We start from the raw sequence: 65,353 nt of genomic DNA on the forward strand, positions 1-65,353 counted from the left end.
GGAAATGAAAAATTATTTTTTCTGCTCAATAGTTTCCAAGCTACTTCAACTAAACAAACTGAAAATTAACAACAGAACATCCATACGTATGAGTTATGAGTCAATTTACGTGTTTTGTGAAAAAAAAATGAATTACATCTTCAGTTACATCTGGCAACACTGTGTGATTCCTGTTGTACTTCAATCGTTGCTTCCTAGTTTAAAAATATGTGCATGAGCAAGGTTTCATTTTGGTATAATCATTATTTGTGTATCGTTTCAGGTTCAAAAGTTTTACTATCCTAAACTCCGTGTTGCGTTGTATATTGGACACAACCTTAGATGTTCACCTGCAAAGAAAAAGTTGGTTTTGTTTGCCTGCAATCTTATACTAGTATTATGCCTACAGTACTTCCGTAGAGCATGAAATCTTAAATTTGAGGTCCCTGGCAACATTCCTAGAGGTTAAGAGCGAATAGTAAAAATGATAGAGTAAAGTTGGTTCAAACAGAAGGAAAAGAATTTGTGAGATCTTTCACTCTCATCCAAGAACGAAGTAAGAGGAAACAACTTAGAAAGTAAGAATAAATTTTATTGACAGAAAGTTGTTCTGTTTATATCCGACCGTTTCGCAACGATGCTGTCAAACGTATAGCTACGTCAGAAATCTGAATTCGGTGTCGTTACTATTTAGCTGTCAGCCGTAGTGTCATTCGTGTTGGCGCTGGACGCTTGTGACATGCCGTCAGAAATGAACAGTTTTTTTTTCGGAAGAGAATATCATGACTCTTTGCCAGGCATGTTTCTATACAATCGGAAATAGTGCCGGGAAAACGTTTAATCATCAAAGTATCTGTAGCTAAAAGTATCGTAGACAAGCAAACACAAATGAGACCATGCAGAAACATTCCATAACATAAGAGGATCATACGAAGTTCCAGCGAAAGTATCGCCTGAAATACTTCGTAGAAATTGTTGACTGGCTAGTCAAGAAAAATCACCGTTGGTCAGGAGCAGATCCATGGGTAAGGGGCAATCAGGACGATCACCCCCCGGAAGAGGAAGCTTTCTTATTTTGTATATAAATAAAACCCATCCCAGGGTTTGGAGTTCTTAAAAGTTGCTCTAAGTAGCAGTATTACAACTAACAGCTTCCCCAGAAGTCCGTCCAGGTTCCGCCTTTGATCTCTGAAAAGCCCAGAGATAAAATCTGGGCGCAGTTCTCTGTCAGCCACAACCTTCATAGGTTCATGGCCTCCCCAATGCCACTTTCTTTAACGTAAGATAATTGTAGGAAAGACACTTCACAAGTGTCAAAATGGAAAACGATTGTTCCACTGGATGACGCCTACGTTTATATCAGCCTAATAATAAAATTCCTGCATTTACGTACCATGATACCTCTCATAAAGGAAGTACCAGGCGTTACCGCCAATGCAAACAAAAGTTCCCGTATGAAATAGCATTTGTCACCAGAAATTGATACGAGGGGAAGTTGGAAGTACGTATGGTGAACTCAGGGATATAACCACGGGGGCAAATCGGGGATACGCCTCCCAAATGATTCCTGGATCCCTCAAATGAGAAGCTTTTAAAACATCATTCTAAGATTTCCTCACTTCAGTCATTTACATATTAATAATTTAAGGTGAATTATTCACCGATTCTTACAGATCGAAAAAATAGTTAATATCTATCTCTTCCGTGTAAAGAATGACCGAATACGCAGCTTGCTAACACACATCTGCTACAATAGATTGATCTAGTGCTCTTGTACGGATCATGTTCAATACAAAGCAGAAAACATTTTATATAGGCATGAAAATATTTTAGTTTTTATTTTTCGGACGGAGACCAAAATTTTCCGGTTTTTCTTTCAGGCTTCAAAATCACTAGCTGTAACACTTTTTTTGGCTTTGTACATCGTAAGTTTCCCCCCTCAAAACCGACGGGCCTCTCCTAGGTAAATTTGCTGGCTACACCCCTGGATGAATTAAAGTTGCAAGTTCATGCTACCTACTTCTAGCAGTAGGCCTCCATCATGAGCTCGATACATCGAAAAGACACCCATCGTTTCTATAAGGCCAACAAGAACCAGATTCCAATTCACATTGATGAAGCGTCCCATACCCTATTTTACCGTCCCATACCCTATTCACATTGATGAGCAATGTAAAACAAGAGGCAGGAATTGCTGATATTAACTTTCATGATATTCCTCTCAAAAGTCCTAACGTTAGTTCAGTTTATTCTGTGCATTTGGACTGTTAAAATGACGTCTACAACATCTCTTTCGCCGCTTATGAACCCGCCCCTAGGGAAGAATACGATGAAATTCCTATGCTTCTTCTCGAACGTAGTTACTTGCTCTGTAAATTGCAATGTTGTGCGATAGTCCATAATGATGGTGATCCAATAAAACACAATCAGTGATGGCACTCGGCTTTTCATAGAATACTTTAAAAATAGGCCTGATGTCAACCGAATAACCTTCTGTATAAAGTATATTCCTACACTCAAAATAAATATTCAATATACTTTCACATTTCTAATCAAATATCCATTCAACAGGAATCTCTAGAACTCCTTAATCAACTATAGCTACATTGGAAAATAGGTTGACAACTCGGACCATCATCATCCAAACAAGATTACATTTTGAACAATAAAATCTAAGAGGGGAAAGACTTAAGAGCAATGTGCCTGTAAAACCAGCCATTAGAACACATGGAATTTAGACCAAGGAGAGGTGTGGTCCCGGGGAAGGGGTGGAGGACGCCCCGGACCACAAACACAAACCATGAACGATCGTTACAGTATGGAATTTACTTCAATAAAATTTCGGAAGTGCAAGACGAGAGCAATATACCAGTACAACCAGCCATTAGAACACATGGAATTTAGACCAAGGAGAGGTGTGGTCCCGGGGAAGGGGTGGAGGACGCCCTGGGCCACCAACACAAATTATGAACGATCGTCACAGTATGGAATGTACTTCAATAAAATTTCAGAAGTGCAAGACGAGAACAATATATGTATACAACCAGCCATTAGAACACATGGAATTTAGACCAAGGAGAGGTGTGGTCCTGGGGAAGGGGTGGAGGACGCCCCGGGCCACCTACACAAACCATAAATAAATGTTACAGTATGAAATTTACTTGAATACAATTTCAGAAGTGCAAGACGAGAGCAATATACCTGTACAACCAACCATTAGAACGCATGGAATTTAGACCAAGGAGAGGCGTGGTCCCGGGGAAGGGGTGGAGGACGCCCCGGGCCACCAACACAAACCATAAATAAATGTTACAGTATGAAATTTACTTGAATACAATTTCAGAAGTGCAAGACGAGAGCAATATACCTGTACAACCAGCCATTAGAACACATGGAATTTAGACCAAGGAGAGGTGTGGTCCCGAGGAAGGGGTGGAGGACGCCCCGGGCCACCAACACAAACTATGAATAAATGTTACAGTATGAAATTTACTTGAATACAATTTCAGAAGTGCAAGACGAGAGCAATATACCTGTACCACCAGCTATTACAACAAATGGAATTTAGAACAAGGAGAGGTGTGGTCCCGGGGATGGAGTGGAGGACGCCCCGGGCCACCAACACAAACCATAAATAAATGTTACAGTATGAAATTTACTTGAATACAATTTCAGAAGTGCAAGACGAGAGCAATATACCTGTACAACCAGCCATTAGAACACATGGAATTTAGACCAAGGAGAGGTGTGGTCCCGGGGAAGGGGTGGAGGACGCCCCGGGCCACCAACACAAACCATGAACAATCGTTACAGTATGGAATTTACTTCAATAAAATTTCGGAAGTGCAAGACGAGAGCAATATACCAGTACAACCAGCCATTAGAATACATGGAATTTAGACCAAGGAGAGGTGTGGTCCCGGGGAAGGGGCGGAGGACGCCCCAGGCCACCAACACAAATCATGAGCGATCGTTACAGTATGGAATGTACTTCAATAAAATTTCAAAAGTGCAAGACGAGAACAATATATGTATACAACCAGCCATTAGAACACATGGAATTTAGACCAAGGAGAGGTGTGGACCTGGGGAAGGGGTGGAGGACGCCCCGGGCCACCAACACAAACTATGAATAAATGTTACAGTATGAAATTTACTTCAATAAAATTTCGGAAGTGCAAGACGAGAGCAATATACCTGTACAACCAGCCATTAGAACACATGGAATTTAGACCAAGGAGAGGTGTGGTCCTGGGGAAGGGGTGGAGGACGCCCCGGACCACCAACACAAACCATGAATGATCGTTACAGTATGGAATTAACTTCAATAAAATTTCGGAAGTGCAAGACGATAGCAATATACCTGTACAACCAGCCATTAGAACACATGGAATTTAGACCAAGGAGAGGTGTGGTCCTGGGGAAGGGGTGGAGGACGCCCCGGACCACCAACACAAACCATGAATGATCGTTACAGTATGGAATTAACTTCAATAAAATTTCGGAAGTGCAAGACGAGAGCAATATACCTGTACAACCAGCCATTAGAACACATGGAATTTAGACCAAGGAGAGGTGTGGTCCCGGGGAAGGGGTCGAGGACGCCCCGGGCCACCAACACAAACCATAAATAAATGTTACAGTATGAAATTTACTTGAATACAATTTCAGAAGTGCAAGACGAGAGCAATATACCTGCAAAACCAGTCATTAGAACACATGGAATTTAGACCAAGCAGAGGTTTGATCCCGGGGAAGGGGTGGAGGACGCCCCGAACCACCAACACAAACCCTGAACGATCGTTACAGTATGGAATTTACTTGAATATAATTTCGGAAGTGCAAGACGAGAACAATATACCTATACAACCAACCATTAGAACACATGGAATTTAGACCAAGGAGAGGTGTGGTCCCGGGGAAGGTGTGGAGGACGCCCCGGGCCACCAACACAAACCATAAATAAATGTTACAGTATGAAATTTTCAATAAAATTTCGGAAGTGCAAGACGAGACCAATGTACCTGTAAAACCAGCCATTAGAACACATGGAATTTAGATCAAGAAGAGGTGTGGTCGCAGGGAAGGGGTGGAGGACGCCCCGAGCCACCAACACAAACCATGAATAAATGTAACAGTATGAAATTTACTTGAATACAATTTCAGAAGTGCAAGACGAGAGCAATATACCTGTACAACCAGCCATTAGAACACATGGAATTTAGATCAAGGAGAGGTGTGGTCCCGGGGAAGGGGTGGAGGACGCCCCGGGCCACCAACACAAATCATGTACGATCATTACAGTATGGAATGTACTTCAATAAAATTTCAGAAGTGCAATATGAGAGCAATATACCTGTACAACCAGCCATTAGAACACATGGAATTTAGACCAAGGAGAGGTGTGGTCCCGGGGAAGGGATGGAGGACACCCCGGGCCACCAACACAAATCATGAACGATCCTTACAGTATGTAATTTACTTGAATACAATTTCGGAAGTGCAAGACGAGAACAATATACCTATAAAACCAACCATTAGAACACATGGAATTTAGACCAAGGAGAGGTGTGGTCCCGGGGAAGGGGTGGAGGACGCCCCGGGCCACCAACACAAACCATGAATAAATGTTACAGTATGAAATTTACTTTAATAAAATTTCGGAAGTGCAAGACGAGACCAATGTACCTGTACACCAACCATTAGAACACATGGAATTTAGACCAAGGAGAGGTGTGGTCCGGGGAAGGAGTGGAGGACGCCCCGGGCCACCAACACAAACCATGAACGATCGTTACAGTATGGAATTTATTGAATAAAATTTCAGAAGTGCAAGACGAGAGCAATGTACCTGTACAACCTGCCATTAGAACACATGGAATTTAGATCAAGGAGAGGTGTGGTCCCGGAGAAGGGGTGGAGGGCGCCCCGGGCCACCAACGCAAACCATGAATAAATGTTACAGTATGAAATTTACTTCAATAAAATTTCGGAAGTGCAAGACGGGAGCAATATACCTGTACAACCAGCCATTAGAACACATGGAATTTAGACCAATAAGATGTGTGGTCCCGGAAAAGGGGAGGAAAACGTTCCGTGTCACCAACACAAACCATTAATATATGTTACGTATGGAATTAACTTGAATAAAATTTAAGAAGTGCAAGACTTGAGCTCAAAGTACGTGTAGTCGTTGGAGTACATAGAATGTAGGCCAATAAAAGACAAGGTTCTGGAGAGGGAAAATCCACTTCGCGGACTACTATTGATGCCGTATATTTATATATTTGGAACTAAAATCGATGTATGGCACTACACTATTTTAAAAATGAAGAACAGGAGCAATAAAAGGTATTGCTATTCATTTGTTTTTATTATTTTAGTTGGTGGAAAGTAAGTTTTTTACAAGTAGGGGAGACCGGGGCACATTTCCCAACTTTTTAAAATTGCAAATATGGTATTTTTCCGAAACCTATTTAGAGGTAACAGGATATAATTTTCTTCCTTATACCTTTATAAACGAAGTGGAACAGGTATTTTTTCACAAAATGAATATTGAGTTTCACTACCAATGGTTAAGTGTGATCATGTGACGTTGGAAAATGTGCCCCGTATGCGGGGCAAGTTGTCCAATCTACTAAATCTATACAGGGACAAGTGTTCCAACTACTTCACATGCTAAAAGAAAGGTAATAAATCGTTGCTTTTACTAAAAATGTACCTTTAGTTTATTGCTTGGACAGTATAGAGAAGTGAGATTATGGTAGGAGTAATCAACAAGTTAACAAGTCATCATTGTCCGAATCACAATGAACGCGAACAAAAAATACGATATCTCCCTTTGTACAGTTTTCGTGTGCCCAGTTGTTGCATTTTGTGTACCTGACTCACTTCTCCTTTACCTGAGAGTTGGAGAAAGGTTCAAAGCAATAAATGCATAAACAATCTTCATCATCTTCATCACTCGAATTAAAGTTTTTTACACAATAGACTATATAGTCAATGGCAAGCACGTATTCAGTATTGTTTTTTGGGCGAGGGATAGGGCCATAGCCACTTCGATATTCCGAGGGGGTTGTTCGGGGTCATTTTTGCCAAAAATATGTCAGCATAGAATAACATTAGCTTTTATTTACATTCCCCCTGGCTGCGTGCCTGGTCACCGGCTACGTATTGTGTACCATACATTGTTATTTTCTAGATTTCTTTACACAGTAGGCCCTACATGCATTTGTTATAGTCCTACTAAAATTAGAGAAACTGACTGAGACCGGAAAAATATTGGAATACGTGCCCCGTATGTTGTTGGAAAACCTGCCCCATCGCCATTTTTGAACTTCAACATAACCTTGACGAGTAATGGTGTATATTATTTGCAAAATAAACACATCATTACGTAAAGGAAGAACACGAGCTTTAGTACATGCAATGTTAAAGCAGTGCGTTTAACAACCTGCTACTTTACTCATTTTCGAAAAAATGAGTTCACAAATCTCCTGCCTACGTTAACACAGCTACTCAACTGAAACTTGCGTAGATGGCGTGCCAAGCATTGCTGCTTCAGCCAGTCCACCCGCAGGAGCGATCTACCAAATCCTTTCAGTATTAAAGCCAGTTGGAAAACATGCCCCTATAGAAAACGTGCCCCGGTCTCCCCTACCCTAAATTTCTAATTTCCCATTAAATTATTTTCTAATACATGTAAATTATTCAGTTTGGGAATATTTTAATTGGGTTGGTTTTAGTTAATACTTCGTATGTTTATGAACAGATAATAGGTACCATAGGCTTTAAATGACGAACGAAGTGTAAGATGTAAAATTTGGAAATGTAAGGGAGAATTAATTGTCATGTGGAATCGAAAGCAGCAGTCAACCACAGTACAACAGCTCTTTGGTTCCAGAATTTCGTGTAGGTTGTAAAAATTTCGAATATCAACCAAGGTCCAAGACCACAAGGTAACATATTCGGTATCATACGTTACACCATTAAGAAAAATCTATTCACTAGCAACGAGAATTGCTAAATTCCACATGTCTCAGTCCACTGTAGTGTGTCACATTCACAAACTCGTGAAAATCATCAGGAGCTTCCTCATTGTGCCACATGAGTTGTCCCCAGCTCAAGCCCAGAGAAGACTGAATGTGTGCTAATAACGGACGAAAATCCACGTGATATGCACGTCCAGAAACGAATTGTCATATGTGACGAAAAAAAAAAATTTTTCCGAAATTCAAGTGTGCAAAATAGTGGTTGAGCAAGAGCCAACTTCCAGAAACAGTTGTGAAACAGAACCGTTTCGATCAAAAAATCATGCACTCTGTGTGTCGTGGAACTACGAAGGATAACTCACTTTAAGTTAATTTCTAAAGGTTGTACTTCAATGTGAGCTTTATTCCAAACAATTGGAGCGAATGTATACTGTACTAGACCAAAAAATATCCTTGATTGGTGAACAGAAGGCTCACCCTGCTGGTGCAGGATAACGCAAAATCACATTTGGCTTGAAAAAAGCAACAAAAAATTCACAAACTTCAAGATGTTGAACTGACGCTACACCCAGTAGTATACATTCCTGGCCTTTCCTTCGAATTACTGTTTTTCTTTCGGTTCATGGCGCACTTGCTGAAATCACAATGTTTCACTAACCAGCAAGAGGTGGAAACAACAGTTTTGCCTGTAAGAACAAAACGTGGTATCGACATGAAATCAAGGAACTAGTAAGATGGTGGCTGCAGACAGCTCACCACGAGGGTTTATACTTTGAACTCAACCTATATATATATTGTAATATCCCATGTGAAGTTGTTTGTAAACAAATACACGCATCAAGTGTTTATAAACATCACCACGTGTTTCATTAAGAGGAACTTCCACCAGGAGGACCTGCAATCACCTGCAGACGACGTTTAGTCCCTCCCACGGAGCAGAAGACGAAATCGAAGCAGAAGCGCCACCGCCACCCAAGGGACGCTATAAATTGGGCAGAAGAATCCAGCTCAGTACCAGTTTTCTGGTGACCTTCCTACTGTCTGCTTCGGGACTTTAGGAGTAACCTATCCCAGGGCCTCTAGTCTGCTACGGGACTACGCCTATCCTTTCTCCTGGCTTTGCCTGCTTCGGGGCTCTGTCTGGGAATCCAAACCTCAGCCACTTTGCCTGCTTCGGGGCTCTGTTGGCCATCTAACCTACCCACTGCTTGCTTCGGAGCTTTGGGAACCTAATTCCACTCCACTTTGCCTGCTTCGGGGATCTGTTGGAGATCCTGTCTGCGACCTTACGGTCAAAGACTACCTTTTACTTACCCTTTTAAAATAGAGAACAAATTGTATAGTATTTTGTACAAATACTCTTATAGTGGATTTTTATAATAAAAACTGGTAGTGGGAGTCGATTCCGGACACTCTTTTTATTAACTGCTCTACCTCTTCCTTATATGAGACGAAATTACACAAAGTTTTACAATATATATAAGAAAATGAAATTCACAATACACGTACCTTGTTTCATGCTAAACACGAGAAAGGGTTGAACAAAAGCGCACACCTGAAAACAAAGACGATAGGTTGCGCCAGGGGAAGTGCTGCTTGGCGTGGTGCGCGTGCGTTAGTATGATTCGAGTCGCTGCATCGCGAGGATGGTTCTGTACACCGTACAGGAACGCGTGTTCATTGTTAAAAAATATTGGATAGCGTGATCGTATCAGACCGTTCAACGTGAATTTTGCCGTGAATTTGGATGCCGTAAAGTACCATCGAAATCTATATATATAAAAGAGAACGCACAAAATCCTTTGTCCGCTCATCACGCTAATACGGCTGAACCGATTTCTTTCATTTTTGGGGGGTTGTTAGGATTTGGACCCTAGATGGTTTTTATCATATCACTTTAATTTTCAATTACCAGTGTCTTGAGATAATTGACCAATCAGGTGTCAATACGTACAAAAAATCCTTTGTCCGCTCATCACGCTAATACGGCTGAACCGATTTCTTTCATTTTTGGGGGGTTGTTAGGATGTGGACCCTAGATGTTTTTTATCATATCACTTTAATTTTCAATTACCAGTGTCTTGAGATAATTGACCATTCAGGTGTCCATACGTACAAATCCTTTGTTATTAGTTCATCATAGGTATAAAAATAAACGTATTTATATGCAACCCGCATGACCCTGTGACTCGGCGGGTTAACATAATTGACAGGCGCTATAAATCACTTGAAAGCGAAAAAGTAAAAATTATCTAAGTAACAAAGTTTATTGCGTTCCGGGATGACCACAGCGAAGCGGGGCGGGTTGGGGTGACCGCAGCGAAGCGGGGCGGGTTAACATAAATGACAGGCGATATAATGTTAACATTAGTGCAATCTTCTATGGTTTTTATCATATCACTTGAAAGCGAAAAAGTAAAAATTATCTAAGTAACAAAGTTTATTGCGTTCCGGGGTGACCGCAGCGAAGCGGGGTGAACGCTGCTAGTCATCAATAATTGGTGAACATTTGGTGAACAAGTTCGAAACAACAGGAACGTTGCTTACGGGACATGAAGGCGCGCCTCCACGGATGTCCGAGGAGACAGTACAGAATGTGCGGCAATGTCTTTTGCAGTCCCCTAAGAAGAGCCTGCGTCGATTATCACAAGAGGTAGGGATGTCATCGGTTATGTAGAGATGTCAAAGTCAACTGTGCAAAGAGCCGCCAAAAGAGCCAAACTGTTTCCATATCGCGTTACAGTCGTCCAGGAGTTGAAAACTACAGATTGGGAAAAGCGCGTGATGTATTGTCGTTGGTTGCAAGCTTTGTTGCATGACAATCCAGGAATCCTAGACTATACTTGGTTCACGGATGAAGCTTGGTTCCATCTCTCCGGTTATGTGAACTCTCAGAATACTCGGGTGTGGGCCGCCGAAAATCCGCATGTGTACCATGAGATTCCACTTCATCCCTTAAAGGTGGGAGTTTGGTGTGCAATTTGCCGACAGCGTATCATTGGACCCATCTTCTTTGAAGATACAGTAAACACGCAAGTTTACTTACACATCTTCAGTGAATTTGTGAATCAGCTGGACGATCAAGAACTGCGTCGCGGTTATTTCCAACAAGACGGAGCAACATGCCATACTTCCAACGTGGCCATCGCAGAAATTGAGTCCTTTTTTGGTGACAGGATAATCTCCAAAGGATTGTGGCCGCCAAGATCCCCGTATTCGACACCACCTGATTTCTAATTATGGGGTTTTCTTAAAGGTTTTGTCTACAGAAACAACCCACGATCACTGCCAGAGTTGCGAAACAACATTGAGAATGCGATTCATGAGATCACACCGGAGACTCTACATCGGACTTTTCACAATATGGAACGCCGTGTACAAACATGTCTTGACGTCCAGGGAGGATACTTTCAGTACCTGCTGTGACGGTCATGTATTCAGCATGAAACAAGATACGTGAATTGTGAATTTCATTTTCTATGTATATTTGTTCGGAAATTATAACGTTTTTTTCTGGGTTCGAAAGCTAGTGGGACGCACTGTATATTGTGTACCAGAATATTGCAAGGTTATACTCTTCCTTGTCAGTTCTTTCCCTTTCCTAGACATATACCTAGGGAGATGGACTTAGGCAGACCTATCCTTGTCACAAGAAAAATGATCATGTGTTAGCAATTTCACTTTCATCTCTCTTTTTATTTACTATATTGTAAGGATCCCCATACCACAGTGTGAGCACATGTTTACAGTGTGACACGTGTTATTCTTTATAAGTAGCAGACGATACACAAACTAGGAAGACATGAAGAACAACACGATGGGTACCGAAAGAGAACGAGCTACCTGAAGAGGGTCTATAAAAGTGAAACCAAAGAAGACGCAGGCATCAGTAGACCACTGATCGCTAACCCAACAGCTCTGTAGGTTGCATTGGATGAAGGGGCTCTATCTTTCTTTCCTAAAATTCCGGGAGGCTGCTTTGAAGCAAAGGGAATTCCTCAACACAAACCATACCTGAGACTGCTATGACCTGTCTTTTAGCAACACAAACCATACCTGAAGTTGCTAAAAGACACCCCGATGGCTGCCATGAGCAAAGAACAAAACATTACTTCCTTCACCTCTGGTCATAAGGAAGGATAAGATACATCTACTTTGTAGACACTAAGACTATTTTGTATTTTTGTAAAATAAATAGGTGAAGGGAATCTTAGAATCCCGAACTATCATTGTCTCTACCTACACAAATTATTTCAATATAGTTACAGTTACTATAACAGAATGGAAATATATACAATTGTAAGGTTTGCAATAATAATAATAATAATAATAATAATAATAATAATAATAATTATTATTATTATTATTATTATTATTATTATTATTATTATTATTATTATTATTATTATTATTATTATTATTATTATTATTATTATTTACAGTTCTGTTTAGCCAGCGCAGTAATTTGTTTACAAGTGCGACTGGTTATCTAATTGAATTAAATCACTAAGTGTGATTGGTTGTCGAATTGAATTAAATCACTAAATAATACTAAAATCTTGTACAATATTATGTTTACCCTTCTAAACAGTAAACTAAAGAAAACTCTCCGGCATGAAGAACCAACGTAATGTTAAAGATACTCATTAGTCCCGTTTCTGGTGTTATTATTATTGTTATTATTTTAAATAACATTGGAAAAATCAAAGATCAAATTTAGAACTATTCTGGAGAGAACAAAATACTACTCGGAAAACTTATTAATATTTTTTGAGATGGTCCTCATTCTTGCTTAACTTATCGCTGGAACTTACGACGTAATAACTGACTAAAAGGTATATTCTTTGATAATGGGGATATATCGATCAAACTTTTTTCTTGACTTTGCTTATCTATCTATTAAAATGCTATAATACCAGCAAGAGCGCTTTTTTTTTTTTTCGAGAAGAGGATTAGAGTTTAAACAAGGAATGGATTTTCTTATAGGATATACATTTTTGTTGATATATTTATTGATTTATATGACATATTTCATTCCACTAGCATTAATCATGAATTAGTTGCATATTGAACTGCCACTAGAGGGTTACGCCCTCTCTCTCGGCAAGTGATATGCTAAAAACAAGTGCAAACATAAACAACGTTAGTTGGACAATGTGATATAAAGAAAATAACTAGTGCTAAGTAGAACGAGTACATTCAAAGGTGCTGAAATAGATCTATATCTACATGAACATAAATAATAAATAAACATTTTATGGTATTGAACTATGGAAATATATATGGGGAGCCCAGATTATTGGTGAGGGAGAACAGTGCAGCTATGGAAAAAGATGAGGGATGGCTTGATGAATGATTTGACGTTGAAAGAATCTGCGATGAAAGTGATCAATAGTAATATTGTTTACGTGAAGTGTGATCAATATACTCAACGGTGTATGACAATATTTGAAAGAGGAATCCTGCTCAGAGTCTATGAAGATTGTGTCCAGAAAAATATCTTTATGAGATTCTAGTCATTTGGCTATATATCGCTTACGTAAGAGTGAGATGTGTTCTACAAGTGGTGGAAAGTCTATTCGATTGTGTTGTTCTGGGTTAGGATATAGTAGTTTGATGCTGTATGCTAAGCGTGTTGCATGGCGCTCCATAATTTCGAGCATACTGTGTAACTAAGATTGAGCTGGAAATCAAGCAATAAGGCCAAAAGTAAGAATGCTGCGCATGAACGCTTTATATGTGTTGATAAGCAATTTTGAGTTTAGCCCCCAATGTTGCCCTACTAGCCTGCGAAGTAATTGCAGCCGATTTTTTGCTTTAAGTACAAGTTTCTGGAAATGAGCAGTCTATTGTAATTTATTATCGTACGTTATTCCTAGATATGTAACTGATTTAGATGGTTCTAATCTGTGTTCTTGTGTTCCTACTGTGATATCAATCAAATTGGGGTTATCGTGAACTTTACTGCGGCATTTAGGTGGTATGATGACTAGGGTCTGACAAGGGAACCTTCCGAAAATGATAGTTGCAGTGAAAGATGTAACCTATGCCAATTGAAAGAGCTGTAACAGAGATGAACATTCCCAAAAAATTAGATGCCCATAGCAATAGGTTCAAGAAATATAAGGGGTGTAAGTTCGGGAAACAGTAAGGTTGGACAAGGGGGGAAAAGTGCAAATTCCGCAAAAAAAGGAGGCACGGCAAAATACAATGCTGACAAGTGATATATAGAAATAGGCTTGCCACAATAGGGAACAAATGAAAGCCACCAGTGGGGTTAACAGTGTTGCCAACTGCAACGAAAAGTACATGTTTTGCAAAGAGCACTATATGAAGTGAGTGCAATATTCAGTGTCAACCTGTCATGTAGAACATAAAATATGACGTGTATAATCAGTGGTACAATCTAACAAAAGAAAATTTAAAAAAACAAGTACGAAAAATACGGAAGAGACGGAGTTGCCCATAATGTACCACATTTGATCCCGAGCTGTGCATATTAGAATGAACAAAACAGGAAAGCACCAACTATGCAGGAAATCGACGTACCTAGAGTCGAAAAGAAAAACGAGTTCTAAAGTTGGCAACACTGGCCATGAAAATCCAGACAATTCTAATATTGTTAGGCCACTCGCTTCACAAAAAGAAAATTCCGATAACAGGTATTAGCCTTCGCATTATTTGTGCACGCTCGTCAACATTGCACGTGTAATTGTTCGATGAGACAATGGTCCAAACAGAAAATACATTTGCAGTGAGCACAGCGGAATACTGCCAATCCGTCACACATGGCACAATGATCACCTATGAATGTCTGAAACAGTACTCTAGAGGTGTCGGAACCTTTGGTGGTCTTTCTATCACATATCCACACCTGTAGAAACCAAACATAATCAAAGGCTTCAAAAAACATGCCGTAAACTGGTAATGGGTTAAGGCTTGAAGTTTCAGAAAATTCTCGCTGGACCAATGGTAAAGTATATGATAACACAAGCTCTCTAACGTAGCGCACAAACTTCTTGTATGGTCTAAAAAAAAATAAACATCAAGTGGTTGTATCACACCCGTACAATCAGGAGGGATCAGCTCAACTTTGAAATTCACTCCGGATGGTACATGCTCGTAGAGCAAGTTGGTGTCTTTGTTCGCTGTCCAAGAGTCAACAAGTAGCACAACATCAGTTACGTTTCTTTCTGCCAAACTTGGCCAAAACACGTTGGAATAAAACACGCTTAAATCACTCTTCCGCATGTTTGCGGTTGTATTTGGGAAGGCCTTAATATTCGGAAGAGTTGACAAAAAGTCTTTGGTCTTCTGGGGAAATGTTCCTTTGCCTTCTGCCCCTTGCACATACATCTATGCACTTTTATCCTTCAAAGTTGAGTTTTCTGCACTTTTCCTCACCCATAACTTGGAAAGAACTCCGCTTTACATAATATGCTTTCACCTATTTTTTTTCCTTTTTTTCTTTCCTAGTTTCAACCCCAAACGCTGACATTGAAATTACTGAACTCCTTGTATTGATTATGTGCATATGTTACACAAAGTTCAGTTTTCTCGTATTTCATCACTACAGATGTTTTTGTTGTACTACCCTTTACTACTAATCTAGCATGATCATTCGTACAGAGGTTAATGCTTACCTTTAGCAGCAGGTTATGAGCCACCTTGACCAGTCAATTGCAGGAAAGCAAGTGACTTACGAGTGTTTGCAGCGCACTTTTTTCCTTTCCTGTGGAAAGGAAACATTTGTCTGTTTTTTTCTACATCCTCTCCCTCCCACTGATCTTATCGTTCTTACTTGTTTATCATCCTCCTTTCAACAAAAGTGGAGTGACGTAGGAAACATGTTGTGCTGCTGTCTGCAGTACTATCACCGCCTATATGATATATCAAGAGTGTCCCACCTAACTCTACGACTGAAATAGTTTCAAAGCGAAAAAAATGTGACACATCCAGTTGTGCAGCAACGTACCCATGTCAAACTTCTGTGAGACGCAAGTTCCCCATCATAAGGTCCCAGGGGCCAACTTCAAAATTTCAAATGGCACCATCGGTCGAGTTATATTTCTTTCGATAAATCTTGGAATATGCAACAAGGCATATCAGAAATATTTACTATAAGGGATTTCAAAATGGCCGCCAAAAATACCTGCTCGGTGACAAGAACAACGTGCATTTTTGGCGGCCATTTTGAAACCCGTGCTTCATATAGCAAATGTTTCTTATAGGCGGTGTTGCATCTATCCAAAGAAATATCATCCGCCCCCTGTTCCCTGTTGCCGGAAATGTTGCGGTTGACCCCTCGAGCCTTATGATGGGGGCCCTGGGGGACTTGCTTCCTCCTACGTTTTCTATGCCCTCGACATGAGTACATTCCTGTGCAATTGGATTTGCAACATCTCTTTTCGCTTCGTAGCAATTTGAGATCACAATGTTCGAATGTCCACAACATATATGTTAAGACACAACATATATTTGTGGCGGCCATTTTGAAAACCATGCTTCATATAGCAAATGTTTCCTATAGGTGTTGTTGCACATTCCGTGATCTATCGAAAGAGGTACCACTTTGTCCCTGTTGCCATTTGAAAGTTTGAGGTTGGCTCCTGGGGCCCTATGATGGGGATCCTGGGGGCACTTGCTTCTCACAGACTTTAATCACCCCCTGATATTGTCACATTCCTGCACAACTGGATCCGTCACATTTTTGTTCGTTTCGCAAATCTTTCAGGTCACAAAGTTTGGTGGGACACCCTGTATATTCCCACATACGACCCAACCATGACATAATGTTCACTACTTCTATTATCGGTTGTTGGCTCAACCCAACCATTTCATGTTCCCCGACTTGACATTGCCTCAATCACTCCAGCATTGATACATTTCGAGTGATGTCTGTTGCCGGAATTTTCTTTTTGTGAAGCGAGTGGCCTAATTATATTAGACTTGTCTGGATTTTCATGGCCAGTGTTGCCAACTTTGGAACTTGTTTTTCTTTTCGACTCTAGGTATGTCGGTTTCCTGCATAGTTGGTGCTTTCCTGTTTTGTTCATTCTAATATGCACAGCTCGGGATCAAATGTGGTGCATTGTGGCCAACTCCGTCTTTTCCGTACTTTTCGTACTTATGTTTTTTCTATTTTCTTTTGATAGAACGTACCATTGATTATACACATCATATCTTATGTTCTACATGACAAGTTGACACTGAATATTGCACTCACTTCATATAGCGCTCTTTCCAAAACATGCACTTTTCATTGCAGTTGGCAACACTGTTAACCCCACTGGTGGCTTTCATTTGTTCCCTATTGTGGCAAGCCTATTTCTATATATCACTTGTCAGCATTGTATTTTGCCGTGCCTCCTTTTTTGCGGAATTTGCACTTTTCCCCCCTTGTCCAACCTTGCTGTTTCCCGAACTTCCACCCCTTATATTTCTTGAGCCTATTGCTATGGGCATCTAATTTTTTGGGAATGCTCATCTCTGTTACAGCTCTTTCAATTGGCATAGGTCACATCTTTCACTGCAACTATCATTTTTGGAAGGTTCCCTTGTGAGTTTTATCTTCGTTGACGGTGAGGTTTCATTTCGTACACCACGCAAGAAAGTTATTAACTGTGAGTTGTAAGCCTCTATTAATTTGTTGTATAGTTGTTCCGAGAGTTAAGAAAGCGGTGTCATCGGCATACTGGAATAAATAAGTAGGAAGATCAATAAAATGTAGAGAAGAGGTGACAGGCTGGGCCCTTGAGGCACCCCGGTATACAGAAAGATAGGATGGGAGATGGAACTGTTGATACAGACATATGCAATTCGATTGAATATGAATGAGAAAATTACTCTAACGTAAGTAAGGGGAAGTCCAAATTTAAACAATTTATAAAATAAACCATAGTGCCAAATTCGATCAAATGCTTTCTCCAAATCCATTAAAATAGCCAAGATGGTAGTTATTTGTTATACCGGTTTACAAGTGTAGTCGTTAGGCGAAGCAACTGATCATTAATACAATATTATAGTCAAAATTCGGTTTGGAAAGTGGGAAGAAGTTGACGGTCATGCAAATATGGATGTAAAAGTTTCACTAGATTTTTTCCAATACTTTTCCCAGTGTTGCAGTTAGTTCTATCGGCCTATATGAACTTACAGTATTCGGAGGCTTGTTCGGTTTTAGGAACATACATACTTTAGAGACTTTCCATTCAACTGGATAATATCCTGTACGGAGGATAAAATTATAGATAACTGCAAGAAGGAGAAAAAAACTGCATTGAACATTCCTTGATAAGTCGGTAAGATATTTTGTCAAAACTAGGCGCTGTGTTATGTTTTCTTTTGATACTCGTCTGAATTTTGTCAGAAGTTATAGATACTGTTAACGGTTGAGTTTCATCTAAGGTATGTGTAGTTGTCGCTTGTAATAGTTGAGTGATGGTTTTCTCAGAGAACCTAGGACTATCTTGATGTGGTTCTACAGACAGAGTGAACACAGCTTGTGAGAGGCAAAAGCTTTGGCTTTATCGGGATCTGAATGTAAAGGATCGTTGTTTTGAAACAGTGGATTTTTTTGCTGTCCTGTCAACTGATGGAACTTTTTTCCGGATCCGGAGTTCAGTTGATTGCATGTGTTGTACCATGTCAACTGTTTATGGGCAACAGTATAGTTGTGCACAGTACGTTGCCATCTACGTGCCTGTGTTAGATATTCAGGATTATAAGAACGCTCATATTATCTATATATATAAAAGAGAACGTACAAATCCTTTGTCCGCTCATCACGCTAATACGGCTGAACCAATTTCTTTTATTTTTGGGGGGTTATTAGGATTTGGACCCTAGATGGTTTTTATCATATCACTTTAATTTTCAATTACCAGTGTCTTGAGATAATTGACCATTCAGGTGTCCATTACGTACAAATCCTTTGTTAGTTCATCATAGGTATAAAAATAAACGTATTTATATGCAACCCGCATGACCGTGTCACTCGGCGGGTTAACATAAATGACAGGCGTTATAATGGTTTTTATCATATCACTTGAAAGCGAAAAAGTAAAAATTATCTAAGTAACAAAGTTTATTGCGTTCGGGGGTGACCGCAGCGAAGCGGGGCGGGTTAACATAAATGACAGGCGATATAATGTTAACATTTACTGCAATCTTCTTGCGTTCCGGGGTGACCGCAGCGAAGCGGGGTGAACGCTGCTAGTTTATAATAATGACGAGATTTTCTGACTAAATGCAAATATTGCGGAGGTAAAATTGGCTGATAAGTTTTACCGTGGTAAGTAGGAATGTTGTTACGTGCGCTAGTGGTGATGGCCTTCGTGAGTGTAGTTATGGTTGCGTTAAGAGTTTCCTCGGTATCCGGTGGTCGTACATTTTCTAAAGCAGCGTCAATATTTGAGCGATATTTCTGCCAATTTATTTTGTCATATAAGTATATGGTGCGTTCTGCTGTATGAGAAATATTTTTACGTACATCGTTGACCGTGATTTTCACCGGTAAGTGATCGCTACCTATGCAATCCAAGACATCGATATGACACTTGTCTATGAGTGAAGTGGTAGAAAGAACAACATCCGGTGTAATTTGGCTATTTTTTCTGGTTGTTGCGGGAGGGAATATATGTGACCATGTGCGTGAAGTGCTATATGGTCTGCAAATTGAGTCTTTTCCCTCTCAGAGCGGCTATGGATATTGATGTCTGCCAGTATTAGAAGATGCCTGTATGATTGAAACAAATGTGTGAAATACTCGAGTGGTATCACATGTCCGGGACGTAACATAGATTGTTTCTATAGTAATTGCTATGTTAGGTAGATAGATAGTGACTATAAGATGTTCAGAAAGTCGGTAAGGAAGCTGAATCTGATGCTGTCGGTAAGATAATTTATTATTGATGTCATTGCAACTCCACCTTGCGCTCGAGCATTATCTTGTGGGAAATCATAGCGCAGAAGTTAATACCGTGGGAATCTCGATGGCATTGATAATTTAAGACCGTTTCATTCAAAGCGAAAATGGTAATACATTCTTCTAGTAGCAAGTGTTCGAAAAGAGTTTTATGTTGTGGCAATGGTCGAATGTTCATAAATAATAAAGCCAAACCCATGATGATGACGCAAGCTATTTGCTTAGACAGCAGTTTCTTTTGGAGATATGTGAAAGTGCACATAGTTCCCGGAATATGTATGATACAGATTGATATTGAAAATGCTCGTGGCGGCAGCGATATCATGTTCGAGGATGAACTGTCGTTGAAAAGGAAAAATATTCTGGAGAACAAGCGTGAAATATCGGAGGAAATTTCAACTGTAAGACCTGATGTGATTGATTGGTTGGCGTGAACTGGTGGATCGGTTGTACGCAGTGGAACTGTGAGTTCAGGATGATCTGCTGGTGGAGCTGACTTAGCTTAACATTTGTAGCTGTATGTAGGATGTGACCCGGGACATATAGAGCAGTGAGCAGGCTTTTGATAATTCGGATAGTCTTAGTCTCGTGCTGTTCGGCACAGTATCCACACTTATGAATGTTTGGACATTTTGACGTTACATGCGAGTTATAAATCTGGCATCGTTCGCATCGAATAGGTACGAGCGAAATGGTACAGATAAATAATAATAATAATAATAATAATAATAATAATAATAATAATAATAATAATAATAATAATAATAACACTGTAATAATAAATCAAATGTAGAATAAATATGTGTAAATATATATATGAGGTGCTAAGGTATTAATATGATAGAAAACAAAATGTATAACAAATATAATAGAGCTTAGAGCAATGATGGTGAGGTATGAGATGAAGAACAGAGACGACACAAATATAATTGTATTAGCAAGACAGATGCAATGTTAAATCTTCTGTCCCGGGATGACTCGGGACTGTTGAGGACAGGGGGAGCCCTTGTTAATAGTGAGAATTTCAGTGCTAATATGGAAAAATATGAGGAAGATGATCATTAATGAAGTAAATGTCATATATTAAATATATTTCCCGTTCATCAGCAGTCAGATGTGCATTTTGGATAAACAGAGATACTAAAATGTTTAATGGTGAATGTTTAGTAGCGAAATGTAGAGTCAGTAAGAGAATCAGTCTGCAGGATATTCAAGAATAACGGATGACCTGTTTGTAACGAGATGTTACATACCTTAGTCGTAGTTCTGCGAGGTGTTTCGTGATTTTTGAGAAGTCGATATACTCATATGTAAGCCATGTAAGGTAAGGAAGCTTAATACGATAAGCTAGCTGAATAGCATGTCGCTCCAATATGCAGAGTTTTTCGTAATATGATGCCGAAGCATTGCTCCAGGCGGAGTGTCCGAAAGTGAGGACGGGACGGAGGAATGCCTTATAGGTATGAAGTATCACATCAGCTTTCAGACCCCAAGTCGTGCCTGTGAGACGACGCAATAGTTAACCGAATGTTATCCTTAGCTGTTAGCTTTTTCAGGTGAGCACTCCATGTGAGCTTTGACTCGAAGTCCACGCCTAAGTAGGTAGCAGTAGGGGTAGGGCGTACACGGTACCCATCAACAGTTACTTGCAAGAGATTTGGATTTCTGTAAACTCTGGAACGTCTTTTTGGAGGTATGAATACAATTGCTTGCGTCTTTTCTATGTTAATAGTTAAATGCCATCTCTTGCACCACTTGATGTAATTTTCGAGTTTTTTTTTTTTTTTTTTTTTTTTTTTTTTTGTAAAAGAGTGCTAAGTTGTTGGATAGTTTTACCAAGAGCAAGAAAAGCTGTGTCGTCGACATATTGAAAAGTAAAAACATTGCGTGGAACTGCATGGATGTCAGAAGCGTATAGGATATATAATAAAGGGCTGAGAGCCCAACCCTGAGGAACTCTAGTAAGCGGAAAGATAGGCCAAGACAAAGCATTACCGACTGTAACATAATCAATGCGATTTGTAAGGAAAGAATATACTATTCTCAAATAGCAAAGTGGAAACTTAAATGGTTGTAACATTTTAATTAAGTGGTAATGCCAAACTTTATCAAAAGCTCTTTCTAAATCCATAAGAATGAGGCAAAAAGGGAAGGCTTTATTATACTAGTTAGTGATTATGGTGCTAAGACGAAGTAACTGGTCATTGATGAAGAAGTTAGGCCTAGATCCTGCATGATGGATGTTTAGTAGAGGAGTTGTCTCAAGATACTTATGAAGACGGCAGACGAGAATTTTCTAAAATATTTTACTGAATACTGATATTAGTTGAATTGGTCTGTAAGATGAAACACAATGTACAGGCTTGTTCGATTTATGGAACATGCAAATATTTGATTCTTTCCAATCTGGAGGATAGAAACCAGTTCTGAGAATGAAGTTATATATCGCCACCAGTAGTAGTAGAAGTGATTGTGTGGCTTCTTTAATATGTCGATAACCTATGTTATCAACCCCAGGGGCTGTGTTCTTTTTCCGTCTGAGAACAATGTGTTCATCTGTAGTAATGGGTGCGGTGAGTGGATGTTCCAGATCAATGACATGATCTGCAGAAGGTTGTGAAGCATGAATGCAAGAGATGTCTGTCCGTTCAGAGATCTTAGAGGCAGCTGTTGGAGTAAAAACTGTCTGTAGCTCACTAGCAAAAGCATTAGCTTTCTCTTGGTCTGAGAAGAGAGGGGTGCGATCTGAAATTAGAGGATAAGTTGTTGTCGTATTCTTGCCAATTAGTTGATTAAACCTCTTCCAATAGCGTGACGGGTGTGCTTCCTTAGATAAGGTATTACAAGTCTTAATCCAACTGCGACATTTATATGTAGCAAGACAATTACGAACCGCTCGTTGTCAGTGGCGATGTTGATGATGATAGATATGATTTTCTGTTCGATGGTATTCACGGAGATTTTGACGAGCCTTATGTATTAGAGTGACATACGTCGGTAGTAATTTTGGCTTGTGGACAGTCACTTGAACAGTTGGAATGTTATGATGAGCACTGATTCGTATATCCTCAGTGACAGTAGTAAGACACGAAGCCAACTCAGGCTCGGTAGCTGGAGCTGCTACACTTGAAAGAGTTTGTTCGATATCTTGCCGAAAAAGGCCAATTCGCTTTGTCAAATCTAGGAACACGTCGCGGTGCAATTACCCGTCGTGGCGATTGTCCTCGAGTTAATGCTAATTTAACTGGATGATGATCGCTTCCGATGGAATCGAGAACTTCAAGCTGTCAGTCGTTATAATAAGATTTATAGATGTAATTACGACATCTCGTGTAGTCTGACTGATTGGTCTCGTGTGAGTAGGAAGGACATGAAGATACAGCTGAAGATTGTGTTAAGAACTGCTGAAAATTTGCCTTTTCGCGGGCACTACGACTATGGATATTAATATCATCCATGATGATAATATATCGAAAGTTATCAATTTTACAAATTGTAGCCTACTTTAGTGTATGTCCGAGGCATCTCTTTTCATAACTTTAGTGGTTTCAGAGAAGCAGAAGAACAAGAGAGATTTGTCGTCTGCTGATTTGAAATCATAATAAATTTTGCTGTTGATAATTTGCTATTAAGTAAAATAGTTTGGTAATATAATTTGTCCATTCTTACAGACAAATCTCGTTTACGTTTTTCCAGTTGACAGTATTTGCAATGGGAGATATAGTTCAAAATTTCGATAGGACATCAAAAGAGAAACTTAATAATGAAATAACGCGCTATTCACGGGAGGAATGAAAGTAATTACGTTTAAGAAAAGAAATGAAGAAAATATTTAAGGAAGTACGCTTTAGACTTGGTCATGGTGAAGGTAGTACTCAAACAGCTACATGAATATGTTGCAAGGAAGCGAATGATCATGTGAGGATAATTAGTGTGAGTGATTCTCAACCGGAGTGTTGCAGATTCATAGATTGTGTTACGGTATTTTAGAGTAGTATCTAGTTTAGGCATCCGTACGTGAATTCATAATTTATGTAGGGCGCTGCTTTAAAATAGTCTGTCATAAGAATACTAGTTTTTCGGTTAAAATGAGTGAGTGCATATGAAAGAGGATTGTCTAGGATGGCATTTGTTCTCAATTGTCGTGCGACTCGTTTTCGACAAAGCATAAAGCTTAATTTTTATCTTAAGTTACGTTACGTTAGGTTAGGCTTTTACTTTCTGCATGGATAAATTCTAGTTAGTTTTATCCACCTAACGTGGATAAATTCTAATTAAGGGGCACCAGATTTTTTCCCCCTAAAAATTCGTTTTTTTTTTTTAATAACTACAGCGTAATTTTGGTTAAGTTATATTAGGTTCATTACGTTGTATTTACCTTCATGGTTTGTATTGGCCCCCCGTAATTAGAATTAACTCGTAGTTTCCTCCGCTTGCCAAATAGTTCCAAGTTTATAAGTACTTATTAAAAAAATCAACTTTCGCTCTTCTTACATATTACCAGGTGCACAAACGAGCAAATCCATTTCCTTCCGTTAAGTTTCTAAACTGGACGGTCAAGTACTAGAAATGGACTACAAACTTTGGATTTATCACTCTAGGATATTCGTGCTGATCAAGTTTTGGCACACCAATTGAAATAATTGTTGAATAGTGGTAATTTCACTAATTTCGGCAAAAGTGCACTTTCAACAGAACATTCATAGGAACCGATTCACAATAAATAGCAGTACGAGGAATTACATTCTATTTTTTTATTTTATTTATTTATTTTTTTAATAAAATGGTTCCAAACTTCCGTAACCCTAAGCTAACTCGATCCTATCCTACTTATTCCTACCTTACCTTCTGTGAACAATGCCACATCCTGTGATAAAAGCAGTTGTTCTGGTCAAAGTACATTCTTACCCTAATTTCATTCTTATTACCAAAAAGATTTGCATTGAAAGATTACAATTTTTTACCATTTGCACATAAATATGGTGTCCGGATGTAGAAATAAAAGCTACGGTGCAGAAACACAAACCACCCTGTGCTAGATGTCCACTGAAAGTATAAGTGCTGTCTAACCCGATCAGAACAGGCCAGAGCTGGTGGGCCCGCGCCCAGGAGCAGGTGCGTCAGCAGCGGTGGGTATACGCGTAGGCGAGAGTAGTGAAAAGAAGCTTTTGTCATGGTTTCATACTGGTAACGCTCCAATCGTAAATATAAGATACAGCTTCTGTACGTTGTACAGAAATATACCGCCAGTCGAAAATAGTAGATAATACTGTCATCTTTCATATGCAATCACTTATTTTATATCGTAAAGCACTTTTTAAGATTTTGCACTAGTAACCCTACACTTGTAAACCTACATACTTGTGTTGCAGGTTTTTTGCTGCGGATTGTACTAATAGCTGTTGAACGTGAATTACAATTTTATATGGCAGATAAGTGCAATGAGTTAAAGTTTATGAAGCTAAGCTTAGCTTATATAGCTTATGAAGCTATTCTGCTGCAGAAAATATAGCTGGTTGCTGGACTAATTAAAAGCTTAATTGTTTACATTTAACAAATTATTGTTATCTTTTTAGTTAGTCCACGAACCTTTATAAAATCTATGCCATATTAATGCAGTTATTCAAGAACTTCATTATACACAACACTAGTTTTAATTCGGCAAATTGCCTGCGCATTCACAGTGCAAGTAGTGATACCAATTAGCCTGCCTTTTTATTATTAAGAATTAGCGTGACGCATAGAGTGGGACAATTAGGTGTTATTATTAGGACTATTGTAGCCTATTCAAATTTCCAATGTGATACTTACGCCTGTTTAACTGCATACATTACCTGATTCGTGCAGGTTGACAGTGCAAGTCCCACTTGTTCCAACGTACTATTTCCTTTAGTGGAGGGCACAAAAACCGGTTTTTCGGTTTCTGGTTTTCAGGGAGACCGAAACCGGTTCGGTTTCCATCGAAACAGGTTATCGGTTTTGGAGAAAACCGAAATGTCGCTTTTTCGGATTTCGGTTTTTCTAGAAACCGCTTTTCCGGTTTTTATAAAAACCGGTTTTGCCCATCCCTAATAAGATATTTTTAAGTTCTGTTAACGCCAAAAAGCTGTTCGTCCAACTATGTAATTGAACATTATCTGAGCGACTGATTGTGTCAACAATGAGAAAACATTCTGAAATTTCACTAACAGCTTCTGAACTCAGGACATTTTCTACAATTGTTCTATAAGCAGCAGTTGAGCTATTGTGTGCAATTCCTTGACTTTTAGGCCAGATTGACCTTATACTGGTATTGACCAGAGAACAAGATATCCAAGCCGAGGTTCTCTGTATCTCGGCTTGGCGACCTTCCTCTGGCCAAGTGCAGCCGGCCTTACAGTAACTTCAGATAGCTTATGAAATAAAACAAAATAAAATTGCTAGTTTTGCATTCCACACTTTTTCTTGTTATGCCAAAGAAGATCGATGATTAGTGTAACTCAATGTTGGAATGCCAATGACTTAAGTAATTGGTGGAATGACAATATGGAAACATGAGAATCCAAAAAACCCACGGACATGATGTTATTCAACACAAACTCTCCTAGCTAGTTATCAATCCAGAAATGAATGGTTTACTGCTGGCCACCATTGCATTATAATTAATTTCCTATCCTTTTTTCCGGAACAAATATTGCAACAATCATCAATGTTCTTTATTTTTTGTTTCGTTACAAGACTCGACGAAAATACTCTTACAGAAAATAAAATAGTTCGAAATACTGTACAAGGATGTGAAACATATTAGCTTGGATAAAGTAATAATAATAATAATAACAATTAATTTCTTACAATCAGAAAAAGTTCACCTCGGCTAGGCACAGAATAGTCGATTAGGGTGACGTAAAATTGCAATATGAAGACAATACAATTACGAGTGAGTTTCCTTTAGGAGTTTAAACTGGGATATTCTATATATCTAACCGTGAGAAAGCTCACGATAGGATTTGGGCCAGGAGTTGTGAATGAACGCACCATCAGTCGTTCGTTGTAAAATTTCGTGCCTTTTGACACAACATCGAAAACTTCGGTCAACAGCCACCAACTAACAGCATGATGCTAGGATTTAGACAAAGGTCTCCCGATGTTCTGACTGAAACACACAGGTGATGCACTCAGGCCTCTCTCTCCGCATACTGTCCTGCCTCCCTCTTGAAATCTAAAGAACAAATTTAAAAGAAACCAGTAAAGATTCGTACTATTGAAGACGAAATAGGTGTACATCATGACGGTCATTTGATGGATTGGTGCAACAAGTAAGATGAAAAGATAGGACATATGGTTGCCATCAGCTGACAAGGACCATCATATGAAGATGTGAAATTCTCTGAGTGTACAGGATAACAGGAAAGATTTCCTATCTGTGTTATCACTTCTCATGAAAATTGGATCTGCTGCGAGAAGTTTGAAAGGTCTGTGATCAATGTTCACAATGTATTCCGAAACCATCCCTCCAACAACAGAAGGTTTTGTTGCTAGTATTGAAATCTATTATAGCATCATGTCTTTCTCATTCGAACTGAAACCATTACTGTGAATCGATATAGTGTTGAACTTCGTGAAATGCACTGCTACTCTTTCCGCAAGCAACCAGCAATAATAGTCGACAGATATGGTATTCTAAGGTTAGACTGTTCATGATATGCAGTTTAAAAAAAAAAAAAAAAAAAATCTTCAAACACCATATTATCTTCACATCTCTCCCACCGATTATCACATCTTTCAGTTAATAACCACGGTGCAACGTGCAGTTCGTTACTTTTTCGCCTCCAGACCACTTTCGTCATGGAATTCAGTCTTTGGTTGAGACATAACAAACATCTGTGGCTTTAGCTTCAGACTACTGACTAACGTGTAATTGTAGTCTTCAGTTTTTCACCTTTGAAAGTAACAATTATTAGTTGAACATTTCAATCACACCAACACTATTTTGATAATGTACCTTCATAACAATGTGTTTGTTTGTTTTACTAATTTGGTTTGATTCCTTTTACACTAACTTTTTGCGCCGACGTGATATGTAAATCCTAACACTGAATCGTGGCCCCGCGTAGCGTAATCGCTAACGCTCTCACCTTCTGTGCGAGCGGTCTCGGGTTCGATTCCCGTGTGAAACGCTTTTTCAAGCCAGCCACCCTGAATGAGGTTTTCCTCATTCACACCAGACAAATGCCGGGGTGGTACCTAACTTATAGGTCTCAGGCCGCTTTCTTCCTTCCATTTCCCCGGATAGTGTGCTCGCCAAGGGACGTCATCCCTGAAACGTGACGGGCTAAATGGCTTTAGATGCCGAAAGCCCAGAAATTTAAATCCTAAATCCCTAACACTGAATCAACATAATTAAATAGCATCGCAGATTCAACCCAGGACCATGCGTTTTAGTCATGTGAGTTTTCGTTTTGGTTTGGTTACGAATATTGTGAACAGGAGTAAACTCTAAAAATATGTTTACATTAAAAATACGCACGACACATAAACTGATAATCCGTAACCCAAGAAATTTAATGAGCTATTCTTAATGTGTTCTCACGCTAGAAAAGAAAGGTTGCTTATGTCTTCTCGTTGTAACCATCCGTCCGAAACCATCCCTCTAGGTTCTCGTTGTAACCTTTTAACATCAGTATTTCACTCTCCTGTCGGTTTCAGAATGCATGATTTTGGTTCATACGTATCCTATACTTTCGAAGTATTCGTATTTTACGCATCTAAACTTATAAAATATATTCATTTATTTATTACAAAAAAAAGTCATCCTTCACCTTATAACCAAACTTGTGAGTACGCTTAGTAGCCTATGCTGTACCAAAAAAGTATATATTTTTTTTAAATATGCTTAAAAGTTCGAAAGCTCGTTGTAATTTTAAATAACCAAAAGTTTGTATATTTCTTTCAAATATTTATTATGAACTTTATTCTTCTCTTGTGTTCAAATATTTATTATGAACTTTATTCTTCTCTTGTGTTCAAATATTTATTATGAACTTTATTCTTCTTTTGTGTTCAAATATTTATTATGAACTTTGTTCTTCTCTTGCGAAGAACAGCATTCAAAGTAGGGGTTCCCAAACTTCTTAGGGTCAGAAATGTTCAAGAGAGAAAACTGCTATGATGAACTGTACAAGTTCTTGCCATATTTATTTATTTATTCTTTTAGTCTTTGCTGTTCACGGTGAATTTAGAAAACTTACCCATTTGTCGCTCTATTGATTGAAGTCTAACTAGTTCGTGATACAAGATGAGACTGTTCTTATTTGAAGTAAACATTATGTATTTTATAGCAAGTATCAACAATTATGTAAGTTTATTGTTGAACTGTTCTTATCTTATATGATTATAATTCCTGTATTTGTTTAGAGATAATTATGATTCTTGTATTTGTTTCAGACTCATTAATAAAAGAAGAACGTATTTTATTATTATTATTATACTGATGTTGACTGGAAAAATTTGAATGAGGCAATATCACAATGCCTCAGTGTATAAAACCTGATAGTTTATACGAAATCTGCCTGAAGCAATTGTGTGTATATTATACGGAACATGATTCATGGAATTATTCTGCAAATTGTGGTCCATTAGACTATGTTCGTAAGTATTAAGGATTTTATACAGGTTTTTTTATCGTAAGGTACAAAGTTCTCAATGTAGTATAAAGAAGCAAGCATCTTAGTAATAATCACGATTCTTTGCTAATTAAAATGATACGCATTTATTCTTTTTTGTACATAATCGATCACAGACTAGTACATAGGAATTAATATATAAACTTGACATGTTTGAGTATCATTGCATGTTAAGTGTTACATTCAGTTTATATAACTTTGCTTAAATATTCATTAACATTGTAATATATTGTTACACAAAATCTTGAACAATTCCTTTTGGACTTTGGATATAAGTTCGAATATCTTCTTAAGTAAATCGACAGCATATTGTATATCTTAGTGAGTGGGTTAGAAAACCTTCAACCCACTGGGCTGTGGGTTTTGACGTTTATTTATTTATTTTGAAGGGTTAATTGTTTGAGTCTCTTGAATTTCTTTGGGGCAAAAATGTTAAAAATGTAGTTTATACATGAAGTTAACATTATCATCGAAATTTACAATTACTTTCTGTTCACTGGTAGATAAAGAGTTCTTCAGGATTTTCCGTTTTTATATTCAAATGGTTGAATTCTGTGCTTCTCTGGTATTTAGCATTCGTTTGGCTGCGTATTGAAATTTAGTCCCTGTTGAGCCCGAGGCTATATAAGACCTGGACCTACAGTTTAAGGTGAAATTTCATCCACTATAATGCGTTCCAATAATTTGAATGCCCTTCCACCGAGACCACGAGCACAAAATGCGTTTTCTCTAACTACTACACCAGTAATGTGAGGGGTGGGAGTATTCAGCGTTTGAGTATGTGAGGAAATGAGTATATTGGTTTGTTAAATAATAATTAAAAAAAAAACTTTCCCGCACTTTGTCACCCAGTGTCAAACTGAGGATATTAAAACTTTCCATGCTGAAGACCAAATTATTTAGAAACAGAAAAAGCAATCAAGCTGTTTTCTTTGATCATCTAGTGAAACCTGTTTATGTTGGCCATCATCGGGTCCTTTGAAAAGTGGATAAAGTGCAGAAAACAAGTGTTTTTTGAAGCAATAATTATTATAGATTATAATATACGTATTTCTAATGCAATAACTACTTATTTACGTACGTGCGGACAATCCCCGACTTTAATTCGATATACGTAAATTCGTACCTAACATAAGAAATTTTCGAAGAAAATAAAATTTACGATCGGGTCTTACATCTGAGGTAAGAAGTACCGTAGAATGTGGTGACTTCGACCGATTGGAGGAATATTTTATTTTGACGGGAACCGCATAAAGAAGGGACACTGAAGCACAAAAATTTTAACTAGTTTAGTACGGGTAGTTCACAAAAATTACGCGCTTAAATGAAATTTTGCTACTAGGTGGAGTGAATTCGGCAGTGCCTAGAATCTAAACGAAAGCGGTTTTAAGATGCAGCTATCTTAACTATAATGAAGAAAGGATGATTTGTACAATTTGAGGACTCTAATTGAGCGGAAGGCCGTCGGAAAGCATCACAAAGCAGCTATCACACTAGTTAAAAAGGTTTTGTTACATAAAAGGAAATACCTGTTCTTAAAGGAACTTTTTGCGCTGAATTCGAATATGCACTCGGTTTTTCTCCATCACGTACGATTTTCCCGTAACAGAGGGATTTTCGGGAAAATCCCTCAAAAATTTCCCTTTTCGTTTATTTTACACCCCAAGATCTTGTCCCCTTGCATATACTAACATAGAAATTATACCTAAGTATACTTTGATTCATATTTAACAAACCCTCCAAGTTTCGTAATAATCGCTTTATTCTTTCTAGAGAAATAAATATGTTTGTATGTATACTGTGTGTACTGTTTATTGCACCTTATAGTAATGCTTTCAGATCTCTTAAGTTGAGGTAAAACGTTTTGCTTTATTACCACAAACACATATATAAAATATAATACAATATAATTTACAAGTGTGACAATTTACAATAAACAATAATACAAATGTACCAAAAGGTCACGAAAAGACAATCAAAACTATCACAATATATGAAACTTCCATTGGGTTACAAAAACGTACACTACTTCCTTCTTTTGTAAGAAATGTTGCATTCTCTAACAAGACCCCAACAATAGTCCCCCATCATTGAAGGATCCCATCGTCCCTGGTACCTTTTCTCCATTGCCATTATATCTTGGTGGAATCTTTCCCTGTTCGTCGCTGAGAGCACCTAGGTTAGCAGGAAAGAAGCTGAGGTGGGAGTGCAAAAAGTGGATTTTTAAAGACATCCCACAACCCAACTCTTTGTATTTCTGTATCATGTCCTGTACGATTTCTGTGTAACTCTCAGCTTTGTTATTGCCTAGAAAGTTGCGCACAACACACTTAAATGCTGTCCAGGCAGCTAGCTCACCACTGTTTAACTTGCTGTCAAAGCTATCGTCAAGCATTAATTTCCTAATTTGGGGACCAATAAACACTCCCGCTGAAATCTTAGCATCACTCAGGTTAGGGAACTTATCTCGCAAATACTTGAAACCTTCACCAGATGTGTCCATGGCTTTGACAAAGTTTTTCATAAGTCCTAACTTGATATGAAGTGGCGGTAGTAATATCTTATTAGGATCTACCAAAGGAGCGTATTTGACGTTGCATTCTCCAGGTACGTAATTCACTCTAGGTTTCCATTCCTTCACTTCATAATGTTTGTTATCAGCTCGGCTATCCCATAAACATAAAAAACATTGGTACTTCGTGTAACCGCACTGCAGTCCTAATAAAATACCAACTACCTTGAGATCACAACATATTTGCCAACAATGGTCCTTGTAATTTATAAGATTTAGCAAAGTTGACATGGTGTCATAGGATTCCTTAATCTTCACTGAGTGCGCAAGTGGTATAGAAGGTTTTTTATTTCCATTATGTAAAAGGACAGCTTTGTTGTTGACTATTGTAAATATTCATTTTTATGTCTGTGTTTGTAGTAATAAAGCAAATCGTTTTTACCCCAACTCAGGAGATCTGAAAGCATTACTATCAGGTGCAATAAACAGTGCACACAGTATACATACAAATATATTTATTTCTCTAGAAAGAACAAAGCGATTTTTACGAAACTTTTAGGGTTTATTAAATATAAATCAAGGTATACTTAGGCATAATTTCTATGTTACTATATGTAAGGGGACAGGAGCTAGGGGAATAAAATATCTGAAAAAGGGAAATTTTTGAGGGAATTTCCCGAAAATCCCTCTGTTACGGGAAAACTGTACGTGATGGAGAGAAACCGAGTGCATATTCGAATTCAGCGCAAAAAGTTCCTTTAAGATCAGGTGATTTTTCTCATGTAACAAACAAAAAGTTTAAATTTGTTAACTAGTGTTATCGACAAAATTCACAAGCATCTAAATAACATGGTGGACGCTGGAAACTTCAAGCTAGGGTCAAATGTTGTGTAAAGCACCCAATTTTACGGGTGGGCCCAAAACAACTTTCTCTAGGGGACCCAAATATTAATGCTTGGCCCCCCAGAAAAAATCTAAGTTACGGCGCTGAGTACTGATAACCATAAGAAAAGTTCGTCTTTACATTCACTGAGGAATTGACTTGTACGTTCTACCAAGTCTTTCCCATGAATGTAACCACTTGCAAAGATATATATATATATATATATATATATATATATAGGGTGGTCCATAAGTCGTTGCACAGTGGATTATTTTGGAAACAAACATGGTTAAAGTAAACCTGACTAGCGTAGGGCGGACTTGGGTAAAGGAGCTACCGATTGATGCATGCGTGGTGAATAGATGGCCGCCATCTTGGATCCAGGTTATTTTTTTTTAAAATGGGAAGATAAGCATGTGACACATCAGTTAACACTTTTTTTTTTTTTTTTTTCAGGGAAATGCAGTCCCGCAAGCAGGAATGCGTTATCATGTCTCGTTCCAAAGTTATGACGCCCCAACGTTCTACCTACAGGATGTGCTCTACATGTTGACTGTCCATTGCAACATACAACCGGAGTCTCTTAATTCAGTCCTCCTGAACCCGTAACAACACAGCGGGGGTGATGCTGTCACAGCCGTCCTGAATACGTTCCTGTAGATGTGCAACATCCCGAATCTTCTCTTGATACACCAGGTATTTTAAGTGTCCCCATAAAAAATCCAAGGGAGTGAGGTCCGGCGACTGGGCTGGCCACTCGACAGGGCCTCGGAGGGCCACCGATTCAACGTCCAGGAAAATGCAGATTCAAGCATTCCCGCACAGACAGCGCATAGTGCGGTGGAGCACCATCTTGCTGAAAATATCACGGCAAGGTGGCATCAGAACGGAGAAGCAACGGAAAACACCAACTCCTGTAACATGTCCAGATATCGAACACCATTTAGGGTACCAGGAATGAATAAGGATCCTATGATCGACGTGTTCCATATGCGACACCACACCGTGATGTGAGCAGAGGTAACCCTCTTGCAGGGATTGATCGGATGTGGGTTTGCATCCGACCATATCGCATGTTCTGACGATTTACTTTCCCATCCAAATAAAGGTTGGCCTCGTCTGTGAAGAGAACGCTGGGTGGGAAATGAGGATCTCAGTCATATTGTGACAAGGCCCAATTGGCGAATTCCATGCACCGGTCTGGATCATCCTCTGAAAGGTTGTAGACAAGCCTCAGCTTGAAGGGACGCCACTTGTTCGTATGGAGAATCCTCATCACGGAAGCACGTGATATGTCTGTTATCCTGATAGTTGCCTTGTGCTGCGCTGCGCTTTACACTTGCAGCAAGCACCATTGTGAATGTCTTGTCATTTGTCTCTGTTCGTGAGGGACCTGACCGTGGTCTGTCGGCAACATTACCAGTTACATTGAATTTCCCAATGAGGTAGCTAACGGTGTTGTTGCTTATTGCAGGTGTTTGGGGTGGCGCGTGTTAAATTCCTGGGCAATCACACGACTGCTTCTTTCCCCAGACATTAGGATGATCTCAATTCTTTCCTGCTTCGTCAGTGCCATTTCGCTCTACCTGCAACGAAAAGAAAAACTGTCAAACTTGGGGCAGCACGTCTTTCTTGCAGCGTCAGTGCCATGTCGCTCTTCCTGCAAGGAAACAGAAAACCGTCACCTTTGGGGCGTCATAACTTTGGAACGGGACATGATAACGCATTTCTGCTTGCGGGACTGCATTCTCCTGCAAAAAACAGTGTTAATTGATGTGTCACATGCCTACCTTCCTATGTGAAAAAAATAACCTGGATCCAAGATGGCCGTTATTCACCACGCATGCATCAATCGGTAGCTCCTTTACCCAAGTCCGCTCATCAGATTTGCTTTAATCATGTTTGTTTCCAAATTAATCCACTGTATTAAGACTTATGGACCACCCTGTATATATATATATATATATATATATATATATATATATATATATATATATATATATATTTAATTTTCCCAATAAAGGATAATTCAAAGAGCTTTAATTACTGATTGGATAAATGTAAATATTCATAAGAACCTGTGAAGGAATTACTTTCTCTTCACAAACGTGCAGTAGTTTTTGTTCCTGTGAAAGTGATGCTATTTTCAAAGTAACAATTATTGATCTTTACGTAGATACATTGCAACTTTGTGTATTATTAATGTTGTAGTTAATCAATAAACTACTTTTAAAAACAAAAGTTGCAGTTGAAGTCACAGCACAGACCTCTCCTGCCCGTCACTTTTACTTGTACTCCCAAATTTAGATCGTACAAGCTAGCGATATGGTCATATGAAAGGTAAGACATTGAGTATTTAAATTATTAATTTCAAATGTTTTCGCCAGAAACTTAATTGCTTTTCCGGGTAAGAAAGTCAAAAATTAGCCGAAATCATTTTACTTTACGATAGTGTTAAATTTATAAATTGTATTTTGATGCTGCATTTAAAGACTTGGATGTTGATGATCATGGTAATTAGGAAATCAACTGTTGTTAATTTTAGGTATATTTTTACCATCGATGTTGTAAGAAATCCAATACACAATAACAATTACTAAGAAACAAGGACTTGGTCACTAAATCTCCTTGACAAGACAGCCAATGAAAATAAAAACTGTTGTTTATGATAACAAAATAAGAAATGATTTTATACTATTACTACTAATAATAAATTGAATAATTGTATTATGAATTTTAAAATACTTAATTTCTGGAAATCTATTATTTGTAGATTTTTGTACCAGATTTTTTTGTCTATTTTAAGAAAATGAATTTTAATGCAAAATAGCTGACATATTACGTAAAGTTAATAAGATATGTCAGATTTTGGAATGCTGTCAATATGGCTCATTGAGTTAATGGATTTTTGAAATTACATATATTTTTACACAAAATAAAATTAATTTTAAAACAAAATTTGGACATTTGTGATTTTTAACATATAAAATTAATGACATTAGAGAATATGATTAAAAGAAAATAATTATATATAAAAGCATGAGAGGTATCATTGCAACAAAATGCTTCATCAGATAGGCAGGAAATGATGTAGGAAGAAATGTTATAGAAAAGATCAGTCATTGAGAAGTTTGAGAAACGATGCCATAAATTTAAAACCGAAAACAGTGGAACGTGCCATTTGAAAATGGGGAACATTCCAATATTTGCCAAAATAAGATTACTGAAAATAACGAGTTTCGCAGAATAAGAGGTGGGTTATTCACAACTCATATTTTACTGCATATTACTCTAATCAAGATAAAAGTACACCATACCCTAAAATAACTGTTAAAAGTTAATTAACTCAAGAAGTAACTTTTTCTTTATAGAAGAAAAGTCTCGTGATGCTAGACTGTCTCTTACTCTCATTTCGTCATCGTTTACACCGTGTAGGTAATATTAGAAGTTGTTACAGTTCAGCTATTAATAAACCACTACATTATTTGAAAGATGTTCTGCTTAAAAAGCGGAAAATATTTGGCTGTTTTTTTAAAGTGAGCATACGGAACGTCAAGATACTTGTATGTATGTATTCACATACATTGTAGCACGTGCTTTTGTGAAATAAACTTCATAACCATATGGTTTCGACGCGCATTCAGTGGCATAATGATACAAATTTAAAGAACATAATTTTGTTTCTCTTCTTCAAATGAATTTTCAACTCTGTTATGTCAAAAAGACACTAGACCCCTACCTAAAAAGGAAAATAAATAAATAAAATAAAATCCACTGTAGCGAGTTTTCTCACTTTATATAAACTCGTGAATAGATAAACTCATTTATTCCCTATATAAACTCGTGAATCTTTTTTACTCAACATTTTACCGAAGTCCAAAGCACTTCCCCCAACCGACTCAATATTGCGTGCCGAATGCTCCCAATCTTCACACTTTCTTTATGAGAATTCACCGTTTGAAACACGCTCGCTGAATACGTGCTAGAAGTCCAGATGCCTCGCCCGTGATTTTTTCTTACTCCGATATTATTATTATTATTATTATTATTATTATTATTATTATTATTATTATTATTATTATTATTATTATTATTACTACTACTACTACTACTACTACTACTTTGTACCTGACAACATTATCACGTACTGGATGACATAGTTCCGAAACTGATCTTTTCTCTAAAGCTTTCTATTCTTCCTGCTTTTCATGCCTAATTAAGCAGTTTTGCGAAAGCTTAAATTTTACCTTGTTTTTTGTATTTATGATGATCTTTTTACTATTTTCTGGTAAGTAATTTAATATAAACAAGGCTCTGAAAATAATTTAATTTTATACACATAGTTTTCAGTCTTTGAACCAGATCTGTATAAAACAAAAGCTGTTGTCCTATTTCGCCAGTCTTTCTTTCAATATGAACGACAGACTCTTAATCGAATTTATGATTGGCGATTTTTCTGATCAATCTGAACAGTACACGTGGTATGATTTAGTATTGTAGCAACCTGTTTTTGATGTGTGACATGCTATAACCGATAACATATAATCTTGGACAGAAGCTGGAGCTAGGGCCGTACAAAAGCGTGGAAAAGGAACATTGCAACACGCGGTAATTCGAATACGAGTAACCGTGGAGTGGCGGTCTACATCAGCGTAGAGGAAGTCACGCATACGCCATTCAAAAATAGATATTTCAACAATGTGCAATGCGTGCGCAAGGGATTCCGTATGTAACGCAATTTCCAGTCGTTCTCCCAATAGAATTCTGATAGCTGTGGCTTAAAGATGGGCTCAAAATAGGCAAAAACGAAGCCTTGACAGCAGTAAATATGGAATGCGTCGGCGTGAAGTCGGAAGTGTTAGGGAACTGAAGCTTCACGGTTCCTCGTGTTCGGAATAACGCGTAGTGCTAGTTATTTCATGATTCAGCAGTTTTCTATCATTGAATCCAGCAGTACACTAAAGAATGCGGAGTCCAGACATAGTGGCATGACCAAGACAGAGTAATTACGTTTAGGAAATAGAATAAAACTTTAGTGAATTATTCCAAGTGATACAGACATTCTCCGCTGGCCTTCGAATGCCAAACGTATATGAGTTTCGAATGTGTGATGTTACGAATTCCTAGTGGCGTTATTACCTTGGACATTGTTGCTCGGTACACTTAACACAGTGTCAATCGTGGATACACTTGCTGCAACTAACTGCGCACCCACAATTTGCCATCTATAAAAATCAGAGAAGTGTGTTTCGGACCTTCAACGTCTGACCTATTGCATGTGCACAAGTGAGTACTATAGCTCCTCGTGTACTACTCACTTTCATACAACCAGCATTAACAAAAAACAATTGCAATGCACGGATGTTCAGTGTTACTGCGAGGGGTGACTGAAAAGTTCTGAGCTTTGAGGAAACTATTAGAAGTACAGATTTGGTAGTACCTTTGTTTTTCAACATAATCCCCTTGAACAGCAACACACTTGTTCCAACGGTGCTCTTATCCCAGTAGAAAAATGTCCTTAGGTTGTGACTACAGAAACTCCTCCACGGCTGTCACGACGTCGTTATCACTTGCAAAACGTCGTCCTGTTAGAGCCTTTTTTAAAATTAGGGAACAAGTGGAAGTCTGAGGGGACTAAATCTGGAGAATAGGGTGGATGAGGAACGAGTTCAAAGCTGAATGCGTAAGTAGTAGCCATGGCAACTGCTGGTGTGTGGCCGGGAGCATTGTCATGATGGTAGAGAACGCCCCTGAACATCATTTGTGGCCTTTTTTCTTGAATTTGCACTCGAAGTTTTTCCAAAAAGTCACTATAGTATTGTCCTGTGATGATATGACCCCTTTGCAGGTAATCAATGATATCACACCTTGAGAATCCCAAAAAACAGAAGCCATCACTTTGCCAGTGAAGGGGATCACCTTTGCCTTCTTTGGGATAGGGAAGGAGGGGTGCTTCCATTGTTTGGATTATTGTTTTGTTTCTGGCTGGTAATGGTGTACCCAACACTCATCCATAGTGGTGAATCGACAGAGAAAATCGTCCACATCAGGTTCTAACAGTTTCAAATTGTCCACGGATAGGAGGTACGGAGTGCGTTTTTGTTCGGCAGTCAGAAGACGTGGGACCCATCGAGCAGAAACTATTGATAAACCAAGCGCATTCTTTAGAATATGATTTTCTCGCTCCTGTGATATGCCCAGCCTATCTGCTATCTGTCGAGTTGACAATCGGCGATCTTCCATGATCATATTAAGAGTCTTCATCCCGGCGAAATTAAAATACCGCTAATTTTACAGTAATTATGTAATATCTTCAAATAGATAAAAGGTAATTGAAATATGGAACAAGAGCGCCCTAGACAATATTATTTTGCATGAGGTACCGTTACCACTAGCTTTCACCGTAGCTTTCCGTTTTCAGCTGTTTAGAAACGCGAAAATAAATGCCGATTTTCAAAATGGCTCGAAATCGAAAGCAGATAAATGAGTAGTGATAACGGTTTCTCATGTAAAATAATATTGTCTAGGGTGCTCTTGTTTCACATTTCGATTATCTTTTATCTATTTGAAGATATCACATAATTACTGTAAAATTAGCGGTATTTTAATTTCGCCGGGATGAAGACTCTTAAGTACCAGGCCAGTGTTTTCCGTGGTGGGAGCACTTGATGGTCTCCCAGATCTCGGCTCATCTTTAACACTCAGCCTACCACACTTGAATTCTTGCATTCATCTTTTGATGGTGGCATATGAAGAGGCAGATTCACTTACGGTATTGACCATATCCTGGTGGATCTCAAACGCCGACATTCCTTTTAATTGCAGATACTTGATGACTGACCTGTACTCGTTTTTTTTTTCTTTCTTTCTTTCTTTTTTCATTTTCCCAGCTTCTACCATCTCTCACTTCAAGAGCCTGTAAAAGACAAAAGAAATTACTTAGAACCAAGAGCTTGATACAGATTAATATCAAAGGTTATTCTATTCTAGATTCTCATTTTCTGTTAGGCTCCGTAATTCAGAAATATTACCTGTTGTAGTAAATGGCTATTTTCAATTATTTTGATAATTGTATCTGAAGCATTTCTCGTTTTTCTGAACTGCCTAACGAAGTTTTCTTCTTTTTGCTGCAAAATCTGATAACGCGCACAATGAATTTTGAGGTCTGGTTACTCAACTGATGCTTTATTATACTTTTCGTATACATTCGTCAGTGTGATACTAGATTTCCGTTGTGAGATATATCTAGTTACTAACAGATTCTGCAATCACCGTATTACCTAGTCTGGAAGAAATGTCTTTTTACATTTCAGCTGCAGCAATTGTAGAGGATCTATTCATATACGCGATTAGTGCTGCAACATTTTCCGTAGGAAAATATGGAACACGCTGGAGAGATTCGTGGAAAGTCTTCCTTACACCCACAATTCATTGGGTATTCATTACATGGAATAGGGAATTGCTCCAGATCATCCGAAGCAGGTGCAGAGTAAGTTTCTTTTCTCTTTTTCTTCTTTTTCACTATATATGTATTTTTATTAAGCATATACATCTAAAATATTGTAAATAATGCTCAGCTTATGAACCAGTGAAATTTGAAAGTTCCACGAAGTTTCCGAATAAAGTACGTGGGTTAACAACTACAAAAGGAAGTATTTAAGTGATAAAGTGCTGTTATAACTAATTCAGGATGAAATTAATATTAATACAAATTTGCTTTTATAGTCTTATTAAATGCTAGTCTTTGTTGTAGTCTTATTAAAGTGTCTACAGGAATCCGCAAAAGATGAATAAACTTATCCTAATACGTGTTCTTTTAACAATAAATTCTAGGCATATTGATCAATTGAAATACACTTTTCAGAACTGCGTAGAAATTAATCACCCTCCCTCTATGCAAAAGAAAATAATTGTAATATCTATATATAAAAGGGAAGATGTGTATATATCCATTTTTGTCGGTGATTGTAAATAGTTACTAGCAATCATTATCTATATCATTGTATACGCGAAAGAGAATTTGGAAATAGAATTAAAAGTGTAGAAGTTTTTAATTAGATCGTAAATCAATCCCAGGTCTCCGACTTACCGTGCTGGTGCTTCCTCTTTAGATAGGAATTAAAACAAATATGTTGATCATCGATTTATCTATATATTGAAAAGTTTGGCAATACTTAAATTGATAAAGATCAAAATATGAAAGGAAATTCCAACTCTACATTTGTCTGTGAACAAATCATTCACAGCACATGATAAACTATATACAGGGTGTTCCCTGGAAGGATATACAGGAAGTCCACGTACCTCCTAAATTTGACTATTACAGAGCAGTTTTAGTTATAGTATTGGTAACACTACTTTCATGGTCACATACAACACTGTCTGGTATTCCTATGTTTAAGATCAGGTGGAACATTTCAGTTACGAAACCATGGCTGATGTAAAGAGTGCAGTTACCCAGTTGAGAAACGAATAGCGGCATATGTGTGGATGCTAGAATAAACAATGACAAACAAAGGCAAATAATGACAAAGATAATGACTACGTTTAGAAATCACTTTGGCAGGATCCAACCTCGCAATACCTTACTTTTGCTGGGAGAATGTGCATTTGCTTCAAGATATGTCAAAGACAAGTCACGCAGTGGACATAAGAAGATGCGTAGGAAAAAAAATATGCTGCCTCGCTCGATCAGTTGCGATGCCTCCAGTTAAATCGCTTCGCGAAAGACCAGCTGAACTGAACACATCGCTTTCAAAATTGCATAACCACGTTAAAAACATTTGGATATGAAAGCATTTAGACCTGTGTCCATGAACAACATAAAATAGCGTGTTAAAGCCTGCTGTGCTCTGATGACACATTTTCCAATGCTGTCTCGCTCATGAATGTTACTTTCAGATGAATATGGGATGTGTCGCAGTTCACATGACATATATGTTCATTTGCTGTATGGGAAATCCTCACTATGTGCGAAGGTTGGATCAAACCAGGCTATGCTATGATATGGGTCAGGATGACATCACGGTACTTCTTCCAACTTTTTTTTTTTTCCTTTTTTACGAATATGTTAATTGACACTTTTATTTACACATGTTGCAAATATGGTTAATATCTCATCTGCAAGAAACGTGAATTGTATGTGGGTTTAGCAGAGCAGGACTTCGGCCTGTTTTACTCTCTAGATTTATGATTTCCTTAATGAACGATTTCCAAGCTGCTGGACTGGACGTGGATCTCGAACGTCTCCATCTCGTTAAAATAGCCCCCACAAAGCAGGACTTTACAACACCAGACAACTCATGGTGGAAAATGATGAAGCCACATCTCTCATCGTCAATACAGGACGGGTGAAGAATTGCGTAAAGTGTGAAGGAAGCTTTTCGAACGATAACTACTAGATGCTCCACAACATGTGAAGGAAGACAATGGAGACGCATGCATCTGTGTGTACATGATGAAGCACATACAGGCCCACTGGATACATAGTTCGTAATATTTAAATACTCAACTATGGTATTACTAAATAAATCAACAAAAATTACATTGACATTGCTCTTGTGATACTCAAACGTAGTGGTACGAGGTGTTCTCGAGTATCCTGTACAATATTTATAAGAAAGGTTATGCAGAATCTTGTAATATTTTTTTTTTTTTTTTTTTTTTTTTTAATAGCCAGTACACAGGTGTGTTACACTGCACTGTGTGTTACAAATAATTTTGGAAATATCAGTATAACATTTTTTAATTTTGTAGCGTTTCACAAAAGCTCTTAAGGCAGTAGTAAGTTGCAAACATCTAAAATAATAAAGTCATACCGATTTTAAATTTCTTAATAACTGCATGAGCTTTACAATGCATTACACCAGTTAATCTATTCAATTTAAAATCATTAATATGTATAAATGAGCCTATAAAGGCAAGGCCTTAAGGATTTAATGAAAATTAACAATTTATTATTATAGCCAAAATTATTAGGAAGGAGCTAACTTTCAATACGACTACATCCTGACATCTTTCTAACTGATCAAGATACGTTATGATTTGGACCACGTTACCTGCAGCTGGATGGCAGCGAAGACTATTTATCAAATTAAACATGTTTCTCAAACTTTAAATTGTCATCTTAGATCATTTTTTAATGTACACTGAAAATAGATTAATCTTGTGCGGTAATCATCCAGACTAGTTGCTTGATGAAATCATGGTAAATAGTTGACAAGAAAAAAGCATTGAATCGTGCTGTTTTGCGTGAAGATGTAAATGTAGATTTTTGAGAGCTATGTGAGGATTCCAACTCATGTGAACATAATCATATTTTACAGAACCTGCAGTGCATCTGTATTCAAAACTTAGGGAATGCAATTCCAGTGGACGAGTTGATAAAGCTTAAGCAGGAATACAGTGTCGTGGATTTTGACTGTGATTTCCTTTTCCACCATGAAATTTACGTTGATCAGAAATTGAGGATGATGGGTACCCAAAAACAAGGATGGTTTGCAATGTAAGTATCTTTTATCATTGGATACTAGGAATTTAAAGAGGTAAATGTATTTTAGAGTAAAATATGAATATCTTTTAAACCAGTAACAGGATATACAAATAATCTTCTAACAACAGGACAAAGTGTAAAAATGTTCATCATCGCTAAAAATTTTCCAATATGGTCACTTGTTATCATGAGGAGCGGGAGGGTTAGTTGTGGGAAACGTGAAAAGCTTCGGTATGATGGTAGATCCACGTCAGATAGATTCACGATATTTTCACGTCAGAGGTATTCAGTATGAGCAGCTTTTCTCACCCAACACACTTCAAGCGTGTAGTTGTAGCATATCACGATCACCTGATGCAATGATTTCTGTGATGCATACAGGCACATCATGTATGATTTTATCGTACCTCGAGCAATGGTATGCGCTTTACATACAGAATGGGTTGTTTATCGTGATATGCTAAATAGAAAATAATGGCTGAAATTTTCTACGATGTAAATTTCAACATGGTGACATTGCCATATTTTACTCACTAATTTACAGTGTTGTAAACCCGACAAAAAGTTATATATTTTTTAAGTGACACTACTTAAGATTATTACATATTAAACAGAAATTAAAAATACTACTGTTAAGCTGCTTTTTATTTACATATATTGGAACTTTTATCTAGAGGCGGCTTGCGAAGAAAGTCACCGGTAAAATTTTGTTTTTTCGCTTCACACCAAACGAAGAAAACTTGCTTAATGTAACAATTGTTGTACACCATAGTTTCAAGCGTTGAAACTTAATTTTTACCAGCGCGACTTCCCTCACGAGCCCCTCTGCATTTATTGGTATTTTTAATGGTAACCAAACGCTATACCCAAAAGTAATATGTTCACTGCCTGCACAAACAACTATCAACTTCCAGTAATAAAGCATCATTAAATATTGATTTGAAATATTTAATATCTACCTTGCAAAATTTTTCAGAGCTCCTGAGCTCTATTCTCAACATAAGGTTATTAGATAATCACAATACGTAAACAGACCTCTAACAACTCATAACTTTTCCTTAACTACAAACAAAGTCACAGACAGTAAACCATAGAAACAATTAACACAACTGGGCATGTGTCTTTTATATAATAACTCTCATCGCTAATATTCCTCTCCGGTTTACTCTAGAAAATTGTCCTCAACAACCACCACAGGTTCCCAGGAAAATCTAGTACTCATCTGTCTTTATCATCCTATTTCTTCTTAGTTTTTCTACACTTTGCATGTTCCTCTCACATCTTGACGTATTTCCTTATCTTTTTTTTTTTTTTTTTTTTTAATACTCATCTGCAACTAACTCTGCTGTCTTATCATCTTCATTCTTTAATTAAAAATATTTTTCTTTCTTTCTTCTACGTTTCTAGTGCCACTGACTCTTCTAGCCGTGACGTGACCTTCCTTGCAAACTCGTTCAATTTTATTCTTTTTTTTTCTGATTTCCTTCCAAATGTTTTTTTCTTCTTCCCAGTACTGAGCTCAGAACTAATGCCACTAGTTCGTGTGCATCGGAGTGCGTATTCCCTAGAAGCTTCAACCATCTTCGCTCTCCATTATGCCTAATCTAAATAAATTAGATTGAGCTTCCTTTTCTTTGTTAGGTTATGTTTGATGCTATTCTTTACCGGTGCTATTCATAGGTACAGCCGTGTTGATCTCGCTTAGCCAATTGAACTCAAAAATATGTTATATCTTGTATCCAAATAAAGCGTTTCGAAAAGAACCAAATTTTCAATTCCTTATAATTTTGTTCCTAATCATTTAAAGTACGTCATATCACGGTCATAGAGTTCGACCCTAAGGTGCTTTGGATACGCATTGCACCGTTCGTCACGCTCGCATTATTACTGTTGTAGAGTCCTCTAAAGCTTGGATATTTGTAATATAGGAACTTCCTTAGTTTGTAACACTAAATAATGTATGTAGTATTGTAAGTTTTCATTTAATAGGTATATTTGAAATATATAATAATCTGGCGTAGTGTCCTTTAAAAATGTAAGTTTCGGTTAGGTTGGCAACACCGTTAATCTGATGATATTGCATAGTATGTCAAACAGTGTCTCCCTGTCGATATTTGCATCCTAGGAAAATTCAGCGTTTTTTTTTTTTTTTTTTTTTTTAAATCAAGTTCAAAAGTTTCAAGAGCTTACCAAGATAATATGCATATACTTTGGGAAGCATAGAAGGGATTTAGACGAAAAGTTCGATGTTATGTGTGTTTATCAAGCAAGTCTACAAGTGGGAATAAGAGCAGTGTATTTATTATAGCATTTATTTAGTGGAAACTGAAGAAAACCCTAGACACAGTGGGTGGCATCCTAAATCGAACTCGAGTCCCTTAATGCAAAGAGCACAAAGTACGCGCGAGGCGGCTCCAATTGGTCAATAGTTGTCGACTGGAATGGTCAAGTAGTCTAGGGGATTATGCTAGTGATCGGAAGACTTGTTCATCGCAGGTTCGAATTTCATTTAGCACTTACTTTTCACAATTCATTTCATTATTATAATCCATTTTTCATATATATATATTTATATTAAGAGTACAACCGTGGGACTAAAAGCAAAAAATAAGTAATTAAATCTATTAACTTCATAAAACTTGAGTCAAGGAGGCAGACAGCATTGGGATTTCATTCAGTACACGCAACTTTCTAACAGCTTTTCTTGGTAACACTTGGCGATAATATTTTACGAGTATAGATAAGCGAAATAAGATAACATTTGTAAGATATTAAAATTCAGACAATCCAATGAATGAAAATCTCGGTTAAAATACATAATTTTCTCATAGCCTACGACTTTTTTGGTGATTAAAATTCCTATGTAATTTTCAGTTTTTGCAGGGAGTAGTCATACTGACAAAGGAATTTATTTCCTTCGTGTTTCCATAAGGAGTAATATAAAACAACCCTGAGTTCTTTACCTTATGTATATATGTAAAAAGATATGTAATGCTTATTTTTCAAACATGCCAGCTAACTATGTTTGCTGGAAAATACTGACTGCAATCAGCGTGTATGTGCGATGGGCATTTAGCAATATTTATGTTGTTCATTGTAGTTACTTCAACAACTAACGTCCTTATGTTGTGTGTGCAGCTAACGTCTTTATGTTATGTGTGAGTCGCTGTATAAATTTTGATCATGTATTTTCATTCCTTTCATCGCGTAAAATAATAATTGTAAATTTTTAGCACGTAAAAATTAACTTTAAGATATTTCTGTTGACATATTTTCTATTTTGCTTTGTTTGTGGTAGAATTTTACAGTTACACAATATCTAAATAAATACAACATCTAAATAAATATCTATCTATTAAAATGCTACAATACCAATTAAAAGCGACTGAGCTCCAACCTATAACTTTAGCTTTCAAATCTTTCATTTACGGTTATGTGTGATTTCACGTTTAACAGAGACAAACATAACATTTTGAGTATGTGTACTTTAAATAAATTAGTTAAATACGTCATTTTCATAAACTTTATGTTTTAAAATTATTGTTCAAAGCCTTTGTATTTTAATAAGCCTTCTCTAAAATCAATGCAGGTGAAGTGTGCTGCCATCTTCCGAGTTCTTTTAAACTATATGTTGTGAACGTTTATATGTTTGTGGTCAATCCTTTCGACAATAAGATCTCGGAAACTACAGGCTCTAGAAAGATGACGTTTTCACTGATCGATTGCAAATTTCATATAGATTGTCCAGTTTTAATTGAATATTTATAAAACATGGACACTATTTCTTTATTACATTTTTACGGGTACATTGGAAGTGTTGAAATTAAAAAAAAAAAAATAAAGCATCATATCCTACGCATTATACATTCCAACACCACATTGTTGTATATAGGGATTGTATGTGTCTCAGGCGTTTGTTTCATGGCCAAATAATAATGAAAAAGGAAGGATAACCATTTCTTTAGTTTAAAAAGAACCTTTATTTTTGGAGTGTTTGCTCAATGAATACCATATATAACTAACATTATAATTAATTGTGTATGTAATGTATTTGCTTATTACATACTGCATGCAAGAAGAAAGAAAACACTGGTCATACATGAATTAGAAACTCCAACCGGAAGTAGGCTCAAATCTTGCAAACGGTGCGAGATATTGAAAAACAAAAATCGAAAAAAGTATCCCCTTTATGATACCCCTTGGCTTTTTTTTTTTTTTTTAATCAATACGTATTTCACTTGTGTCTGTAAAGGGACATACACAGATGTTGTAAGGAATGAGAAGGAGATTTATGCTCATATGTGAATGATGCGCTGTGTAGAGAGCGCAGGTTCAGCTAGTACTTAATATAAATAATTAATAAATTACTTAAAACAAGGCATAAATGAAGCAATCATACCTTTGCTTAAAAAAATCAAAAAGGCGTTCGGCTCTTTATAAATCATACTAAACCCAATACCAGAATTCTGCACAGGGGACTGATATATTTACAGTCAGTATAACGATTATTTTAAATTTTTAGCACATAAATATTAGCTTTCTAGTAGTTCTGTTGACATAATTTGATTAGTGTATTTGTGTTAGAATTTTATAGTATAAAGTTGTCGTTGGTAAACAACATTCAAGTACACACTGTTGTTTATATTCCTGAGTAGAAAGTTTGTCCATTTGATAGCACAGGTAAACAGAGTGCTTATACTTAACTAAATAAAGGCATGATTACAAATATTATATTAACACGGACTAACCTTGGTATACATTTATCATTTAATAAATGCCAAAATAGTAAACGCTATCATCATCCGCTGAGGAAGATGAGATACCCTTTGAAAATTTCGGCAATTATTAAATGATAGACTCATACGAAGATTAGTTTAAGGTAATATGTTACTGTTCTTATATATAATTTAATATAGCATATATATAATTTAAGGTAGTATTGATAGTATTATTAATTTCCTAGAGTATATATACACATTGGTTTCTGTGACTATTATTATTTGTACTAATATTGTGTATAATTTTACTCTTTCCAGTGTACTATCCAAATTACACAACTTCACGAGACCAGAGATAGAGATTCCTAACACGACTTGGCTGCAAGAATTGCATGTTTCGGATCTTCATTTGTCAGTGAGTGACGTTACATCGATACTATTCTCTTGCAAACATCTCCAGATATTTTGCCATAAAAATGTTGCCAAAGCACTGCATAAAATACACACAGAACAAACGAAGTTACCGTGTTTTAAATTACAAAATATCGAAGTGACTTTTGGAGGTTCTCCAATGGAAGAATCAATAGATATTAGTTTTATAGTTGCGATGTGCCCCTGTTTGAGAGTAGTGGACATTATTATTAAAGAAAGGATTGCTGTGAATGAGTTGTTGCCTCTTATAGATGCGGAGCAGATTCAGAGCTTATCTGTTTATCATGTATTACCAATTGAATACTCAGGAGAACATTTTTTTGAAGGTGGTATTGTACCAATCATCGAGAAACATGGAAATAACTTACGCATTTTACGACTGAGTGGTATGTCAGTTGTAGATGTGGGTCTTATATTAGTGTTGTGTACTAATTTAAGGTGGCTAGGCCTCATGCGCAACATATATGGGAAGATTAGAAGTACAGGACCAGAATATGAACCTCTGAGACATTTACGGTATTTGTACCTGTTTGCAGTTAAATCGGATGAAAATATCTTTGTGAACAGTTGGTATGAAGCTCTGTTCTCTAGTCCTTTGTTGCAGGATGTACTTTTGGGTTATCTTACCATGGATAGTGAAACGTTTACTGCTGTTCTGAAAGATAACCTATTTCTTAACTTAAAACTTATTAGTGTTTTTAGTTGTGCAGGTCTTACGTATGAACACGTCATTTATATGTTGTCACTGAAAAACAGTTTACGTTGTGTGGGGGTTGTGAGTTGTGAACAAATCGGCATACAAGAAGTTGGTAGCATTGTGCGTTTCATGAGAGACAATAATATTAGCTGTCGCTTTGTACATACGTATACTGATATTGTATGAAGTTGTCGAAGATAAATTTTTATTGTTTTTTATTACTTGTTAAAATAATAAGACCTTGTTTTAAACAGTTTGAATTTTTTGCGCCTAAAATTTGTGGGTGCTCCTGTATATCCAACTCTCCTCTAATGTACATAAGGAAAAGCTCGCGGTGTACTCTGTAGTGCACATTTCACGATTTAATACTGGCTTGAGAAATAAGTCCAGGGCTCATAGCGAGTCACTTCTTTAACGAAAAGTTACTTTTTTCCAAGTTAGTCACTAAAAGTTACTTTTTTTAAAAAAAAAATGTCACTAAAATTTATTTTGGGGAGGGGGATAAAGTAATTTTTTTTTGTGTGATTTATGTTTTGCATCCGTGTAACGTGGGTTCCTGTCACCACGGCATGGCGCGTCCTCAGGTTGCGGATCGATGAGAAGGCCTCTAGATATAGAGGTTAGCTGTGAATATACTGAATAAGCAGTCGCGGACAGCCGACTAAAAGTGGTCCTCCAGCTTGGGGGGTTGGGTAGGACTAACAACCTCATCCTGTAAAAAAAAAGCACTTGTTCAGAAATATTCACAAAAGCCTCGGACAAGGACTGATAACTTGGCACGACCTCAGCAAAAGAAAATGGACATGAGATTTGGAACATGGAATATTAGGAGTCTTTATAGGGCAGGCGCGTTAAAATCCGTAACGAGTGAGTTAGAGAAATACAGGATGGACGTAGTAGGAGTTCAGGAAGTTAGGTGGGAAGGAAATGGATCTGAGAATTCCAGAAATTTTACGTTCTTTTACGGGGAAGGAAATAAAAATCACCAGTTAGGAACAGAGTTTTTCGTTCATAAAGGTATATTACCAGCAATTAAACGGGTTGAATTTGTTACTGATAGACTTTCTTTTATTACTCTTAAGGGACGGTGGTGTGATATTATTGTTTTAAATGTACATGCTCCAACTGAAGATAAGGATGACGATATAAAAGACAATTTTTACGAAGAAGTGGAACGGATATTTGACCAACTCCCGCGATACCATATAAAAATTCTATTAGGGGATTTCAATGCGAAGGTAGGACGAGAGGATATTTTCAAACCGATTATACGGAACGAAAGTCTGCATAAAGAAAGTAATGACAACGGTGTTAGACTCGTGAACTTTGCAACATCCAAAGACCTAATCGTGAAGAGTACAAAATTCCCACATCGCGATGTTCATAAATACACTTGGACATCACCAGACGGAAAAACACACAACCAAATTGATCACGTTTTAGTAGATAGAAGAAGGCAATCTAGCATAATTGATGTCCGGTCGTTTAGAGGGGTTATCGTTGAATAAAGGTAATATTCATTGTCCGAAAACGGAGAGATTCAATTTAAAGAAATTAGAAGAGAGCCAGGTAAGAGAGAAATACCAGATTGAAGTTTCGAATAGATTCTCGGCTTTAGAAGATTCGGAGTGCACTAGCGTTGAGGATACCTGGATTGAAATTAGAGATAGCATTAAAATTTCAGCAAAAGAAAAATTGGGACACGCGGAAATACGTAGGAACAAACCATGGTTCGACCAGGAATGCATTAAACTAGCAGAGAAGAGAAAACAGGCAAAATTAAGCTGGCTACAAAATCCTAATGAAATAACTACACAAAATTTCGCAGATATCAGGCGGGAAACTTCCAAAACTTATAGAACAAAGAAACGCTATTTTCTGAAAGCTAAAATTAAGGAACTTGAAGATAATAGTAAAAATAAAAACATCCGGGACATGTATAAGGGAATCAACGAATTTAAGAAAGGCTATCAACCTCGTGCTTATATATTAAAGAAATCTGACGGTACAGTTCTCACTGATACGGATAGCATCTTAAATAGATGGAAAGATTTCTTTGACGATTTGCTTAACACGCAACCAAAAACTAGTGTGCGTGGAGAAAAGGTGATACACACCGCAGAACCGTATATTCCAGAACCCAACCGAATAGAAGTAGAAACCGCTATAAAGAAATTAAAGAAACACAAATCTCCGGGTGTAGATGAAATTCCGGCTGAGTTAATTTTAGCTGGAGGCGAGAAATTGTGGAACAAGATACACAAACTCATTCTCCTTATCTGGAACAAGGAAGAATTGCCACAAGAGTGGAAAGAATCAATCATTGTTCCAATTCACAAGAAAGGCGACAAAACTGACTGTAATAACTATCGAGGCATTTCTCTTCTGTCAACATCCTATAAAATCCTTTCAAATATTCTGTTAGCAAGACTGACCCCATACGCAGATGAAATTATTGGAGATTATCAGTGCGGATTTAGACGAAATCGATCAACTATCGATCAAATATTTACCATTCGCCAAATACTCGAAAAAAAGTGGGAATACAATACACCAGTACATCAACTATTTATTGATTTTAGAAAGGCGTACGACTCGGTTAGGAGAGAAACATTATACAACGTTCTTACAGAACTTGGAATACCGAGAAAGCTAATTAGATTAATTAAGATATGTTTAAATGAATCCCAAAGTAAAGTCCGGATAGGAAAATTTTTGTCCACGAGCTTTCACGTCGAAAATGGCCTGAAACAAGGAGATGCGTTGTCGCCATTATTATTTAACTTCGTTCTGGAATACGCTATAAGGAAAATCAAAGATAGCAACCAGGGCCTAGCGTTGAACGGTATTCACCAGGTTATGGCATATGCTGATGATGTAAATTTAATAGGGGATGATAGGAGAACAATAGAAAGAAATGCAGAGATTTTATTAAACGCTTGCAGGGACATGGGTTTAGAAGTAAATGCAGAGAAAACTAAATACATGGAAGTGCGTCGGGACCGGAATACAGCAAATTATGGATGTGTTAAAATATTAAATAATACTTTTGATAAAGTGCATAGTTTCAAATATCTTGGATCAATATTAACAGAGGAAAATCATATTCACGAAGAAATTAAATGTCGACTAAAAGCAGGGAATTCGTGTTACTATTCGGTTCAAAATCTCTTGTCGTCGCGAATTCTGTCGAGGAATTTGAAGCTTAAAATATACAAAACGATAATTATGCCTGTTGTTCTGTATGGCTGCGAAACATGGTCACTTACTCTGAGGGAAGAACATAGATTGAAAGTATTTGAGAACAAGATCCTGAGACGAATATTCGGACCCAAGAGGAACGGGAATGGGGAATGGCGGAAACTTCATAATTAGGAACTACATAAGTTATATGGTTTACCCAACATTGTTAGGGTCGTCAAGTGTAGAAGGCTTAGGTGGGCGGGTCATGTAGCTAGAATGGAAGAAAGTAGAAACGCTTTCAAAGTCTTGACTGGAAGACCAATCGGAAAACGACCATTAGGAAGACCTAGGCGCAGATGGGAGGACAGTATTAAGATGGATCTCGCAGAGATTGGAATACAAAGTAGAAACTGGATCCAATTGGCTAAGGATAGAAATCAGTGGAGAGCTTTTGTGAACGTGGCATTGAACCTCCGGGTTCCATAGGCCATAGAGTTAGTTAGTTAGTTATGTTTTGCATTGGCAGTTTTCTAAGAAAAATATGATAAAAATAATTGGGAAAAGACAGAAACTTGTTACTTATTACTCTTCTGAAAACTTCAGTACTTGCTGCCACATGTGAACCAAGTCAGCTTTATTTTATCTTCAACATTTATTCTTTCTAAAGTACAGTGGATGGTTGGTGGGTGCTTAAGCTCTCAAGGTGGGTTTGAGAGCCCTTGCAAGCATTTTGTATGCAACTGCATTTTAGTTAACATTTGTAATTATGATTTACGATTAATTGAAATTATGATTTACGAATATTAAACACAATAAAATAATTTTATTATTTTCTGTTACAAAAATAATCTTCAGAAAGAAATTTTATGTAGTTATTTCATTACATAGGCAGGCCTACATGTGAAGAAATAGTGGAATTTTCTGTTTTTGAAATTGATAAATTCACAAAGGCTTCTTTTTAATTTCTTATTACATTTTAAATATTGGAATGGGATATGTGTTCTCTACGAACTGATGGATGGATGGATGGATCACTATACATAATATCCAAAATTGTCCGGATTATGAACAGTTTTTTCACTAGTTTCTACATCGTGATGAAAATTTTTCGATTCATGAAAATTCCTTTCACTTGTTTCTACAGAACAATAAAACTTCAATTTTTTAGTTTCAGTTCTTCAATTTTTCCATACAAGACAGAAAATATTTCGATTCATGAAAAATTGTTTAACTTGTTTCTACATATTACTGAAAATTGTCTGAGCTATGAAAATTTTCAGATTCTTTAAACGAACTTTCACTTTTTAACATTTCTATACATGATTTCAATCAATTTTATGAATACTGAGGAACTGTTACTTGATCACTGTTTGTTAAGAACGGAAAATTTTCCGGAAAAATATAGAAGAAAATTTTCCATCTCATATCACGGCAAAACAACGATGTAGGAACAAGTGGAGTATGTTTTTATAAATCGGAAAATTTTCCGTTTCAATATTTTCCGGAAAATTTTCATCACTTTACAAGACAGACAATTTTTCGATTCATGAAAAATTGTTTCACTTGTTCCTACATAGTACTGAAAATTGTCTGAGCCATGAAAATTTTCAGATTCTTTAAACGATCTTTCACTTTTTATCATTTCTATACATGATTTCAATCAATTTTATGAATTGTGAGGAATTGTTACTTGATCACTGATATTTAAGAACGGAAAAATTTCCACCTCACATCACGGCTAAACAGCGATTTGGAATAAGTGAAGTGTGTTTTTATGAATGAGAAAATTTTCCGGAGAATTTTCATCACTGCTCATAAGAGCAAGTGCGAGCAGACGATACCTTTTAAAGGTGTATCATCAGGAGCAAACTTGGCTGGAGCAAGTTATTTCGGCAACTGATAAGGGATCGGTGTAGAAAATTAAGAATGGTACCCAAATACTTGTTTACACATACCAGCAAATTCTCGAGATTGTTTTACTTAGACATGTGCAATTTTTGGGAACCAGAAAACAACAGGATGAAAGTGACATGTTGGCGTTATCTTAGTGTTGAACTACCCTCGAATTATATGTTACTTTTATGAATCTTTCAAAGTTCCTTCTTTCTTTTTCTTTTTAGTTTTTCAGTGTAATATGTACCTCTCCTTTTCTCCGTATAATGCTACATTATTCTCAAATGTACCATATTTTGTATATATAAATTGTAATTATGGCATGTTGGCTTATAAAAAATAGCATATTGGATGAAGCTGAAAAGAGATGTTCGGGGACTTTTATAGTTTATCCAGAGTTAAGAGTGAACTGTTGGTCTTACGGGAACAGCGATGCCAAGTTGAGCATTAAAAACAAATGCAGAACAGATGGCGCTTCTATTATACTGCCGACTGATGTTTCCAACTCACATAGTAAAAAAATCCACCACAACGATTAATAAATAATAGTAATAATAATAAACAACTTACCACTTTGAATCAATCGCACTCCAAAGGATCAATTCCTTCCATATCATCGAAGATTTCAGACGATTCTTCTTCAGAGGAATCTTCACCCAAATGAATAATCAACGGTTCAACATCATCATGCAGCCCATCTGCTTTCATGTCACTTTCGATGTTTTATCACATACCTCACGTAGTTCTGCCAATTTTCTGTTATACGCTCAAACGCTTCATGAATTAACTTTTCAACGTCTTTAACTTAGAATGTTGTATTATTTGCCCCAACACAGTGTTTTACTTGATACCATACGAGCTCAATAGGGTTGAGCTCACAGTGATAATGGAATAATCGGAGAACAGTGCGTCCTAGTTCTTTAGCCCATTCGTCAGTCTTATACACCGTGTATTTTTCATATTTAGGACGATGAATGCTTATTAGATCCATCAAATCTATCTTTAACATATGCTCACCATACTCAATATTGTGCAAGGTTAACCACTGCCGCATGTCGTCTTTCTTCCAAGCTGTTCCAGTCGCGATCCAACTTATACTTTTACCCGGATTTCTCTGCTTTAAATTAAACATTTTCATGACAATAGCCCTTTCTTTGTTCATCAACACTTGATTACTCTTACGCTTAAAAGAAATGATAGCTGTAACTTCTTCCATTTTGATATATTGACACACATGTACGCACCTACGCTAGAGGTCTGCACGGGCTCGGGCCTATAAAGCATGTATCACTTCGGGCCCGGGCCGGGCTCGGACCGTAAATTTTTAAATATACAACCACATTTTTCGGGTCTAAATTTGTAAACATACCGTACAACGATATTTATTGGACCGTTCTTTCCAGAAATAAGTGCAGACTATTAATTTTCTAATAATAATTACAACAGTTTTATTTCGAATGCTTCTTATTTAAATATTCACAATATTGAAATTTCTCAACTTATATTTTTCACGCGTTCGAAAAAAAAAGTTCCATTACTAGTAAAATTAACCTAATACAAAGATTTTTGATATTTTTCCAATGAACAAGGAAAAAAATGTTTACCAATAGGTTCAAAATTTCCGAAAATTTTACACTAGTCCCACCTAGCTTATCAAAGAGGGAGAGAGTCCCAGAAAAGCAAAATAAGGATACTGATTCCTGTATTCGAAAAGGAAATCCGTAAAGCACTTACACTCACAGTGTATGAAGAAGATTGTTATCGCGCAGTCTATTGAGCTAAGCGGTTAGCGTACGCGCCTTTGGCGTGGGAGGCCCTGGTTCGATTCCCGGCGGGAGCTCATGTGGTTCGGATTCCACGTTAATCAGTAGGTCCACGTCTCATATAGCCTCGCTGCTGAACAGGACGTTAAACTCAAAATCAACTCAACGCGCAGTCTATTCGCAATTGCTGAGTGAACAAAAGAAATCAATACGAGAGACTTTAACCAGAGTGACCTAATATCCCTATCCTAGACTTACATATGATTCTCTTGATATTCGTCCAGTAGCACTTGATTTCGCTTCTATTGGTGGTCATCTTTCATTGATTATAGATCTGATTGACTTTCTCAGTTTCGGCGTGGAAATACCTTAAGTTGATAGGAGAAACTTATTTCGTCTTTGAGCGTTGTCTGCGTCCACCGGCGTCTATGAGCATCATCTAGCATCTTCACTTGTCCTTTGCTGCTGATCACATCATTCACCGTGTTTCTTAGCTGTAGATATTAAATTGTTTCCAAAGATGTAAATCTTGGAGAATTTTTCTTCGTTCCATGTGTTGGGCGAATTGCCTACTTCCCAGGGATGTTTTATGTCATAGCATCTCTTACTGATAAAATCTTCTTTAAATCCACTTCATCTCGTTGGATGTTATTCTTCCTATTTTGATAGTCTTTGATAAATTTGTACGCACTGTTAGTGAAACCTACAACTGTAGCTTTCTTGTTAAATTTGTGATTGAACACTTCAGGGATCCTTTTCTTTTTCTGATGGTCCTTCACTAAGACATTGTCCCCAGTCTGGAATTTTGGTTCTTTGTTCTTCTCAAGAAATTTCTCCAGTGCTTTTGATAATTCTTAAACATATTTTGATAAGCTTACTGCGGGCTGCATTTTCGTTTTTTTTTTAAACTTGAATCTGAAATTCATTTTCCACCATAATCTTGTCTGATAGCCATGTAGCAAATGCTAAATTATGGTACTACATTTATGACATTATTTAACGAAAAAGTGAGTGCTGGTAAAAACAAGTCCCATGTGTATCCTTTAGACTATAAATAGTGTTGAAACATGTCTGCTGTTTTCTCTATTACACCTAAAGATTGGTGCTGATTGACAACTATGAAATTCAATATGGTTCCCAACCTTTCTGAAAATTCAGTCATTATTTTACTACGGTGTCCAGGAAGTTTGTCCAAAATAATCTTCTCTGGCAGACCATATTTGAGAAACACTTTCCGATATAACAAGTCAGCTATTGATTCTGCTGGTAAATCTGTTACAATATGTTTCGTGTAAAGATCACATATGATGAGAATGCATTTATGTTCTTCAGATCTTGGGAGAGGGGCTACCTAGTCAACTTGAATAGCAGAAAAAAGCTGTGATTGAGTATGTCTGTGGTAACATTTTTGGAGGTTTAGTGAGCCTCTTATTTAATAAACAAGATGGACAACTTCTAACCTTGTTTCTAATGAACAATTTCTTCTATGCAACGCATAATTATATGCTCTCATCTGACCTTGGTGAGCAAAGGTCTATGGTGACTTATAAATCATATCAAATACTTTATTTTGCAATTTGAATGGAATACTTGATAAACGTTTGACTACGTTTGCGAACTTACGTATTCGGTAACGTTTTGCATCTACTAAATTCATAGCATTTTGACATTCGTCCTACATTGGTGTTCGACGACACTTCACCAATTTCTAGATATTTGTAAATATCCCCAAAGAATGCGTTCTCTTTTTCATAACGGCCTATGTTCTGTGGCTCTGTGAGATTCACTAAATATTTGTCATGATCAATGTTTTCTACTGAAAGATCTCCCGGCTGTACGGAAAGTAGCGTGTAACGGCTAAGTCCGTCAGCTATATTGAGCTCACTTTTTACATGTATCGGCGTGAATTGATAGTTATATAAAAATACCATTGGTGGCAAATTCTTCAATTTCAGAAATGTTAGAGCTCTTGAATGTCTTCAGATAAAAATGCCTTCCAAGCAGAAAATAACAGAATGCACGAAATGAAGCTATAATTGAGAAGTTTGATATAATAAGGGCGTAAGCAAGTTTACACCCTTTTTGCATCAAACGCATTTGTGGCTTTTGTCATGGTTGTTTAGTCTTCTATGAACATTTCAATTCAATATCGGAATAAAATGCTGCATATTACATTATTTTATGTAAGAAAAAAAAAAACTACTTAAATTTTCCACATTGATTTTCTCCAACTGCAAGTTTACGCCTTTATTACATCAAACTCCTCAATCGCTAGAAGTTCAATTTCCAAAACGCTCAATTTTTTCTGCGATTCCATTAATGAACGAGAGTAGTATAACATACCATTCACCTGAATTTTTATCATCAGTTTGTAACATAATTGAAGAACGGTCCTTGAAGCATTAGTATACAAGCACAAGGGTTTGTTTTGATCATATGGTGCAAGAGCAGGAGCTGTCAGCAATTTCTGTTCCGAAAGTTCAAAAATTTCTTGATGTTGAGCGGTCCATTCAAACCTTTCTCGTTTACGAGCAAGCTTTTGAAATGGTTCCGTGATCCCTGCATATTTGGGCAAAAATTTTCGAATATAATTACAAAAGCTCTAGGTAGGATCGTAATGTTTCGTATTTTTAGGTGGGAGAAGTTACAATCGTTTTCAGAATTCTGTCTGAAACTTCGAAATCTTGTGTCCTAACGCTATGATTGATTTAATGAGAAACTGTGATTTCCCTACCGATATTCTTAAGCCATAGATTCTCAGTTTACGTAACAGTTGTTCTAAACTTCTACAAATTTATCTTCAGAATTTGAAAATAGAAACAAATCATCGATATATAAGGATATATTGTCGGGCTGTAAATTACTGATAAGAACGCATTAAAGTACAAAGGATAATTTACATAACCTTGTGGCATGCGAAGGTATCCAAATTTCCCAAGATTTGGAATGCTAAATTATGTAAATTTCCTTGATTGAGGCTGTAACTCTTATGTGAAAAAGACATCAGAAATATCCATGTATTCGTAGTACAAGTGTCCAGACATAGTTGGCAATACACTAACAGGAGGTAAACTAACACCATGATACAGAACTCCAGAGTTCAGCTCTCTCAAGTCGATAATCTTGCGTAATTTTTCCGACGGTTTCCTAAGACACATAACGGGAGAATTATCCGTTGTTCCAATAACGCATTTATAAATTGCCCAACTTCCGCTTTTAGTGCATGAGGAATTAGAAATTGTTTGCATGGAAACGCAATTTCTCTATTAAGTTTAATTTTACATTGAAAATGTCTTACTTTTCTGATCCTGTTAGAATTCCACGTAAACACATCAGCAAAATGGTAGCAGAGGTCTATTACATTTTCTTTACTTTCAGGACTGCTTCTTGTAACAAATCCTCATCCACATTGGCAACACTGATTTGACTCTTCAATTTGAACATCTTTCACTTTTCCGATTACAAACTTCTTATGAAGAACGACTTTTGTAACTAAAGGGTTAATAATTTCAATTACAGGTTTATTTTTATTCAAAATAGCTCCTGGCATTAAAATTCCTAGTTTCTCAATTATAGTAATGTCGCTATAAAATCACCTCTTGATTTCGAAATAATACATTGAAGTGGAACCATTATCTTTGTTCTTGGAGGAAGATACGTCCTCTTATGAATGACAAACATTGGATTATATGCCTCTACTAATAAACAAAATATTGGTTCTGAAACCTGATGACCTGTATTACTCTGTTGCTGTATGTTACGAGGAGCCTTCCCATATCTAAATAAAGATAATAATCTTATTAAGATAGTCAACACGGGCATTATGAAAAATAAAGAAATTTTTTAAAAGATCTTTTGGGCCAGAATTCTCCACTATTCTGAACCTGTGATGAAAGGATTCTCCATTGATTAGAAATCTGATTATAGCTATATGTTTTAGCTCTATAGGTTCATATGAACACCAACAACCTTCATAATTTCCTGTGTCAATTTAGTTTTACAAGATAAACACTGATTTATCTAAAACTGATATTGTACTTGCTGTATCTGCAATTATTTTTAGCAGTTTCTTTCGCAATTGTATTGTAAATCTAACTATGTCCCCTTCAATTTTTAATGGGAGTCCGTATCTTTTCTCCCAGAATAATCTTTTGTTTATATTGACAGTGTACTGTAGTATGATTTATCTCTACGGGTAGGCCCTTTTTCTTGTCTGTGCATCCACTGTCTACATGTACAGATTTTGCCAGTTTAAATTATGAGTACCCTGTACCTGATTCCAGGGTGTCTACTGAGTTTCATTTTCAAAATTCCAGTATATTTCCTGTATATTCAGTATAACTATCAGCAAAATTCCTGTACCCAATACAATGATTTTTTAGTTCTTGAGGAATAGTCAAACTCTTGATGATTTCAGGTTTGTAATTGTTTTACCATCAAAATAATATTTTATTTTCAATAAATTTAGTTAACCTTGATTTTTTTGAAATACAATGATTTTTTAACATTTCTTAAAGGGCCTCCCAACTCCCCTCACAGCTCTCCACTCCACCAATTGCTTTAAATGTCTACTTACAAAATGTATACAACTCTTGCTTTGGAAAAAAATTGCGATCTCAATAGATACAAAATTGTTTCTAAGACTATTAAAACAATTACAAAAAAGTATTGTTGACAAATTATGTTTCTATGATTATTCCAGTATCAGCAGACACCCTGGATTCATTTGCGAAGTTTTGTACAGGAACATAGTGGGCCTTATGCAGAGTTGTTTTGACGTAAGATTATCGTCATATTAAAGGCCTGACTATTGCAGCAAGCATGTTAGTCGAGCTCTCTAGTATGGCACTAATCAAGTGTCAGAAGGACTCTGCATAAAGCCCAGTACGTCGTACCATTACTTTGCATGTGATGTACAGCCTGCATTTGATTAAAACTAGGCACGTTAACACAGGTTATGATAATTAGCGTGCCCCGATCTAAAATTTCCGCGACCATCTCGGCCTCTAAAATTGTTGTATTGTGTAGTGTTTCTACCCTGATTATTTTAAAATTGCCTCTCTTATTACCTCGAAAATTATTTCTGTTATTCTGCGGAGACTGCGAATTGTTCTGTGCATAGTGAGTTTTCAACTTTTGCGAATCTGAAGTACCGCCTTCGATTCTCAACGACAATTTTTCTATTCTTTCTGCAACTGATTAATGGAAAATATAACCTTACTATCTTGAGACGATGACAAAGGTATGTGCCTGTTCTGAGTTGTCAAATGTTCAGGTCTTTGTTGTTGTTTCGCTACTAATTCTCTAATCGCTTTATTTTTCCTATACTTATGTGACGTATTCTCGTCCTTGGACAACGAACTGTCAGTAATCGTAGATTCTGATTCAGAATCAGATGATGAACATCTACATTTTCCTTTTCTACACTTCTTCGTATATTCTTTCTTAATACGTGCATCTATTTATCTCTTTTTCCTATTTCTAATTCTACATTCATTTGCTTCTAATGTATAGAGAGCTTGAATAAACGCATCTAATGTCGAAAGACTCAACCTAGGTGTTGAATATAGTACGGTTTTAACCCTGGTGTAATGATTGAAATGATCTGTTCTTCCGTCAAAGTAAGAACTTGCTTATCTACCATTGACAAAACACCATAAACAAACAATTGAATAGGTTTATGTTTCTTCTGAATCCTATTCTGTAAGATAGAGAAAAAAAAACTACAATATCTCTAGCATTCTTGAAACATTTCGTTATCTCAGTTTTACAATTCGCATAGGTTGTTTCATCTGTAATGTTTTTTTCTTCTTTTTAACAAGGTTCGTAATTGTTCTTTTTATCTACCCGGAAACGCGGTGATTATCATTTGTTTCGCTATCTTATCAGTCCAATTATTTAACCGTACAAAATCGTCATATTCATCAAAGAACTGCTGTATCGTGATTTTATGTCGTTTAAATTTTGGAACGGGATAATGAGAATTATACACATTAACAACTGGATTTTGAGCTCCCTGGCCTTCACTTTGTTGTCCCTACATTTTCCTAGGTTTATTATACTTCCTTTTTAGTGGAGGGATTGTTACTTTTATTGGGACTACTATTTTTGTATATTAAAGTTCTGAATGTTCTGTATTACTGCTGAAAGTATTATTCATATTCTACGTAGGAACAGAAAATAAACCTTCGCATTGCGGCTAATTTTGCAACCTAAGTAAAGTACACTGACCAACAGTTTGTAAATGCAGCAAATTCTTATATGACAGAAAGAATCTCGGTGTATTATCAGGTTCTTTAGCGGAAAAAAGAAATGAATCTTACAAGACCATCATTACAACAATTGAGTCTGTGATTTCAGCCTAATATCAGCGAAAAAGGAAAAGAAAAACTATAAACTCCAAACTGATGTTACTGTCGAAATAAATTAAACTAGGCGTAATACGCTTCATTCTCGCATGTATGAAACATAGGAATCAAGAATGATGCATCTAATTTAATGCAACTTCAATGACCTATAAAACTACCGAGAATCTCGAAATCGAAATATGTAAGCAAAAAAATGACCATAATCTAATAAATATTGTTCCGGAATCTTAATTTTACCCATAAATGGATAAAACCAGATGCTTCCACCATAACGTGTGCTACAATGATATAACATATTTCTAACTTAATTCCTAAGAATCTTTTATGATTGGGGGCAGAGCGTAGCTCATCAGAAATTTGTAACACTGTATAACATGACTACTTAAGGGAGTATTTAAGATATTTCTTAGAATAAAAAATAAAATAATAATAATCGATTTCTTTGAATATATTCGACATCACACGACAAGCTAAAATGGTCTTGATTACACAAATCTACTAAATTGTAATGGTATAGTAAATTAACCATTATATCTTATCCAACATCGCATTTAAATGTAATACTCACTGGCTAATTCAGTTTTAATGAATCTCCTAGTGTTGTCTTTTCACACTCAGATCTTAATTCCAACTCTCCGAGTTTACTGTCCGTACCTAACCAGAATCTCCGATTTCCGGGATCCGGACGCTTCCTGGTTGTAGCGTAGACCTTAGCTTCTTATGAAATTCCTTACTTTTTAATTTCCTTATAGGAAAACTTTCCATAACTTTGGTGTGATGCCTACCTTACCTATTTTTATTTCCTTAAACAAACAGTTTGATTATTGCTTCCTTATTTTACAATACCCAAAATAAATTTCGAAAATATTTTTGAATTTTGAGGGTACATCATACGTTAGAATTAACCGCCTGGCATGAACATAACATACCTAAAAGAAAAAAGTCAATAATGAGGTTAATCTCATATAGTGTCGCTATTTGCAGTTTCTTACAATGTCATTTGTGCGCAAACGCGAAAGGTCATCATTCTGGTTTGCAGACGACATTATTGTAAATCATGCATTCGGATCAGCCCCCTAAGCATGAAAATAAGTAACTTAACATTTGGCATTGAGTGCCGGCTTCTCATATACCTTATTATAAAATTTGAAATGTTTTTGCACTGTTTATCTTAGTGCGTTTTGCAATCCGAAAATCTCTATTTTTTCCGAAGTAGTTGTTCTCAAACCTAAGTGAATGCAGCTAATTTTCGAATTAATTCTAGATTTCATTTTCGGCACAAAACCATGACGGTTTCTTTTCAACTATAAAATGCTCCAGGTCTTAAGAAATGTAGATCCTCTTGTCAGTTGTTGTTGAAACCAGGAACTACGAGAATTAAAACAAGCCAGTCAAGATAAGATATTGGAGTGCACACAAGTAAATAGTAGATCTCCAGATAAAAAATCACAAAGGGTTGCATTTGCCGAATCATGAAATAAAACCTAAAAAACATTCATCTGTACCAATATGTCAACACGTGTGCACAATAAGCATTTTTGGATGATAACGTTTATTGAGCTTAAAACCGAAAGACTGCATGTCTGTGACAGGTGAGTAGCATATGCTTGAGTACCTTAGTTTGTGAGGAACTGTCTTTTGTGCCTTTTGTTTCTATCCATTGCGTAGTGAGGGAAACCGAAAATTAATTGCGTGTGTCTCGCCGAGAACTTTATAACATAATTAGAGAAAAGAAGAAAGAGACTCGTGTACAACAAGAGGAACGTGTTATGAAATACGTGAAAAACACTTTTCGATTAAATACAGATAGCCATAGTACCATATCTTTACACAGTTTTTTGTTCTAAACCATCAGCACTGGAACAAGTGTCACCGCACGGAAAGGGGATCCGTTCATAAATATCCAGACTGGTTGCAAGAAGAAACAGATTTACAAATTATAGACATTCCTTCCACTACTTCTGAGGAGGCACCCGGACATCCAACAAAACCATTTCAAGAATCGGATGACAAAAGCAAGAGACGGAAAACAAAAAATCTTAGAGAAAATATACGTACAGTCGAACTTTACTATGCCACAATGATGAATTTGAGGGCTGAAGATGACGAAGATGCGGTAAACTTGTTGAAAGAGATAATATCACCACCTACAAGAGCTAAGAAAACTTATGATACACTATTCGTTAATATTGTCAATGATTAATGGAAAAATATGCCATGACATTACCAAATCTTCTGAAATGAAATGTTACATCTGTGGAGCAAAAATTTCCGAAATAAATGATTTGGAAAAAATTAAACAAGTACCTGAAGATGCTTCTAATCTTGAGTTTGGGTTTTCTATATTGCATACCCATATACGATTTCTGCGAATGTATCCTGCATGTATCTTATCGACTGGGCTTTCAAAAATGGAAAGCGAGTGACAAAGATGGTACCTGTGAATTGTTGAAGAGGAGAGACAAACTTAACCAAGATACCTTCAAGAGTAGGATGGGGCATACTGTAGATGTGCCTAAGCATGGTTGTGGTACTACAAATGACGGCAATATTGCTCGAATATTTTTCGAAAAACCTGAAATAAATTCAAAATTGACATGAGGAACTCAAGAGCTAATCTCTCGTTTCGGAACAATATTGACAATAACTTCATGTGGGCACGTAAACAGCAGCATTCCACACTTACTGCGTGGAAACCGGAACTATATGTAAGAATGTATCCTTGGTATTATATGCCACCAACTGTACATGAAATTCTTATTCAGGGAGCAGTCATTGTGCAAGCACCTATTTTACCAATTGGATAGCTTTCCGAAGAAGCAATTGAGTCCCGAAACAAACATGTTAGAAAATACAG

At 37.0% G+C, this 65,353-nt stretch overlaps 1 protein-coding gene across 3 annotated transcripts; it reads left to right on the forward strand.

Annotated features, from left to right (window-relative positions):
* The first annotated feature begins 23,448 nt into the window (after positions 1-23,448).
* Positions 23,449-49,540, forward strand: LOC145692744 (uncharacterized). Of its 3 annotated transcripts, none has more exons than XM_081768183.1 (5): positions 23,449-23,826; positions 29,317-29,520; positions 40,264-40,439; positions 43,276-43,454; positions 48,479-49,540. In XM_081768183.1, the coding sequence occupies exons 2-5, from the start codon at positions 29,400-29,402 to the stop codon at positions 49,473-49,475; spliced, it is 1,473 nt and encodes a 490-aa protein (XP_081624309.1). In that variant the 5' UTR covers positions 23,449-23,826; positions 29,317-29,399; the 3' UTR covers positions 49,476-49,540. The 3 variants fall into 3 exon arrangements, with proteins under 3 accessions (XP_081624309.1, XP_081624316.1, XP_081624324.1); XM_081768190.1 differs by having other exon boundaries at positions 23,811-23,874; XM_081768198.1 differs by lacking the exon at positions 23,449-23,826 and adding an exon at positions 23,827-23,906.
* Positions 49,541-65,353: the final 15,813 nt, after the last annotated feature.

The sequence above is a fragment of the Thermobia domestica genome, chromosome 1 (assembly GCF_964235325.1).
Source record: "Thermobia domestica chromosome 1, izTheDome1.hap1.1, whole genome shotgun sequence".
Classification (NCBI taxonomy): Eukaryota; Metazoa; Arthropoda; class Insecta; order Zygentoma; family Lepismatidae; genus Thermobia; species Thermobia domestica.

Coding starts and splice junctions, on each gene's coding strand:
- LOC145692744 (XM_081768183.1), top strand. CDS start 29,400: ATGCCTCAGTGTATAAAACCTGATAGTTTATACGAAATCTGCCTGAAG. Junction 40,440..43,275: donor TCATCCGAAGCAGGTGCAGA/GTAAGTTTCTTT, acceptor CATATTTTACAG/AACCTGCAGTGCATCTGTAT. Junction 43,455..48,478: donor AAACAAGGATGGTTTGCAAT/GTAAGTATCTTT, acceptor TACTCTTTCCAG/TGTACTATCCAAATTACACA.